The 60,948-nt window shown below is 41.9% G+C and overlaps 1 protein-coding gene across 4 annotated transcripts; it reads left to right on the forward strand.

The window, feature by feature from the left end:
• Positions 1-15,481: 15,481 nt before the first annotated feature.
• On the forward strand, positions 15,482-57,542 carry ZC3H12C (zinc finger CCCH-type containing 12C). Of its 4 annotated transcripts, none has more exons than XM_033146262.1 (6): positions 15,482-15,599; positions 42,271-43,034; positions 52,055-52,194; positions 53,416-53,650; positions 55,020-55,126; positions 55,766-57,542. In XM_033146262.1, the coding sequence occupies exons 2-6, from the start codon at positions 42,343-42,345 to the stop codon at positions 57,157-57,159; spliced, it is 2,568 nt and encodes an 855-aa protein (XP_033002153.1). In that variant the 5' UTR covers positions 15,482-15,599; positions 42,271-42,342; the 3' UTR covers positions 57,160-57,542. The 4 variants fall into 4 exon arrangements, with proteins under 4 accessions (XP_033002153.1, XP_033002154.1, XP_033002152.1 ...); XM_033146261.1 differs by lacking the exon at positions 15,482-15,599 and adding an exon at positions 20,833-21,101; XM_033146260.1 differs by lacking the exon at positions 15,482-15,599 and adding an exon at positions 36,206-36,728.
• The last annotated feature ends 3,406 nt before the right edge of the window (positions 57,543-60,948 follow it).

A 60,948-nucleotide genomic window follows, 5' to 3' on the forward strand; every position in this document is an offset into this window, starting at 1 on the left:
AGAAGCATCCCATAATAAACACCCCCTCACCTCCCTAGTCCTCAGCCATACAGTTAGATTAAAGGTAAAGGGACCCCTGACCACTAGGTCCAGTCGTGTCTGACTCTGGGGTTGCGGCGCTCATCTCGCGTTAATGGCCGAGGGAGCCAGCGTACAGCTTGCGGGTCATGTGGCCAGCATGACTAAGCTGCTTCTGGTGAACCAGAGCAGCGCACGGAAACACCGTTTACCTTCCCGCTGGATCGGTACCTATTTATCTACTTGCACTTTGACGTGCTTTCAAACTGCTAGGTTGGCAGGAGCAGGGACCGAGCAACAGGAGCTCACCCTGTCACGGGGATTCGAACCGCCAACCTTCTGATCGGCAAGCCCTAGGCTCTGTGGTTTAACCCACAGCACCACCCGCGTCCCACAGTTAGATTACAAGTTACTTAATAATTATTAGGCTCTTAGTTTTGTTTTGTTACTTGGAGTCATCGGAAGGAGTCTGGGTGGAGTTTCGTTTCTCCATTGCAGTGGAAATACAGAAGGAGACCAACAACCTGTTCTCATGATGTCTTTGAATGGGCAATAATTGGTCTGCCCCGTGATTGTCATTAGTATATTTAATAGAAGGCCACCCAACTGTTAATAAAATCTATTTGCTTTGAGCAACTTGGATGTCTTAAAAAAAAAAAAAAACATTTCCCTCGTTGACATGTTCCTCCATTTTTGAAGGAAGCAGTCTAATAAGTAACCAATCGCAATTTGCGGGTGGTTCAAAAACCAGCACTAACTGCAGCATACTTGGTGTGACCGAGTGCTGGAGCCAATTCTGTGTCCCTGTCAGTATGTCAATACAGTCCCAGCCTTGGCCCAACTGCATCCAGTTAAGACCCCCTAGTCCCCACACAGAGCTACAATTCTCAGAGCAGTTTAACAGTCAATCCCTCTTCCCATGAGGGGACAATAGGAGTCTCCTTACAACTTGCTTTGTGGGAAGCAACAAATGCCTGGCAATGAAAATCTGAGAGCAGCTTTCTCAGCATACTCTCCAACATTTCTCCGATAAAAATAGGGATGTCCTATTCAATAATTAATTTAATAATAATACAATTATTATCAACATCATCATCATTATTTATAACCCACCCATCTGATTGGGTTGCCCCCCAGCCACTCTGGGCAGCTTCTAACCTATATAAAAAGATAACAAAACATTAAACATTAAAAAGCTCCCCTGTACTGTGGTTGCCCTCATATGTCTTCTAAAGGTTGTATAGTTACTTATGTCTTTTGCTGGAGGGTCACATAACTCCATACCCTCCAGCATTTCTCTGATGGAAATACGGACATCTTAAGGAAAAGTGGGATATCTCGGTATCGAATCAGAAACCAGGGTGGCTACTGTAAATCCAGGACTGTCCCTGGAAAATAGGCACCCTTGGGGTGGGGGGTCTGCTTTTTGTTCTAAGAAATGTATTGGACTATAACTAGAAGTAAATACATACTCAGCTTGATGGTCATGATAAAAATTCAGTCAAGGCATCTGCTATGGTGTTACTAGGCAATGGAGAGCCAGTGTGGTATAGTGGTTAAGAGCGGTAGACTCGTAATCTGGGGAACTGGGTTCGCGTCTCCGCTCCTCCACATGCAGATGCTGGGTGACCTTGGGCTAGTCACACTTCTTTGAAGTCTCTCAGCCCCACTCACCCCACAGAGTGTTTGTTGTGGCGGAGGAAGGGAAAGGAGAATGTTAGCTGCTTTGAGACTCCTTCGGGTAGTGATAAAGCGGGATATCAAATCCAAACTCTTCTAGGCAGGGAGTTCTGAGGTCCCTGCACCGCCACAATAACAGACTGATTTCTCACAAGAGGGGGACAAGGAAGAGGAGGAGGAGGAGTTGGAGTTTGGATTTGATATCCCGCTTTATCACTACCCGAAGGAGTCTCAAAGCGGCTAACATTCTCCTTTCCCTTCCTCCCCCACAACAAACACTCTGTGAGGTGAGTGGGGCTGAGAGATTTCAAAGAAGTGTGACTAGCCTAAGGTCACCCAGCAGCTGCACGTGGAGGAGTGGGGAAGCGAACCCGGTTCACCAGATTACAAGTCTACCACTCTTAACCACTACACCACACTGGTATTACGAGGCACCTCTAATTGTGCCAGTTCTGCAGATCAAAGGATTGAGTTGGCATGGGGTAAGGTGATCCTGAAAGTAAACTGGCACCAAGCTGTTAAGGGCTTTATACTGTATACTAACAGTAACACCTTGAACTTGACCTGGTAGCAAAAAGACAACCAGTGGGGGCCTCTAAGCAGAGGTCTTATATGCAGAGATATGCAGACATTGGGGTTTCAGGGTGGGATACAGGTATCTATTCTGCGGCTCCTGCTTACAACAAATCAATTAGAGCACAATCTCTGCTATTAAAACATGATGTGAGCAGTTTTGTGCAGAGAAATAATCCCATAAAGAAAATTAATTTCAATAGTGTTATTTAAGACTGCAATCTTATACATTCTTTTCTGGAAGCAAGCCCTGTTGAATATATTGGGACCTACTTCAGAGTAAACATGCACAATCCCCAGCTTGGATAGTCCTAAAGATGCTACAGAACCAATACTGTTTTAACATTTCTATTGTTAGTAGTTATCAGAAATACTCATGACTACCCACTAGAGGACACCATCCCATAAGCTTAGAGAAGCAAAAACAAGGGAAATGGCAACTCGTGTTGCATTTACTCCTCCTCCTCCTCCTTTAAAACCCTACAAGTTTGCTTTTGAAAATGGGCAGAGTCCAGGCAAATGAAGCTCTTGGGAACGGAATTGATTCCAACAGGAGAGATTTTGAGCAGATGCTATATTCTCCTGCTGAGATCAAGAGTACTTAACAACCATTTCATCTGATCTTGCTTATGCCTTAATTTGTTATCCATTGGGATTTAGCAAGACAAAATCAAAGTTTGAAGTAGAAATACTTAATAGTGACTTTAAAGTACTCGCTAAGATGTATAAAATGCTGTTGGAATGGAACTTGAAAGATGAAGAAGTAAAGTCGGTGATGATTCATTGGGCAAAAGACATTGGACATAACATTATGCTAGAAGACTGGGAAAAACTGTGGAGGGAAGCAATGAAGTTTACAGCATGCACATCAATAAAAGAGAATATGTTAAAAATGATGTATAGATGGCATATTACCCCAGTTAAACTAGCAAAGATGTATAAGACAGATAATAAGTGTTGGAAATGTAAAGAAAATTCTGGTACCTTTTATCATGTTTGGTGGGAATGTAAAAAGGTGAGAATGTATTGGGATAAGATATATCTTGAATTAAGAAAAATGTTGAAATATAGTTTTGTTAAGAAGCCTGAAGCATTTTTACTAGGTATGGTAGGTACAGACATTGAAAAGAAGGACATTAGACTTTTCCAATACGCTGTGGCTGCAGCTAGAATTCTTCTAGCACAAAAATGGAAACAAGATGAATTACCGACGGTAGAAGAATGGACAGTGAAATTGACTGAATATGCAGAAATGGACAAATTGACAGGAAGAATCCGGGAGCAGTGGGACCAGAAGTTCATCAAAGACTGGTTAAAGTTTACGAACTATTTAAAAGACAATTTACAATTGAATACGTTAATAGGACTTCAAGAAGCTTTGTAGCTAACTTGTAGAGTTATCATTGTAAGTAGGATAGTAGTAAGAAAAAAAATTGTTTGATAGTTGTAAGCAATGGTTGATTTAAGAAGTATAATGTTAAGTTATAAATTAGAAAGCCATGTGAAGGGGTTGAGGGAAGTCATGGCTTGTTAGCCAAGGATGTATGTAAGAAAGTTTTTGTTTGAATGTAGTATTAATTGTAGTTTAATGTAAAAATAATAAAAAATTATATTTTTTAAAAAATAATAATTTGTTATCCGTTGAGCAAAAGTGAGAAGGCTCCCTCCATTTTCAAAAATTCTTCTTTCTTTAGTAGGGTCTGTTTTCAATTTTATCATAGAAGCAGCAATCCAGCCCAGGGGTGTCCAACTTCCAAGAGACTGTGATCTACTACCACTATAAATAAAGTGGCATTGACCATAGTTGTTGAGCTTTTGGGGGCAGGGAGGCTTCACCGAAGTTGTTGAGCTATTTTTAGGGGGAGAGACCAGAGTTGTTGAGCTTTTCTATTTTTATTTTAAAAATGGGGGGGGGTGTCGATCAATGGAGATCACGCGATCGACCAGGGTTGATCGTGATCGACCGGTTTGACAGACCTTATCTAGCCCATTCTGTGTTAATTGAATGAAATTGTGTTAGCTTGGTCTCAATGCAGCTGACAAGTCCCTGAAGTGGGGCTGCCACAAGTCCCATTCACCCTTTTAAGCCAAACCCGTGATATATTATTTATTTATTGAAATATTTAAGCTTTTATAAAAATCCAGCAAGGCAGTATGCAGCATACGAATTGCAATAAGATAAATAAAAACAGCAATAAAACATTGGGGGGATCAATAAGTAATGATTGTTAAAAGGGGGAAAAAACACTACATATTGCAAACGCTTGTGTTTTTCGGAGACTTCTCGAAGAAGGCAGGAATTTTATTTTACCTTGTCTCGATCTTCAAACACTTTGACTCTGCATTTGGCATCCATATTGCAGAAATCAAACAGGTACAGCTGTGATGATTAATTGAAACAACGGGACTGGTGGCATGTGCTGAGTGTACTAACATTTTGTTTGTGTGGTGGCCACTTCATGTCCCACTCCAAATATCCCAGAATGGGGCAATGTGCAATGTCCAGTGCATGCTGGGAAAATTAAATGGCAGCAACCAAGAGGCAACTGTTGAAATCTGCTCCCTTGTGAGTGTCACAGATGAGAGTGACACCTCAAAGAGTGGTGCAACTATAGGTATGTAGCTGAATCCATCCAGCCAGTATGGTGTAGTGGTTAAGAGCGGTAGACTCGTAATCTGGGGAACCGGGTTCGTGTCTCCGCTCCTCCACATGCAGCTGCTGGGTGACCTTGGGCTAGTCACACTTCTTTGAAATCTCTCAGCCCCACTCACCTCACTGAGTTTTTGTTGTGGGGGAGGAAGGGAAAGGAGAATGTTAGCCGCTTTGAGACTCCTTCGGGTAGTGATAAAGCGGGATATCAAATCCAAACTCTTCTTCTTCTTCTTCTTCTTCTTCTTCTTCTTCTTCTTCTTCTTCTTCTTCTTCTGTTTGAAAATCCTTTCTGTTGAAAACAAAAAGCTCTCTCTAGAGAATCTGACTTCTTCTCAGTATATTCATGTGATTATTTAACCAGCTTGATGACAGCCTGTTTTTAAGTTAATGCTTAATGTTCAGAGCCCACTCAGAGGAACTTGGAATCAATTCATGAACTTCTCCAAGTGTCTTTCTAATGAGAACATTTTATTTATGCTCTCAAATTAATGTGGTTACTCATCATTTCAGGCTCTGCTAGGATTTTACTAAGATGTCATATTGGTAAAGGTAAAAGGCAAAGGACCCCTGGACAGTTAAGTCCAGTCAAAGACGACTATGGGGTGTGGCACTCATCTTGCTTCAAGCTGAGGGAGCTGGCATTTGTCCACAGACAGCTTTCTGGGTCATGTGGCCAGCATGACAAAACCACTTCTGGAGCAATGGAACACCTTGACAGAAGCCAGAGCGCATGGAAACGCCATTTACCTTCCCGCCACAGCGGTGCCTATTTTTCTCCTTGCACTGGTGTTAGGTTGGCAGAAGCTGGGGCAGAGCAATGGGAGCTCACCCCGTCGTGGGGATTCAAACTGCTAACCCTCTGATCAGCAAGCTGAAGGGGGAGCAGGTGGCGCTGCCATACTGATATAACCCATCTCTGCATGCCAGGCTGCTGGGGAAATCCACTAAGCAGGCAAAGCCTAGAAGCCTACAGATCTGCAAAGCAAAGTTACCCCTTCCTTGTTATTGTTTCATGAACGACAACCCTTTGCAACGCCACTGGCTGATATGCTCTTGTAATGCACCTGCCTGTTTTCCCAGCATAGCAATGACATTGTTTGCTGAATGACTTGTTTGCTGAAAGCGAGAGAAAAAGAAAATAATGCTTTTAATGTTGTCAATTCAAACACGAGAAGCCTGTGCAGGCAAGCAGCAGAATCAAATTGGAAAGCTTCGTCTGAATATTATTTTAAAAGTGAGGGTGGGTGTTAAGAGCATAGGAAGGGGTCTGCTAGATCAGACCAATAGCCCATCTAGTCCAGCAGCCTGTTTTCACAGTGGCCACCCAGAAGCCTATGAGAAACTTTGAAGCAGGACCTGAGAACAAGAGCACTCTCCTCTTCTGTGGTTTCCAGCAACTGGTATTCAGAAACATTGCTGCTTCCAACTGTGGAGGCCTAGGCATACCGTATTTTTCGCTCCATAGGACGCACCGGACCATAGGGCGCACCTCATTTTTAGAGGAGGAAACAAGAAAAAAAAATATTTTTCTGGTTTTCCTCCTCTAAAAGCCCTGTGGTTTTTTGTGGGGTTTTTTTTCTTTCTTTTGAGGATCAGCTAAAAGTTTTGCAGCTGTTTTTGCAAAGGGAAAAGCCCTGGCTTTTTTGAGGATCAGCTAAAGGTTTTGCAGGTGTTTTTGCAAAGGCAAAAAGGCCTTTTTTTAGGATCAGCTAAAGGTTTTGCAGCTTTTTTTGCAAAGGGGGAAAAGCAAAGCTCCTTTTGCAAAGGGGGAAAAGCGAAGAGGAAAAGCCCAATTTTTATGGGGTTTAACTCACATTTCTGAAAAATCTTAAGGAAAGGGAGCCTTTTCTACATTTTCCAGACAGATAATCTAATCAGCCAGTCACATGTCCTGGGGAAACAAACAACCTCCCTCTGCAGCACATTCAACAAAGGAGGGCGGGGCTGAAAGGGAGCTGGGACTCTGCATTTGGCCCCTGCTTTTGGCCCCTGGGCAATTCAGCTCCAGGGACCACCATTCACTCCATAAGACGCACAGGTATTTCCCCTTACTTTTTAGGAGGAAAAAAGTGCGTCTTATGGAGCGAAAAATACGGGTAGTCATCATGGCTGGTAGTCACTGATAGCCTTATCTTCCAATAATCCAATCTTGTTTTAAGTCATACAAGCTGGTGGCCATCACTGCCTCTTGTGGGAGTGAGTTCCACAGTTCCACCATGTGCTGTGTGAAGAAGTACTTTCTTTATCTGTCCTGAATCTTTCAACATACATGAATGCTAGTGTCATGAGAGAGGGAGAAAAAGCATTTCTCGGCCTAATTTCTCCATGCCAGGCATAATTTTATGCACTTCTATCATGTCACCTCTCGCTCACCTTTTCCCTAAACTAGAAAGTCTCAAACACTGCGACCTTTCTTTTGGGTTGCATGCCTGAATGCTCCCAACCACCAACCCCCCCCAAAAAAAATCCTCTGCACACAGCAAATAAGCACATCAAGGAGAAAAGCATTCTGAATCCTTCTCCTTAACATGCTAATTTTCTAGGTGCAGGGTTGTCTTTCTAAGGGGAGAGAAGATAAATTTAGCAAACAGATTTAGAAGAATACGCATCTTTTACTGGTAAAAAGAATTTGAACAAAAATGCAGCCAAGTTCCAGAAGCCAAATAGGAATGTTAAAAACTCCTTTTAAAATAGGAAAACAAGGTAGTTTTCTACTCGTAACGAAGACTCTGGGATGCATGTCTAAGAAAGCAACAGTTTTTTTGGGGGGGTGGAGCGTGTGGCAGAAAAATACCGGTACAATGCATTGCCTTTGGCTTTCAAAACTAAGACTCCAGGATCTTAAAGCCAACCATCTATTGAAATGACAAGCCCCAAAATAATTGTGCATGGGGCTTAAAAGCTCCCACAAAAGCAAGCAGAAAATTGATGACAATTACTTGTGAATGGCAGGTACACTCTCCCACTCAGTGTGGGGGCAGAAGATGGGGAAATTTAGCTCATCATTCCCCTTTGTTTCATGGATCTTGTTCATCAGATCTCTTCTATGAACTCATGAACGATAGGGGCTTTTAACTGAACAAGTGAAAGAAGTTATGACTACTATATAGTTATGCCTATTCTGCCCCCCCTCACAATGGTATAAGTTGTTGTTTTTTTTCCCTGAATGAACGTCCTGGCACTTGACAATTCTTCCATTGGAAAATATGGACATCTCATGAAATTCATTAACAGAGGCAGCGTTTATGTCTTGTGTGTGTCTGTGTGATGAGTGACAAACCACAAACATATGATGCAAGGAGGCTCTCTTAAAGAGGAGTGGAGCTACTTGAGGGAAAGGAGGTGATGTTGGCTCTGAACAACTAGTCCTCCTCCAGCATTTCACCTCACCAGGTGTTCCAGCAAATAAATATTTCATTATTTGAAAATCAATGAAGTTCTATAGATCCACCAAGAAAAGAGAGGAAAGAGGTGGTCTTGGCTCTGGGCCATATGTACTTTTGAGCCTCGGAAATACATGGACTTTCTCAGAAATACACTAGAGTGAGTGTGGAAAAGAGAGTAGCAGAAAGTGACAATTGATCCACTCATCAAAAACCATCAAAACGAATCATCTGCGACCCCAACAGAGCAGTTTGGATCCCAATTTCCCCCAGCTTTTGGGATTATCCCCCGTATCAGATAAACCTTAGTTTACAGAGGGAAAGCAGCATCAAGATTGGTGTCATCTGAGAGCTAACATCATGTGGACTACACAAATTAAATGGAAACACAAATCGTAGCAAACACATAGTAAACTCTGGCTTGGACAAACCTTAGGTTGCCTTCCTTTCAGCCTAATGTGCTTCCCGGGGAGGCTGTAAGCATAAAAGGATATAAAGATCAATTGGTATCTGTTCTTTATATAGTTCAGATTATGTCTGAAAGAAATCAAAGTTGTAGAACATGGTTTTTAAAGGGTTGCTATCCCCTGCAGATGTTACAATCTCCTCTGACATGATTATTCACTGATAACAATGTTTCTTCCCAGAAGTAATGACATTGATTAGATCTGAGTGTCTATGAGGCTTTCTTTTGGTGATTTTCCCCTCCTGCTGATTTCCCCTTTTTAAACTCAGGCAGGGCGATTAAACCTGACTCATCTATAAAACACAGGCACAAAAGCATAGGGCTCACACGCTTGCCTTGCTTGAATAGAACGCTAACTATTTTACCACATTTATAGATTACCAAGTAGAACAGCTACCTTAAAAAAAAAGAACTGGATCAAGCTGTTTTTTAAAACAAATAATCAGTTTTATGCAATCTTTCCATGTACTCTTTTAAAAAAATGCTATTAGGACACTTATTTTGAAAAGGGTTCTATTTTACAGGTTTTTATCAAGCCATTTTTTCACCGAGATCCAAAAGAACTGAAGCAGGAACAGAGTATACTTGTGCTCACATTTTTTCATTCCCAATATTGAGTTATTGACTGAGTTTAATTATATGCCGCCTATCCACCCAAACCATTTACAACCAAGATCCACTGGTTGGAATAGCATTGGAATAGGGGGGGAGAGAGAGAGAGGGGGGGGGGGTAAGTTTGCAAAACATAAAACGAATAAACTCAAACAGGACAAAGGTCAACAAATCAGCAAACAGAGAATAAAATTGGTGTTGCAAAAGGAATCATAGAATTGTAGAGTTGGAAGGGTCCCTGAGGATCATCTAGCCCAACCCCCTGCGATTCAGGAATAATCTAGACATAAACAGGAAAAAGAAAATGAACAAAATTCCAATTATTAATGCAAGTATTATTTCACTCCAAGGAGCATCCACATCACAAGGTTTCACGGTGTCTTGGAGATGCACCATTGACATGGGACTCCATCACAGCTCTTTAAAAAGGGGGGAGAGAGAGGAAATGGAAATGGAAACAGTATTGGTAGCGGCACTTATGAGTAGAGAGGCAGAGGTGCTAAACACTTGCTCTTCCCATCCATCTTGTGCCACTCCCCAAACCTTTCCGCTTTCTAAATGCATGCATGAGTGTGCTGCAGCTAGAGGTTGTGGGGAAAGTGTTACTGTTTAAAACAAAGGTTCCAGTTTGAAATATTTCTAATCATGTTTTGCAATATGATTGCAACAGAAACTCTTTAGAAAAAGAAAAACGGGGCAGGCCTCTGGTCCTGCATAGAAGAGGAAACAATTGCACCCAGGAACCAAATTATTCATGGCTTATGGAGCCTTCCAGGAGCTCATGAGGGGGAAGTGTTAGAATTATTAATGTACAGAATACGTAAACAGGGATGAGAGATATTCTGCTCACGGGAAGGCTGCTGTTGTGGAAAATGAATATACTCTGTGTCAGGGTCAAGCACAGCATATAATATCCTTTCCAAATAGCCAGCTGACTGGACACTCTTACATAACTGTCATTATACAACTTTACATTTGATGCACAACTGCAACAAATCAACTAAAGTTCAGCACTTTCAAATCCCTTTGATTTCAGCTGGAGCATATAGAATCATAGAACTGTAGCGTTGGAAGAGACCCTAAGGATCATCTAGTCCAACTCCCTCAATGCAGGAATCTCGACTAGATCATACATGACAGATGACAAACCAAGCGCTGCTTTAAAATCTCCCAGGAAGGAGAGTCCACAACCTCCCAAGGGAGTCCATTCCACCGTTTGAACAGCTCTTACTGTCAGAAAGTTCTTCCTGATGTTTAGTAGGAATCTCCTTTCTTGTAACTTGAAACCATTGGTTTGAGTCCTACCTTCCAGAGCAGGAGAAAACGAGCTTGCTCTCTCTTCCATGTGACAGTCCTTGAGATAGTTGAAGATGGCTATCATATCTCCTCAAAGTCTCCTGATGAGAATCCCTTCAATTCCTTCATCTACATCATTTATAAATATGTTGAACAACAACCAGCCCAGGATAGACCCCTGTGCCACCCCCCACTTGTCACTTTTTTCCAGGAGGACAAGCAACCATTAGGGAGCACTTTGTGTTTGTTCAGTCAGCCAGCTACAAATCCACCTAACCATTACCTTATCCAGCCCACATTTTACCAGCTTCTCTGCAAGAATATCATGGGGGCCTTTGTGAAATCAAGATACACCACATCCATAGCATTCCCCTGATCCACCAAGCTTGTAACTCTAAAAGAAAGAGAGAGAGAGAGAGAGAGAAGAGAGAGAGAGAGAGAGAGAGAGAGAGAGAAAGAAGAAAGAAAGAAAGAAAGAAAGAAAGAAAGAAAGAAAGAAAGAAAGAAAGAAAGAAAGAAAGAAAGAAAGAAAGGAGATTTGTCTTGCATGACTTGTTTTTGAGAAACCCATTCTGGGTCCTAGTAATCACAGCTTCCTTTTCTAAGTGCTCACAGACTGACTGCTTAATTATCTGTTCTAGGACCTTTCTTGGTGTCAATGTCAAGCTCACCAGTCGGTAGTTACCTGGTTCTTCTTAGGCCTGCCATGAAATGGATAGTAGCTGAAAGTGTTTAAATTTGGTTGGATTGCATCTATACTATGGGACCCTGAACTTCATGGAGGTACAATGTGATAATAAAACAATGACACTCTCTATTCATAGCCACACTAATTCAGTGACACTAAAGCAAATGCAGTCATGCATCCCAAGAATATACATTAGTGCAGATGTCACCAACAAATCTGTGCTGGAAGAGAGTGTTGTACAACATGGGACTGGTGACACTAAAAGCCAGACTTCTCATTGAGGCCATTTGGCACTATGTAACATGGGTGACAACTAAGAGTGATCCTCCATATTATCACATGAGATGGTTGGACAGTGTTCTCAAAGTGACTAGCATGAGTTTGGCTAAACTGCGGGAGGCAGTGAAAGATAGGCGTGCCTGGCTGTGACGGATCATGCCTGAGCCTGGGTATGGTCAGTGGCCCAGAGCGTAAAGAGTTAACACCCACTCTAGATGACTGGCAGCTCAATCACAGAGGCGGGGCTTTTCGACCTTTAAAAGGGGAAGAATGGCAGTTGGGCGGTGGGTGTTGGTTGTTGTGGGTCAGGGATTGAGGGTGAGCGGGTTGGAGGTTAGGCTTAGGCTAGGGAAGGAAAGACTTTTATCCTGTTTAATGTTGTAACCAAGCTTACGTACCTGAACATCCATGTTATTTAAGTTACCTCAATAAACTTATTTTGTGTTTCAACGTTCGTGGACTCTGGCAGTGCGTCAGTGCCTCAAAAGGTGTGGCTGAGGGGAAAAGCACAAAAGGTTTCCTGTGGAAAGGGGGAACGGGTGGCTTATTTTCCTGGCATACAGAGGGCTGGGCAGTGAAGCCAAAGGTGCCACGCAGTTGCCAGAAGGAAAGGCAAGCTGCAGTAGTTTGGGAACCCAGGGCGGGAGGTCCCAAGGTGGCAAGAGTTATTTTTCGAACGTGGAGCACTGAGGTACCCCGAGGACATCTCTCATAATATCACTTTAGGATTCATTTTAGTCGTCGGTGAAACCTAGGGAGAGACACGGTCTGGGGAAACGTTATACAGTGTGAGGGCTCCTTGGAGTGTAACGAAGGGTCCCTCACACTGGCGTGCTCTGGTCCATGGGGTCACGAAGAGTCAGACACGACTGAACAACAAAGAGTACAGAGGCTATTAAGTGTATTTCATAGTCCTCAAAATACAGCTCTGTGCAAGTATTCGTGTAAGAGATTGCCACTGGAAATGGTATAGAATGTTTTGCAACACACTCAAATCACTGTCACCTTTCATCCATGACAACCAAAACCAGAGAAACAAATACTTTCATTATTTTAAGACCTATTTCCCATTCCTGGCATGAGTTTAAGCGCTCTAATTTGTGCTTTTCTAATGCTGTCAGCAGATGTTTGCTTTTTTTTTTTAACAAAGAACATTTTATTATTTGATGCTGGTTTCATTGATGCACAAGGGACAGTAATTGTAGGGTGTTTTGATAGATGAGCTATCTACCTTGACAAGGAATACAGAAATGCAGCAGCAGCCTGCTTTAATATTATAGTATAATTATTCCCACATTCTGAAAATAACCCAGAGTGAGAACAAGAGGTTGTCTCAAGTGGCAAAATGTCCCAGACAAGCCCTGGTGAGCAGAGTCTTCAGTTAACTATAACCACCAAGTCTTCAATTAATACAGCTTCCCATGTCATCGAAATGGGGAAAGTATGGTTAACGGCCTCTGAACAAGCCAAGATATTATGCCATGGTTTGAGTTGAGCTAGTATCATGGCTTGTTCCAAAGCTGCTGACCACAGTTTCCCAGTTCAGACAAAATGAGAAACTATAGTTAATGAAGTACTTCCTGGTTTGTTGCTTACACTGTAAATGAAAGATTTCCTTGTTTATTTGCTGGCTCAAGCAAAGAGAAAAACAAGGTGGCTGCACACAAAGCCAAAAAGATTGCTCCTATCTCAACATTTCAAACTGAAGCTGCATACCCACTATACATTTAAAGCACATTTCCCCTCTCAAAGAATTTTGTGCAAGGTAACTCATTAAGAGTTGCCAGGAATTGTAACTCTGGGATGGGTAAACTACAATGACCCGACTTTAAAGAGTGTTTGAAAGGTATGGTGTGTACGTCTGATTGTCTGTATGTGGCTGTTGCACTTGACACCTCTGAAATTGCATTCTTTGGGTACATATGGTGGTTGGCAAAATATCAAGCATACAACAATAATTCAAATATATGTCTTTAATCATTTGTGTGTCTTTTATGTTGTTGTTGCTTATTCTTCTTTCAGGGAGATATCCAAATTCATGTGAGCAGACTTCTACTTGTACAACAGGACTTCCCCTTCTTCCCGTTGCAGTCTCCAAATCTGCTCCAGAAGATTCCCCAACCCTCAGGAAAATATTCTGGGAGGTGTGCAGGCATGGTGTAGCCAGGATTTATTTTAGGGGGGCAGGTTTTATGTTGGGGGGGCGCATAACCAAGTTATCTGTGATGCAATTGGTCAGGTAAGTATTTTTATTTATTTACTTGATTGGGGGTGGCAGCTGCAAAGAGAATTCTGTTCCATTCACACCTGGATGCCACTGAATTCAAGCCAGTTTTGAAACTGTTCCTGTAGACTCCCTTTTTTTAAAGTGTTGAGAACCACCTTGAATATTATATACAGGAGGCGACCATTTTGCTCACGTCTAATTGATGCGCGACTGCCAACATGTGGGTCCTTTGGGATCCGAAAGAGGGCAGAACGGGGGCGAACGCACGCAAGAGCCAGGAATGGAAGCCCCACACAAAATGGTTGCCACCTGTACACTAATAATAATAAAGTAACCCGCCCATCCTACTTTTTCCTCCATAATTCAGTGACTCCAAACATAAATGTGGTAGCTGTGTGAACCAGCTGAATGACTTAGATGAATACACCCATCCAAATCTTATTCTAGTTTTCAATTGATGTTAAGCATTTTGATAATTTAAAGTGTACTGATGGGCATAAACAGTCCCATAAATGAGATATTAACACTTTGAATGTTAACTTTGGCAGCTGGCCTAATGTTGTTGCTGAACCATCCTGAGATCTATGGATGAAGGGTGGCCTACAAATTTAATAAATAAGTAATTTCTGCAATGAAAACCCACCAGAGCTCAAGGCTGGGCTGGCCCAAGACATTTCGGCATCTGAGGTGGACCGCAAAATGGTGACCCCTTGTCTGCCAGAGAAAAAGGGGTGAGGGAAGATCGGGGGCAGGGGAGGAGGCGGTAAAGAAAAATCAACATTGGGACCTGCTGCTCTGGGGGATCCTGCCGGCTGATCACTTTGCCTTATGGGTGGGCTGGGCTTGACCTGGCTCAACGCTACTTGGACGACATGCCCTCTGATCTAGAGCTGTGCTCTTCTTACTTCCAGCTTTGAGGGACTGGTTTCATAGATTGTAGAATTGGAAGATACCCCCCCGAGAGTCATCCAGCCCTAGGGAAAGAAGAGGATTTGTTAATGCGGAAAGAAAAGCAGTTTCTTTTCTCTTGCAATTTCACATGCTCCATAGGTGAGCACCGATGCTGAAAACAAATGATGGGCTTTAGCTCTAACAAGCCACTACAGACACGTCTTAGGGTGCCAGTCTCCCCTCACCCACCCTACGCCACTGCCAGGCAGGCACCCTGCTACGTTGTCACTTTGTCAACATTTGTGTTCGGATGCAATTCTTACCAACCTCCCTCCAGCAGGAGGAGGTTTAGCACTGAGCTGAGTGAGCAGCTTTTGAACACTGCCTTCCCTTGGCAAAGAGGAAGCCTCCTTGTATTAAACGGCGGCATGAGAGGAAGCAAAGAAGCCAGCATGATGCCTCGCAGGGAAGAAAAAGAGAGGCTTGTCCCAGAGCTCTGGGCGCTACAGGAGAGAGCGTTTAAAAAGGTCCCCCGAATCTGCTGCTGACAGGAGCCAGTTTGGGTTCCCACGTTCAGTAAGGAATCTCTTTAGGCTTTTTTCGGACAAGAGCAGGATGAGGAATTATTGGGATGGGGGCAGGTGCTCCGTCTGCAAGCCCCACCTCTTTATTCTCCCAAATTTTAACCAAAGCATGACCCTCCCATAGCTTAAAAAAGCATCCTCACAAAAGGTTCCCCGTCTGTAATTCGAGCACTGGCAGAAAGGATCGAAGGGCTGGACAACTCCCATGAGAATCCAAGGGAAGAGGATGATGGAGGCAGAGACCCATAGGTAAGGGGTTCTGTTTGGAGGTGGGGGTGTACAGCAAGGTAGGAGAGAGGGGAGCAGAATTGCTGGGGCTGGATAAGTTTGGGGCGAGGGGTGGGTGGGTGAGGTGATTTAGAAGCCTGCTTATGGGATGGGTCCGCGATGTGGGGGGTGGGACTGTGTCTGTGCTTTGAGAGATCAGTGGGGAGATTTAAGTTTTTCTGGCAGGGTGGTGGTGGCCCAGGCTGGGGCATACAGAAAATGTGGGAGAAGTCGGTTCCTGGACGTGGACGGAGATCACGGGGGGAGGGAGGTTCGGCAGAGGGAAATCTAAAAGCTTCCAGGGATCCAGTTCGTGAGAATGCAAAGGAATCTTCTGGCACGTGGCGGGTTATAGGGTAAAAGCAACATTTGGGATCCTGAAGGCGGGCGGCAGAGCGGGGCAAGGGGCAAGTCATGAGCTGGGTGGCAGGGGGTGTGTGGCCGTTGGAGGGCAACCAACATTGGGTAAATGAGTTGAGCTATTGCTGCAGGGACAGGCAGGGCGAGTGGGCTTTCAAACCATGCTGTTAGCATAATAAAATACTAAAAAATATATTATCTCCGCCAGTAATTTCAAAGTGCAGTCTCAGAGGGTAGTAATGCTGGGTTGATTCATTCACAAAGGCGTGATGTTCTTGGTATGTCACTGGAGTCTGTATGTGTGGCAGGCATGTGCCAGAGCTCAGCCCCCTGACCTTGGAGCATGTGCAGAGAGTGCCTCAATCACACCAACGCTCGGGTCACCACCACAAATGTGTGTGCCCCCCCCCACGTCTGGGACCGCGACACGTGGCTTACTTTTCGTGTGAACTGGAGTGGACATGGGTGTGGGGGCAGTTTACATGCGCAGCGCCCCACTGAAAGCCCCCATGGCGAGAGCAAGAAAGAAGGGAGGCGGACGCGGGGGGGGGCCTTCCTCCCCCCTGGTTTATTATAGCTGTCCCCTTCCTAGCAGGTGGCTCCGCTGGGAGGTGTCTGGCCGAGGAAGGCCGCCGCCGCCGCCGCTCCTGTGGGGAGAACGAGGCCCTGGCGACGGGGGCGGCGTCAGGAGCCGAGGAGGCTGCGGGCTTCCCCTTCCCCGGGTGACCCTGTCCGGGTGGCGAGTGAAAGCCGAGGCCCGAGCCGACCGCCGGGAGGCTCTTCCCGTTGCAACTGGGTAGGCGGGAGGCGGTCCTGCGGAGGCCCAGCCAGGAGAGCGCCGGTGGTTTTGCAAGGCCAAGGCGGACGCCGGCGAGTCCTCGGGGTCGCGTAGGGGAGCTTTCCCCGGACCCCCGGCCGCGAAAAGGTCGTGGCGCGGACAGAGGCCGGGCTGCAGCCCCTCCGGGGGGGCGGGGAGGAAGAGGAAGGGGGAAAGGGCCGCTTCGCCTTGAATTTGAGGAAGGTGAGAGACCGCTTCCCGAGCCTCTTATATATAGCTCAGGACTGGACAATGGAGCCTTCCCTCTTTTTCTCCGCCACCCGCTAACCGGCATTTCCCACCCCTTCAGCTGCAACGCTTTTTGCCCATACCCCCCCGGAAAGTTTTAAGGGTTTTTTCCTCTCTCCTAGGATTTTCCCAGGCCCCCTCCTCCCAGTAGTGCTATTTCGCTTCAAAGTGAATTTATCTGCTGCCCCCCCGTCCCGCTTCTTAAGTCCTTTGATTCCTTTATTTGAGGACTTGCTCTCCTCTCCACCAAGGAGCTGTATGTTTTATAGTATAAGCCTAAACAGTGTTGGGATAGGAGTATATCACAATGAAGTTGTTATTGTTATCATCATCAACAACATCATTTACTTTATTATTATTACCATAATTTGTTTGTTTGTTTGGTTGGTTGTTTGTTTTCTTCTTAGTGAGTCTGGTTATAGGATGGTACTGGTGGGCAGAAATCCTGAATATTCACATACTTGGGAGTAAACCCTATTGAATTCAGTGAGCAGGCATTATTAGATTGGGCTTTTAGGGGCACACAGTGATCCTGCAAAGTAGGTCACACTCAACTTTTTTCCTCTTGGATACCTTGGGTATATTTTCCTACTGATAATCAGTGAGGTGCAGGTGACAGTAGTTGGTTTGGGGAATCTGTTTTTAAAACCTCACTCAGCCCTGAAACTCAATGTGGGATTTTGCAGCCAATCTCATTCTGAATTACTTCATAGGTTTGTTGTGAGGATAATAGAAGTGAGGGAACAGATAAATCAACCTGAGCTGCTTGGAGGAAGGGTAGGATAAAAAGCTAGTGTTTCCATTGATATTGTGATAAAACAGTATTTGTAAATGTGCATGCAGTGCTCTCCACTGGTTTGGTGCACATGTGTTGATATTGTGCCAGAATGCAAATTGTGAATCAGACCAGAGAGAGTGTAACTTGTTCGAAGCCACCCAGCAAACTCATAACTGAAGTCTTGAGTTTCCTTAGCCAGTGCGACATTCTGCCCGCAACCGTATTTTCTCTGTGGCTGTGTGAAAATCAGTGGATGCTCCACCTGACACAGTATCTAGATGACAGAAATATTGAATAAATAGATTATATTTTAACATACCATTCTCTTTCAAGCACTAAAACAGAATGATTAGTGTTTCTTCATACACAGAACACACAGGTTATCAATGCAGTCCATAATAGTTACTCAGAAGTTAACGCCATTGACTTCAGTGGGACTTACTCTCAGATAGGTTTGTGTATAGAACCACAGTCTTAATTGGTATTTAGTTTTGAGAGAGAGAGTTGGAATGTGGCAAATATGATTTTAACTCAATGGCTAGCTGTGCTACACATTGATATTAACATACATGACTAAGTTCGTTCCATTAATTTCAGTAGGTCTACTCTGAATAACTGAAATTAATGGAATAAAGGGACGCGGATGGCGCTGTGGGTTAATCCACAGAGCCTAGGTTTGCTGATCAGAAGGCTGGCAGTTCGAATCCCTGTGACGGGGTGAGCTCCCATTGCTCGGTCCCAGCTCCTGCCCACCTAGCAGTTCGAAAGCCCGTCAAAGTGCAAGTAGATAAATAGGTAACACTCCGGCGGGAAGGTAAATGGTGTTTCCGTGTGCTGCTCTGGTTCAACAGAAGCAGCTTTGTCATGCTGGCCACATGACCTGGAAGCTATACGCCAGCTCCCTCGGCCAATAAAGCAAGATGAGTGCCGCAGCCCCAGAGTCGGACACGACTGGACCTAATGGTCAGGGGTCCCTTTACCTTTACCTTTACTCTGAATAAAAAGTAGTTTAATACCACCCAATATTTTAAACAAGTGTTATTTTGAGGCTAATGTATATACTGTGACTATTTTAGGAGTAAAAATCAATAGTAAAAATGTGTATCCATATGATTAATAGCACTATTAAACATCTTATTTATGCAGTTTTTGAGAGTTGCTTGCTGTTTTGAATGATAATTGGAAGTCTCATCTTGTGAAATTATATACAGGACTCACAAATATTTGAGATGTCATTTGCTGATACTTTTTGTATGGATGAAAGTTCAATATAATGAATTTCAATAAGTTGGTGAGAACTGCATCTGCAATTATTGTAAAGATTTCATTATTTGAGCTGAAAGGTTTTCTCACAAATATTTTTTTAAACTATAGTGCCTCTAGTCATTTGTCTTTAAAAAGGTATGTTCCTTAGGTATAAAAAATGACAACTGTGATGAATCCCCAAAGTTCATGTTCTGCTGTTGTTTAATTGCCAATAATTATTCAATTTTGGATAGTTTCCTTATTTGTCTTTTATGACTTTCTTCTGTGCAGGAAAAACTCTTCAGATAGCTTCATTTGGAGCTCAAGGGACAGAATTTTATTTCTCCCAGGTCTATAAAGTACCATATATATCTAAGAGAACTTTAAAAAATATATATTTTTATTAAAGATTTTCTTGATTTACAAAGGTAATGCAATGTGACACCAAACCCTACACTTATTAAGTAAGACAGAAACATCGTCACCCTACCCCACCCATCTAAGAGAACTTTTAAAAAATCAGCCCAAGGTCACTGTGGTTTTGTTTGTTTGACCACAATTTGCATTGGGTCTTGGGATCTTGCAAGTAGTTTCATAATTATATTAGCTATTAATTTTAGTTTTACAGATCTTGATACCTCATGTGGAAACCAGCAACAAGACATCCAGATTTATTGTATATTCCTACCAGAATCAAACTGCTTTAAACAGACAGTGAAGTAGTTGGGTGATTCATTGCAATCATGAGCAGATGGCAGAAATCTAAACAGGAGATCGATCTGGGTTTTTTGTGCTATCTGAGCATACTTGTCCACAAGTAGAAATGCATTACCTACTTAATTAGCCTGTGGCACATGTATTTTTCCTCCTTTTCAGGATTGACTGCCCAGCTGTTGCATGTTTAGGTAGAGGCAAATGCTTTTAGAAAGTGTAAGGCTGAGCTAGATGAGCTTATTCTTTCACATACTTTATGAAATAATCTCTGTTTCCACTGATTCAACATCAGAGCTGGTTTCATGGATGAAAGTCAGTGTGACAAATGGTGGTTTTCTAAGGCCGGTCAGTTTTTCTGCAGCAAATACAACTACCCAAATACAATACAATCACTATCTCTCTTCATATTTACTGCCCTACCCCAAATCTACTTATATGGCCAACTATATCCCAGTCTCAAATCTTCCATTCTTGGGCAAGGTGATTGAGCAGGTGATTGCTGAACAACTCCAGGCACACCTGGAGGATGCGGACCATTTGGATCCTTTCCAGTCGGTATTCAGGCCTCATCATGGGACTGAAGCTGCCTTGATCGCACTGGTCGATGATCTCCGGCAGGCTAGGGACAAAGGTGAAAGCTGTTTCCTAGTTCTGCAGGATCTCTCAGTAACCTTTGAAACCATTGACCATGACATCCTTCTGTATCGGGGAGCTGGGGCCAGTGTTGTTCCGCTCCTTCCTCCTGGGCCGTGTCCAGAAAGTGGTGTTGGGGGATGAGTGTTCAGACTTGCGGGGTGCCTCAGGGTTCTGTCCTCTCCCCCATGCCTTTTAACATCTATATGAAGCCGCTGGGAGAGATCATTGGGATTTGAACCACTGACCTTCTGATTGGCAAGCCCTAGGCTCTGTGGTTAACACAGCGCCACCCCCATCCCACTGTCCAGGATACTTGTTTTCTATTTTAAACTTTTTATTCAAGGCAAAAAACCATTGTGGAAGTTAAATGGATTCATACTTAGTGTCATCAAGGTTATTTTTATTTGCGGTAGAATTTCAATTTCCTCCCCTGCAAAACTGAAGACTAAACCAAGGTATTTTGCATAAGCTTCAGCGAAAGCATATCAACTATCTTATTTCCTCGTGGTTTATTCTTTTACAGGAATATTCATATGCACAACCAAGCTGTGTTTTCCATATGGTAATTAGTAGCCCACATTTTCTCACAAGACGATTCTTGCAAGTTCAATTGGATGGAACTCCAGAGAACAAGGTGCTAGCATCCAGTATGATGGTCCGCTTGCCCTGAAATCCATTCAGCTTGGTAAGAACATCTGAGATGTGGCAGGAAGGGACCCATGCTGGTATTGAAAAGTACTGTACGTGCAAAATTTATATGTCAATATAGCTGTGCTGGTGATGGGAAAAACCCAGTATCTTTGCGGTTTATACAGTGGTGATCTAAGTGGTTCAAGCCCTGAGTTGGCAAGTATTTACAGCAGTGGGCCTGTCGTTTACCAAGATGCTTAAAAAATGCAATTAGTTGTTCTGACTGTATTTTCTGATTCATTTTAGCAGTCCCTAATGTCAGTTGAATAGCTAGTCAAATTTCCTCCTTGAAATATGTCCAGAAGCCAGCTAGCAGCTAGTACAACAGAAAGTACATTAACATCACAATCTTAGGCATGTCTACTTGTTATGTTTTACCTGAAATCATTGAATCAGATAACTTAGGGCAGTCTGCTATCTTGGGTGTTAACACCTTAATGGAGAACATTTCCCATCATGTTGTCACTATCCTAAGTCCCGTACAGTGGTACCTGTAGGTACGGACGGGATCCGTTCCGGAGCCCCGTTCGTATCCTGAGAAGTCCGCAACACGCAGTGCCACTTCTGCGCACGCGCGGGTCACAATTCGGCGCGCATGAGCGTGACGTCACTGTGCACATCTGTGCATGCGCGACCCACCAAACCCGGAAGTACTCCGTTCTGTTACTTCCGGGTTCGGCGTTTTCATATTCCATGTCGTTCGCAACCCGCAGCGAATGCAACACGAGGTACGACTGTATATAGAATAATAGAATTGCAGAGTTGGAAGGAACCATGAGGGTCATCTAGTCCAACCCCCTGCAGTGCGGGAACCCTGCCCACAGCCATCCCTGGGTTGGCTCAAACCACCAACCTTCTGGTTAACAGCCAGACACACTGACCCATTGCGCCACAGGAGGGCTTCCTCTCCTCGACAACTTTCCTTGAAGGCCCTAGTGAGTTTTTCCTTAATTTGGAAAATTATTTGGAAAATAAAATATTATTTTTTTTAAATTTTATCTTTATTGAAATTCTGAATTAAAACATACAAAACCATCAAACAAACAAAAAACCAAAAACCAATCAAAACATATCAAAACATATCAAAACATAACATATCAGAACAAATCAAACAAACATACAAAACTTAACATTTATCAGTACTTCAACTAATTTATCGCTTTTATCACATATTTGTTTCTCTTAACCTATTCTATATATCTCAAAAAAAATCATTCAACATATATCAAATACTCCACACCAACCCCATTTCTTAATTAAGAACCCCATTTCACATTATAAAATGTTTCCATGGAAGTTCCCCAGTCCTTTGCAAAAACAGTCATGGCACCATACATATTGTTTGACTACTCGGCTGGTGAGGATTTGTGTGTTTTCCAGGCAACCAGTCAAGGAGAAAATTGCATGGCAGGCATAAAGCTCTTTCAGTGCAATGCAATGCATCTTTCACCAGAAGGAAGGCCTATTGAGTTCAGTTAGCTTACTTCCAAGTAAACAAATATAGGATTGTAGCATTTTATGCTTCTGGGCATATTTGAAGCTGCTCCTTTTGTTTCTGCTGATGATAATGCTTATACCCATTGTATCAGGCATGGGGAACCTGCCCATGGACCAAATTAGCCATGACAGGGGTCGTATTTGGCCTGCAAAGTTATCGTAATTATGTTAGGTGTGGGGCAGGTAAAGCCTCAGCTGCAAAGCAACCATTGAGAGCCTAAAACTGTGCTCCTGGTTGTTCCTCTAAGTTTGATGCCAAGTGCAAGCTTGGGAAATCTCAGGTGGAGCAAACACTGCTGCAAAGGAAGTGCTTCACCTGACAGGCATTGTAGTATCAGGTAACTGCCAGATGGACTGCCCCACATCCTGTCAGCATGGCCTGAGGCAGCTGGACACATGAGGATCCAGCCTGCCAAACAGATTCAGTTAAGCCCCCCTGAGTTATATCATAGGACAACCTTGCAAAATAAACACACAAAATTACTAGCCTGCCTGCTGTCTGTACTTGTTTTAAAAACAAAGCAGGAAAGCAGAATACCACCTTGCAGAGAGCCAAATCTTTGCAGAAGTCAGTTAAGACAAGCGTTTATGGAGACAAGGAACATTTGTTATTTCAGACGCTTGCAAACACAGGGAGCCCCATAGAAAACATTACACATGCTCTACTCGCAGGTGCATTCTGCCAAAACACGATTTACATAGGGGTATGCAATCCACAAGGCATGATACAAAAGAAAGAAGATGGTCATATACAGCTACTCACTCACTAAATGACCACTGACACAAACCATAGGTAAAACCAACTATGTTCCCCATGTAAACCAGGGGTTGAAACCAAAGTTTGAATTGGGTTTGCAATAACCCCCCCTTTTTTTGTGTAAATGGTGAATTTCATCTCTGTGGTTTTTTTTAAAGACACAATATTGGGAAAGGGGTGGAAGGGGAAATTACTATCGAGACGGCAGGAGGGAGTGTGTGCACAAGGCAGGTCCTCAATTTGCAGAACCATGCCTTGACATAAACCAGTTTTAGATTAGCTGTGAACCTGAATAAAACCTAAAACAGACTGTTACTTGATAACAGGAAGCATTGGCTTGAATCCAGTGCCACACTACATAATCATCCCATCAGTGCAAGGAGTTCCACTTGTGCAATGGGGCTTTCCCCCTTCTCTCCCTGGGTGCACCATGCATCCTGCCCAAACCTGTTCTGGAGGGCTTGGGGGAAACCCCAGAACAGATTTAGGGGAAATGGATATCCTGAGCACTATATTAGATACAAGCCATTATTAAACATTAGAGAGGGTGGCACAGCCCACTACAGACTGACTTCATGTTTGATATTGATGCTGAGCTCTAACTTAGGATACTAAAAGAGAGGGTTATTTAGTGAAGTGTATTGCAATGAGGTGGCAGTGTTATTACCTTAGCTTTCAGAAATATGACAGAAAAGGAATGCAATAGTTAGAAGTTTTAGATCAGAATTGAAAGAACTACCTGCAATACTCATACAATATATTATTGCATATTGTTGTTGTTCAGTCGTGTCCAACTCTTCGTGACCCCATGGACCAGAGCACGCCAGGCACGCCTATCTTTCACTGCCTCCCGCAGTTTGGCCAAACTCAATGCTAGTCACTTCGAGAACACTGCAGTGTCCAACCATCTCATCCTCTGTCGTCCCCTTCTCCTTTTGTCCTCCATCTTTCCCAACATCAGGGTCTTTTCTAGAGAGTCTTCTCTTCTCAAGAGGTGGCCAAAGTACTGGAGCCTCAACTTCAGGATCTGTCCTTCCAGTGAGCACTCAGGGATGATTTCTTTAAGGATGGATAAGTTTGATCTTTTTGCAGTCCATGCGACTCTCAAGAGTTTCCTCCAGCACCAGAATTCAAATGCATCAATTCTACAGTGATGAGTCTTCTTTATGGTCCAGCTCTCACTTCCATACATTACTACTGGGGAAACCATAGCTTTAACTATACGGACCTTTGTCGGCAAGGTGATGTCTCTGCTTTTTAAGATGCTGTCTAGGTTTGTCATTGCTTTCCTCCCAAGAAGCAGGTGTCTTTTAATTTCGTGACTGCTGTCACCAACTGCAGTGATCATGGAGCCCAAGAAAGTAAAATCTCTCACTGCCTCCATTTCTTCCTTTTCTGTTTGCCAGGTGATGGGACCAGTGGCCATGATCTTAGTTTTTTTGATGTTGAGCTTCAGACCATATTTATTATTGCATATACCATTAGCTAAAGCTCATATACAGTTATATTTCGTTTGCCTGTTAAAAAAAGAGAGCCCATCGGCTTCTGGTGATAAGTACTCTTAAAATCTTGATAAGATCTACACGCCTTGCTGTTCATTTAGCACTTACAGTGTTTATCTCACTGCAGCTGAAGAGCACTCAGAAATGTGTAGGTTTCTCCCATGGGTATAGAAAAATGGGTACTTAAAAAAAAACACCACTGAACTCCCCCTTCTTTTGTAAGAAACAGCTTTTATTAACACTGGCCCACCAACCATCTGTTGATAGTCGGGATTGGTAGTGTAAAGAAACGCTTGAATGTCATCTCTCTGCAATGCAAGATGTTGTAAAAATTAATATATATTGATGTTAATTGAATTGCCATTTCTAGTTTCGAGGGAATGGTTTCCAAATGCATTTATCATTGTCAGGAAGCTGGCAAGTGTGAACTTTTTAAGAAAAACAGTTGAGTCGAGAACAGAAAAGAGGAATAGAAGGTGTACATAAATGCAAATATCTAATAAATATCTAATAAATATTCTGAATGTGATTTTGCATGCTCAGTTTTCTACAGAGAAAAATTATGATGTGCTGACAGTAAACAGATTATTCAACAAGACAAGAAAGATTCGATGTAATCTTAAATATGTTGGGTAAATTGATCTTCAAATCAGTTTTGGTTGAGAGAAATTTTGGACTTTTAGAAGCAGCATAAATGCAGTGCTAAAGCAGCAAAATCAGTGATCTAGGTCTTCAGGCAAAATTTGAATTAGATAAAAATCTGATTTCCTACATTAATTGGGAATATTTTAGCATGTTTGACCATATTTAATAACTAGAACAAAAAAGCTTATTAATTTTATGTGCTGTATAAGTTTCTGAAATATCTTCTCATAGCTAAAACAGTGAAACTGAAATATATTCTGTATCCAATCAGTTCAGTTAGGAGTGCAGTCATAACCTCCCTAAGTTAATGACTGAAGGGGTTATGAAGGTGTGTTGGTGATTTATTGCTGTCGTTGAGACAAGTGTTGCTCATTGGGGTTGTGGTGCCAGTGGCCTTGGATACACTGGGTTCAAACCTCTGTAGACTCCGCAGCTACACCAAGCTGGATCTGGTATAGTGAAAATGACAAGAGAAATTGCTTCTCCAAACTCCACTTAGGATTGCTCCGAAAGTGAACCTTGTATGGTTCGAGTGTTGTATTCATACTTGTACATGGAAATTACCGGTACTCATTTTGGAATACTTGTATTTTTTTTAAAAAAAATAGCATCTCAATAGCATACACTACATTATTTAGATTTTAACAGCACAATCCAATGCATGTTAATTCACAAGCCAGTCCCATTGAGCTCAATGTTTTTGTTTTGTTGCCTACAGTCATAAATATATGATTTTGCATTCCTATTCATAAGAGAGGAAGAGAAAAGGACAGCTGGGAGTGAGGGGAGAGAAGCCCTGACAGAAGTTGTGAGGTTTGAACACAAGTTGGCAGGGCAATGTCTGTGCATGTTTAAGTGGCGTACAAGAAATACTTTGTTGAAGGGCTCTCACCCTAATTAATATACACTCTTCATATTCTATTTTGTGATGGAAAATAGCAGGATAAAGTTTGGGAATCTGAATAAATCAGCAGATTTTGCAGATGATCTATTATTTTCTTTAATAGAAACTGATCATTATGCATATAACAAAGAGGCTTTTTGTATAATCTCCCATTTATAGTCATTTGAAGTATTAGAATGGCAGGGGGCATATGTATAATTCAGAAAAATGTGCGTCTCCCCCACCACTTTAAGTCTGGGTTTGGTGAAGGTATTTCTAGACATCAGAAAGCTTAAATCTGAATCTATTTCAAAGGATATTTTCTACTCAAAAGTAAAAGTACATGTTGATTATAAAGGGTCACCGAATATATTTTTCACATTTGTTTGCTGAGGAGGGCTTACTTGGAGGAATGCCTTGACAGTTGTCTGGCAGTTTTGCCCTGATCTGAAGGACTGACTTCTTATCTCATTGGAACTCTGAGACAACTCTTGGTTGAGAAATGGTCACTGCTACATTTATAGAATATTACAAGCAAAGTGTAAACAGATCAAGACATTGGCAGGATTTTGTAAAAAAAACCTGCAGTTTCAAAATGTATATAACATATATATGAGAATGGATGATTAAAAGAAGAAGTTAGGCAACTTGCAGTATGCAGGATAGGTCAAAAACAAATGTAAGGAAATGCAGAAAGAGGGGAAGGGAGTCGAAATTGAAAATGTTAAAATTATGGTTAAATAATTGTTGTAACGTATATAAATTAAAATTATAAATAAAAAGAAAAAAGAAACAATATATACCATCACCACTGTATGTTCAGAACAGGTCCAGCACAGCAGACGGTGTGTTGAACTTTGGTTTGCTAGACCTTCCTTCAAAACTCAGCTCTTGGTGTGGGCTTGAACACTTACAAATATTATTGTAACATTATTACAAAATGTTATTGTTTCCCATGTTGAAATCTCTGTTTCCTGAAGGAGCATCTATACTGCTGGATATTGTGACCCTTAAAATTATTAGTTTGAGCTAAATACAACTTCTACAACCTCAGATCATAACCTGACACCTTAGGCATGCATTGGAGAATAATACTGGCATAGAAACCAAGAGAGGCATTCAAAGTAAGATAAGGCTAAGGCTGCAAACTTATGTGCCCACTTTTAAGTATTTTGAAGTAAACAAGGCTAGGATTGGGGGATGTAAACGTCCAGAACTTTCAATGAATGAAGTTTGGCACAGACAGCTCTGCAGCTACTATCAGGCCCTGCCAGTAGCAAGCATTAGAGTCTGAAACGGAGAGTTCTGAGAACTGAACAGGGGTGCAACAGAATCAGCTTTTGGATCCTCTCAAGCCTGGTGCTGGTGCAGCTAATCCCACGCTCCATTGCAACCAGTGGCAAGAGGACAATAACAGGGCTGGGATATGGTGGAGAATCTGCCGCTTTGCACTAGCCAAAACCCACTTCAAAGTGCAGTGTTAACTGTTAATAAAACATTAAAAAGATTTTTTTAAAAAAACTTGATTAAAATAAAATAAAATCCAGTTAATCCTCCCTCTGGCAAGGGGAGCAGGAGATGAGAAGCTGGCTCCTGGTTCCAAGAGGCCACAGTTCTCTTAGGCAGCTTCTACCCCATGGGGATAAATGCTGTAGATTCTTGGTCTTCCCACATTCTACCAAGCAGAGCACCGAGTTCAGTGGTCTCACGTGCCATGTTTAAGAGTATGTTGGCCATACTTAGCTTGCCACTTTTTTGTGACAGGCTCTGCTTCTAGGGTAGTAGAGAAGGTGGCATAGCTTTTATTAACTTTTATTAATCAATCTTGTTTGAGGCATAGCTTGCCAATGTCATTGTTTATTATTACGGCAAACAGTCTACCTTGCAATTCTGGACCATTTCCTGTGCCATGGCTCCACTAGAGCAAGGGGCTTCCATGTGCCCCACAGAATTTCCTCTTCCTCTCCTGTCCCTTCCAGCCCACTGTGTGTGGGGCATTAAGTATATGAACCCCTATGGACCCACGTGTGTGGGTGAACAACAGAAGAATCAGCTGGATGCCTGGATCCAAAATGCAGGGCAAGCACACAGAGAGCCCCAGTAGCAGGGTATTAACCACATAAAAATAAGCAGCACAGGACAGCGTTAGGAATATAGGTTGTTGAGCCTTTTTATCCTGTTCAGCTATACACAACAGCTGATCTCTTTCTATCTTTTGCAACGAGCAAACCACACACAAGTAAGTTTAAAATTCTTTACTTACAGATTCAACATCTGTATCATACATTCCATGCAACAGCAAGGATAATACAGGCAAAATAGCATTGGGTAGAAGAGTCACTTCAAACATGCGGTCTGTGCTTGGGAATAAGCACATGTTCTTCTCATGGCTTACATGATGCAGAGAGAGAGGAAGAAGAAATAAGCTTCACCTTCACTCCAGAGGAGAGGGGGCATGATCTAACTGCGTCTATCTAGCAATTACAGCTATGTGGTTCTTAGCCCCTTCATGCACTGACTAGCAATTATGCGTAGTTATGTTTTCAGTCTCCTACCCTGTTCACCTCATGTTTGCCTTCGGGGAGATACAGGACCTTCTGGAGCAAATGGGGCAGGAGGACACTAGGGCAAGGGAGAATGGGAGTCGTGGAAGCAGAATCCCGTTGGTGTGGCATTGGATACAGCCAACTGTTCTTTCTGCAACCAAAAGCAACTTAAGAGTTTTAAAGTATTTTTCCACTAGTGATTTTGTTACATAGGTAAAACTCTCAGCCTTAATTACTGTTCAGCTCTTTGGGTTTTGCAAGCTTCCGTTAGATGGGCTTGAATAAGAAGTGTGCTTTTCACTTCCTCCAACTAGAGGATGGTCTCAGAGGTGAACAGTAGTTTTGCCTCGGGGCCTGTTGATAAAAGCTGAGGTCATAGAAAATCTAGCTCCCTGCACAATACTAAAAAGGCAGTGGGGCCAGGGAGGGGAGGGGAGGGGAGGGTATTAAGGTTTCTCCTAAGGCAATCTGCTCTGGCTATTGTGAGAAGCATAATATTGGATTAGATGTGAATGTTGCTTGTGCTGGGTTTTCAGTGCCACTTACTGAAATAATTGAAATCTACCAAGTGACACTTGCTGCTTTGCTTCTAGAGATCAGGGTTGTGTCTTTCTCTGTGGTTTTTAAATTATATATTGATTTGGCATGTTCCTCTTGTGTTAACTTTAAAATTCAGTTTTTGTCGAAACAAAAACATGCGTGCCTAATAATTTAATCTAGGCCCAAACTTGCTTGTTTAAATACCTGGCGAGGCTTTTGACTGTTTTGTATGGAAATTTGAATTTGCTGGAAGTCCAGTTGGTGACTGGCTGCCCAATGTTCTCAACAAAGAATATGATTTGAATTCCTGACGCTGTAAATTAAAAGCACGCTGTTAAACATAAGGGTATTATCTAGAAACCATTTAACGCTGCCATATTTGTGTATAAATCAGATTAGCCCTGCTGAACTGGGTGAGACTTACTGATCCAATCCTAAAATTGTTGCAGCAATAAAGAATCACTTAAACTAGGGTGCATCAGCTGCTGCACCAGCAGTGTCACAAGCCAACGTCGACGCTGCCAATCAACTGGTGCAGCCTATAAGTAGGACCCCAATTTGTTTAGTTTCTCTTCATAACCAGCCATTATTTTTTGCGTCCACTGACCCCTCCCCTTGCAGTAATAAGAAAAAGAACTGTGCCCTCCTGTGTTCTCTGCACTTCAGGAGATGGAAGGGATGTTTTCTCTGCCTTTATGCTAGGCTGTTGCAGGAGTGAGGCAGCAAAGCACCACTTGTACCTTCTGCAAAAGCTCAGCCTACAGACAGAGAAACCACTCCTTTCCTTTCCGTGTTCCAAGTGACCACCTCTTACCCAAGTTCTCTGCAGTAAATAGAGAATGTGGGAGTTGAGATATTTGCGCTTAAGTGTGCAGGGAAGGGGCACTGGCCCAGGGTGCATGTGTGAGTGGCGGTCACTGGCAAACGACTTGTGGGTGCACATCCTTTTAGCAGTCTTCTAACTATTCTGTGATTTGGGAGTGGGGATATCAAGGGGCAGATAGCTTTGCAGAATGTGGGTCATGTGCGACTAAAGTTTCCACCTGGATTGTAAGCTATTTTCTATACCTACAAAACAGTTTGCTGCCTATAACTGCATCATCAGTGTCAGGCATTTAGATGTTTTACTGTGTGTGTGCCTATGTGAAAAAATAGTTCCTGATATCTCTTTGGTGGAAATGCATTTCTCAGATACGCCTGAGAAGTGCCATTATTTATACATGTTGGATCCCCCAACACACACACAATCTGTATCATGATTAGAGAATGAAATAGCTAGTAACTATGATAGCTAAAAATGGAGGCCCACAATCATAGGCATGGAATCTCTTAACAGTACATGCTAGGGACAAGAAAACAGCCAGTGGTGATCAGAGATGAGTGCTAGATTGAGTGGACCTTAGACTGAGTTATCAAATTCTTAGGTGGTGTATTAAAATCTTTATTATTCTTATATATACACCCCAATGTAATTCAGGGCAGAAGATGCAAGCTGATATATATATATTTTTCCAGTTTCTTTGTTTTGTTTGATTGTCCCAGCAAAACAAACAGAGGAGAATCTCTGGTCCTTTAAAGGCAGTAGAGTACAGAAGTTTGCATATCAACTCTGCAGGCCACTTTTCCCGATGACCTGGAGTAACCTCTTGCATTTCAGCATTGTGTTTTAAATATAGCAGTGGGATAATGGCTAGACTGCTCAGTTTGCTGGATCGGAAGGCTTTGGTGCAGAACTGGAGCTTTCTTTGTTCCATCTGCTCTGTGTACTTTCTGGTAATGCCATTATACCCTGTCACCAATGTGACAAGAGACCCACATTGTTTCCTGCTTAGGTTTCTTTGTTGTTCTTGATGTTTCCAGTAGGAAATCTAGTATACTAGTTGAAACTCTTAACATGAACGCTTTTACAGCATGATTGAATAAAATTGCACTAACGTGTGTGTGTGTGTGTGTGTGTGTGTGTGTGTGTTGGCCAATGTCCAGGATTTCTCTAGGAAGAATTTAGAAATGACTCAGAGAAAGCTATCAAGAAACATCTAAATAATATAGTAGCAGTATGGTTTGTTAACTTTATCATATGCGCAAGTGTGCTGATTGTAAATCACCCACCCACATACTGCTCAGTTAAGATGTTACAGAACCCAATTGGAGAACCATGGTGTGGAGATCATGAACATGTGCTTTCTCTCCTTCCTCCCCTTTCAGTGTGTAAGTTCATTGTTGTTTCCCTGGCTTGTGATAATCTTCGTTTCCTGCAACACCTGACTCAAAAGGAAACAGCGGTATGTGTTAGCTTAAGAATTTCCTCCAAATTCATGGTTTGAAGTGGGCTTGAAACCATACTTTTGATGCAGCCTCATTTAGCCCTTCAATGTAGTTTGCACAGTTTAGATGTCACAGCAAAGTATAGTTATCGCGAACCATGGAGGAAGGGGAAAGGCAGGATGAATGAGCTTGCATGGATATCTGTAACCTCCAGCCTATAGTTGCAAGATTTGATATTGTTATGCCCAAAGTGAGCCGCTGGCCGAAACGTTCCAAATTTGATCCAGCATGGTATTACATACCCAAAGGCAATAAAAATTTTGAACTATGAACTGCTTCCTTCCTTCTGATTTCCTCAATTTGCAATTCCTTTGCCCTTTAAGAGCTGGGACTGAAATCCCGTTTGGAAGTTTGGGCTCATCTTGTAATGGGCTTATACCATCCAACCATTTAGTTAATTGACAAAGGGAGTGGAACAAGCAATTGGAGGCATGACCTGAGCGATCTTATAAGCCTCATCATCAAGGCCAGCAGTCTCCAGATCAGGATCAAGCATGTCCATTGCTGAATGGGAAATATAGTTTCCATTGCCGCCTTGTGTTCAGTGAATTGGAGAGGGACCATAGCTTAGTGATGGGGTGCATACTTCGCAGGCATATGTTCCCAGGTTCAGTCCCCACCATCTTTAGTTAAAAAGGTAATTGATTAGCCTGTGGCACAAAAGACACTAATGAGAGCCACTGTATGGCAACAGTGGGTTAGGTCACTGGTCTTCAGCCTTGATCCAATGTGGGTTTCCAAATTCATGTTTGGGTTAAGAATGGGTCCTGGGTCTGAAAAGTTTGAAGTCTACTGTTCTAGGCAGACAAGTGGTCTGCAAAGCTGCTGTTACTAGCTAGTCATTTCTGCCTCTCATAAGGTAAATTTGATTGGGGTAGGATTGGCAGGAAGGCAGAGGGTGAAATCTCCTGGGGCTTTGTCTCTCTGGGCTTTTAAAGAGCTCTTAAAAAGACCCTGAGTTGCTTTTTGTTTGTTTGGGAAGTAATGCTAATTATAAGGTAAATCAAGGGGAGCTCATCACTAGAAAAATCTTGTGAACTATGGATATTCAGGGATAGATTGTTTTAGAATGGAATCCTGTAACTGAAGTGCTTTAAGAACCACCACCACTCCAGTAGTTATTAGAGTTGCATGACAAACATTTCCAGTAACTTAAATCAAGCATAAATAAATAAAGCTATATTTTATTTTATTTATTTTATTTTATTTTATTTTATTTTATTTTATTTTATTTTATTTTATTTTATTTTATTTTATTTTTGTAAAAGGTACATAATCTCTGCAAAATTCTGTTTACAAGAGTCCTGTGGCATCTTAAAGATGCATATATTTATTGTCACATTAAGATGCAGTGTCTAGAGCCCAATCTGTAAGATGCAATGAAGCAGATATGCACACGTGTGGAATAATAATAAAAGGAATGATTTCTGTACATGATTAACTTTGTATTCAATGTATACAATACTGTTAGGCTAGCCTCCGGAACAAGGATGAATGTGTGTACATATATTTCATGGAGTCTTTAAGTATACTCCCAGAGGTTGTGTGTGTGTGTGTGTGTGTGTGTGTGTGTGTATAATGCAATCTAATTTTATTTTATTTTATAAGTATGCTCCCAGAGGTCTTTGCAATTGACAAGATTTATTCATTATATTTAAGTTAAGCCTTTCCTTCAAGGAGCTCAAGGTGGTTCTCCCCCCTCCCCATTTTATCTTCACAACAACCCTGTGAGGTAGGTTAGACTGGGAGATGGTGACGGACCCAAGGTCACCAGTGTGATTCAGGGCTGAGCAAGGCTTTGAACCCACTCCCGCAGGTCCTAGTTTGACATTCTAACCACTATGCTTGTCTGTCAGCCTTTTCTTCACTCCAAAATAAGCAGTTCATCAATTTTATGTTATTTTAAATACTTCTTCCCTCCCTCCCCTTGAATATAATTCTCAGTGTTGTTTTCAAGAATTTAAACACCACAAAATATATGCACAAGAATAACAATTGCCCAGATTCAACTGACCCAGTGCACTAGCAGAAGGCAGTGTAAGAGCTCCTGCTAGCACAGTAGGGCTTCGCCCCCCCCCCCCCCGCCAAGCACCCACAGCTCCCTCAAATTCATAGAATTGGAAGGGACCCCGGGAGTCATCTAGTCCAACCCACTGCAATACAGGGATCTCAACTAGATCATGCACGACAGATGGCCATCCAACCTCTGCTTAAAAACTTCCAAGAAAGGATAGTCTACGGCCTCCCGAAGGCAGGGGCATCGCTAGGGAGGGGCGGTGGGGACGCTACGCCCGGGTGACAGGGGAGGGTGGGGGTGACAAGCGGCGGCCCCTCCCGCCACTCCCCACGCACCGCCGGTCACCCCAGTTTTCCAATCTCTTAAGGTTATGTTGAATCCTGATTCTGTCTTCTGTAGCATTGGCTACCCCTCCCTGTTTGGTGCCATCAGCAAATTCGATGAGCATCCCCTCAATTCCTCCATCGAAGTCTTTTGTAAAGATGTTGAACAACAATGATCCCAGAAAAGGACCCTGTGATACCCCTAAGAAGCAGAAATGCTTGCAGTAATGGAACCAGCAAAAGACCGTGACATCGAATTCCTCCCAATTACTGGATATGCTGCATTTTCTCAGGTGCGAAACACATTTCCTTTAGTTTCTAAGAGCACTGTTTAACTGTTCAGTTGTTCACTCACTGCACACATGGAGAGGTGAGCAGGCCCATGAAAAGCAACTAGAAAGAACTATACCAGAACAGTGATTCTGCTAGGACTAAAAAGTTTTTTCAGCTAGGTAAAACAGACTGGGATCCCTCATTTCACCTACAGATGTTTTTAATACGCTTAACATTATCCAATACCAGTAACTGAGGTAGTCTAAATACCACAGCAGGGACTGATTAGCTTTTTCAGATCACTGCCTTTATTTGCTGTTTGCAAAGAAGCTTAATCCAGTGCTGGCGACCAGGCTTCCTGCTGTGGTTTGAGGTAGTATTCTCTTATTCTTTGTATCCATAGTGGCAGAAATTAGAGGGGGGGGGGACTCATGTTCCTGATTGAAAGCCTCAAAATACTCAGTGACAGTCTCAGGATCTGGGTGATTTTCTTTTCCTGGATCATTTAAAATATGTTGGTTAGTTGGTTAGTTGTGAATTTGTTCACTGCCACCACTACTACCAGAGAGAGTACATACAGCAGTGCCTATAGAAATGGATTCTGAAGTTTAAGATCTATAACTGTGACGAAATGGAAGAATTGCATTTATTACATTGCATTGTGTATGCAATAATTCATATTTTTATTTTGAATTTTTTATGATTCAACATTTAGCTGATTTTAATGAACCAGACCTCACAGTAAAAAATAAATAAATCATTTTATCTCTTTCAATTAAGCACCAATCATTATTTTTCTGTTGATCTCCTGTGCCTGCAGGAATAAGCAAAAGGTTATTTACAATTTTCAGAATTTATCTCTCTGTAGCATAGTGTGTTCTTAAATCCCATGCAGGAGGGTAAACTACAAGGTCCTTTTGAACGAAACTCCCCTTGAAGGAGTTGCTGTACTTGCTACTGCCCTTGCCATTGCACACGTTCTGAATGTCAAAATGCAAGTAGACGTTCACATCAAAACAGCATGTTGAATTTTGACTGTTATTTCTCTTACAGCCATAGAGGATTTTAACCAATGGTGCCCTTCGACTTACAGAAAGTACTTCTGTCATCAAAGGCGTGGGTAATTTTTGCCAATTCCCACTTCTCCTCACAGCCCCCTGTGCAACCTCTCTCATCTTCTCCAGGTGGTTTGGGGACCCACAGGAGGTGGTGTGAGGGGAAGGGGGAATAAGCAAAAAATTGCCTCTCTCCTCCATCCACTGTCTGAAGCCTCCACTGGATCAAATTGGAGGGGACGCTGTTGGATAAAACCCATTAAACGTTACGAAGCCCACCAAGCAAACTCACTGTAGTATTATCTCCCCCTCCTCGAACGTTTCTTGCTTTATTTCCACATGCTGTTAGAAATCCCCCAACAAAGAGACTGCAAGAAGTGGCGCTTGGTTGTCACTTTTGTTAGCTCCTGGTTCCATTGCTACTCAGATGCACCTAGTCTCATGCGTGTTGAAGTTATGTAGGCTTTTCAAGAAAGCACGCAAACACTAATGCTTCAGGAAATCGAACACTTCGGCGAGTAATTCCGTACATAAATACTCAGAGTGCTTTTCCCACTGCCCCAGTCTGATTTTACTTTTACTTTTCTTTAGATATTTTTAAAGCCGGAGAAGAATGCAGGTATAATTGTGCCGCTGTTCTGGGTACTGTTGCACCTCCCCCCCCCCCCCCCGGGCAATAGAAGCGAAATGTCCTTTATGATCGGCGTGGGCTGTCCTTTTTGTTTTGAGCTCTTCTAGTTGAACCTTGCAACTTTTACTATATAAAAAATAATTCCCTTTCTTTGTTTCGCGAATTAGAAACAATGAGGAAAAGCTGAAGTCTGCCCAGGCCAGGTGTTTCTTGTTGGCAGCCTGCTCCCTAATGACTCTGGTTCTCATACAGCAGCTGCCTGCTAGTCTCTTTTGTATGGCCTATTGTTGCTGCACACCCCTCGTTAATACACATGCTGCCCGGGGCAGACCCTGAGAATGACATCAACTTGCTTCTCTTAGAAAACCTACAAACCTGATGCAGGGCGGGGAGGCTTTTCCTTGCATCTGCCTGGCCAACTAATTGTCAGCCTTTCCTGGCCTCCGATTGGTTGCTGTCCTGCTCGGTAATAGGTTAAGCAAAGACATTGCTATTCCATCTGGTCAACCATTCATTGTTCTGCTTGCCTGCCTGGAAGTTTGCAGCTGAAATCGTGTTAAAGAGTTGCTTCTGGACCTGCTGCAAAAAAAAATTGCCCGTCTCAATATCTCTGTACTTTCCAGTTAACGTAAGTATTTGGTCTTGCCTTTGCCAGGGATTAAACGCTTTTACTCCTTTTGAGCCATCAGCATGTTCCTAAATAAAAGAAGCACAATATGTGTAAGAGATTTTTTTTTGGGGGGGGGAGCTGTAAAAGCTGCAATCCCCCCTCAAAAAATGGCATTTAAAAATGTGTTGTTTTAAATCTCATTCATTCAAGTGAAGAAATGTAAGAGAAATAGGAGTGACACATTACCAGAAGCTTGTACATAGCTAATGGACAATAAAACAAAAATTCCTTAGAAGTGAATTTGATTTGATTTGATTTTTTTTTTTTGGTAGCATTTGGCTGACTTGATAAACGTTATCCTTGGTAAAAATGAGCAGCTGGAAAAACACGAGTTACCTGTGTTTAAAGGATGGTTTTGTGATAAATTAAATTAACCTTCATGTGACAACATAAATTATTTTATGGTCAAATAATTTAGTCCAGCTTCATGAAGGTGCAGGGAGGATGTAGAGTATGTGTGAGTGTCATTTTAGAGAGGGAGAGAGAGAGAGTTGATTTTTTTCTGGTGGTTTTGATTTGCTGTTCCCCCTGTTTTATATTTTGGGCTCAGATACTAGGCTGAAGAACACTTTTAACACTTTAATCTTTGAGCCAATGCCAGAGTTCCTCTAAAGGGGGGGGGTATCTTCCTGGGAGGGGACACCTGAAAGGGTTAAAAAGAGGTTTGCATTTCTACCAAATGCCCTATTGTGTGAACATATGCATAAGTCTATTGAAAGTTTTCAGAAGATGGGCAGGCCACCAGTTGCTGGTCTCCTGCAGTTCCAGTAGACATCTGTTGCCCCAGAGCATTAACCAATCTGTTCAACGGGACATCCTTCCTTTGTTAGAGCGAGGCTGTTGTCTGCATCACTCTCTGAAATACAATGGTAATTAAATACATAAAGTCCTGCAGCAGATATTTATTACATATTTATTATTTTGATTTGCATTTTTACAATGTCTTGGCTATTTTAATAATGCATAACCTGAGTGATCCTTCCTTTCCCCAGCAAAACATATCATTTAAAGTATACTAATATTCTTAGCGTTGTTGATTAGTGGGAACATTTGCTACTGAAAAACAATAGACAGGCCAGGTAGTTATGACACATATTTCCAGGAACTTACTTGATGTTTTTACTTTCCAGCATACTGATTAGCACTTGCCTTTCTTGACTCGAGGCAAAAATTTAAATAAAACCTGGTAACTGGGCTTAAATTTTAAGTAATCATTTTAGTGCACATCCCTGTGAGTTCAAGTCAGGATTTCAGTTTATCCCAATAAGGCCACTTTCAAGATGTGACTGGACAAGTGCTCCCCCGCTTTTCAGTATATGGGCAGTTGACCCCACTGCGTTCATTTGTGTCTTAAGGTTTCATTGGAGGTAATGTACACATATATCATATAATTCATCAGAAGTTGTTTCCAAAGACTAACATCTTATGGAGATGCAGCTGCAAATTTCTTGTGTAAAGTTACAGCTGCAGATTTCTTGAAAGAGATAAAATACAGAGCTGTGGAATAGAGATGTACCAGTGGGAGTGTTATTTGGGAAATACTGTAGAAGTCATGGCATCATTAAGTTTTATTTGCAGTGGACTCTCAATAGATAACTACCTTAAGGCTGTAATACTTAGCACTTCCTAGTAAATCCCGTTGAAATCAGTGGAGCATACTTCTGAGTAAACATGTGCAGGCTTCTGCTGCACAAAAAGGGATTGTTCTTAATGTCAGAATAAAATGCTATGCTTTTCTATTTGTGTTGGTTTGTTAGCTGTTAATCAGTACATATCCCCTCAAAAAAATGTTGAGAAGGATCTGAGTACAAGCATGTTGTGCATTACATTTCCTTAGTTCTGTTGTCAAATGTGTTACTAGTATGACTTTGAGGTACGTATATTAAACATACACTTGCACATGCATTGTAAAAAGCCCTCTTTGTAGTGCCTGGATGGAGGTATATGACTTGTATGCAATGGCTGATTTTGTAAATGCCATGCACTTTCTCTCATTTAGTAGCCATTTCACATTCTCCGAGAAGGTTTCCAAATGCTGAAAACTCCAGCGAAAGTTTATTTCTAAAATAGGCTTCCTTTTCTGGTCCACATCTCTTAACTAACTTTACCCTGGATCGGATGAAAAATGCTTACACCTTAAATGGGTTACAATGGAAACCAATGGGAGTTGCTTCCAGGTGATGTTATTTTTTCAGTGCACAGGAAGCATTTCGCAGCGCATGGGTTTGGCGAGTGAGCCATTATCTCAGTGTATTACTATTGCGATACATGAGCCAACCTAAACTTTTTTCAGCCAATCTTAAAAGTGTTGCCCATTAAATATACTTCCTCCAGTCAGAGCAGATTGCAGGGTTTATGGAACAATGATGTCGGAGCTTCCAGATTGGTTTGGCAGCTGCATTGTTCTCCGAGGGTATACCAGACGCACTTAAGTCCCCGTCTTTTTTTTTGTAGGCTTTGTTCATACCAAATTATTCTTGCACTCTGCTAGCATTCATGATGGCTTGTTAAAGGAGTGCATCCTAGCAACGAAAGGCTGGTTGCTAGGCAACATAGCTTTCCATAGGTTTTTCTTGTTTAAGATACTTTTTGGTGGTAGTTTTATGAAGGCCGCCAAAGTGTGGGTTTTGAACTGTATTCTTTCATTAGGATACTGTTGTGATTTGTTAGTGGCAATGGGGCTACGAGTGAATTGCAGCAGTTAGTAAATCACAACGTTGTTCAGCTCTGCTTCCTGAATTCACCATGTATTTGTACTGCAGCACTGTCTGAATGAACCTGGAGATCGTTATTTTTATAAAGTCAAGCCTGTTAGGGCTTATTAACATTGATATCCTCTTAACAGGTATTAATGCAGTTGTGCATCCATTAAACAAAATTAAGAATTCCAAGAAAATGAAGAAAACAGTTATTTTTGTAAGACTAAAACAGATTGGACAGTAAATATGCTTTTTGTCTTTTTAAACAAGAAACTATGTATTTAGGGTGGAAAACATTGCTTTATTAACCACCATGATGCAACTTTTAGAACTAATTTTTAAAAGCTGGTGAGAAGCACCTATGAAGGACTTTGAGAGGAGAGGGGACAAAGAAATATTGGGAGTAAAAATGAATTTGAAATGAGAACAAATTGTGTATCTTGTTTGAAATGAGAACAAATTGTGTATCTTGTTAATTTTTACCAAATCAATATTTTCATTGTTTGGATTTCGGCCCCACGCCCCATAAAAAAAATCCTCTAAATTACATGGATTGTGAGTCCTTGGGGGACAGAAATGTATGGTGGTTTAAAAATTACTGCTACCCATCCTGAGTTTTCAGAAGATGGGCTATACTTTAAAAATGTCATCCTTTGGAACTCATGTTTAGACAGCAATTTCCTAACTTCGTGTTATGATAATAAAAATATATTTCTTCTCTATTACTGGCCTCAATCCACAGGCTGTTGTATGTGAAGATTTCCTGTGCCAAACAGATGGTAGGTACTATCAAGCATGGAAGTGTTAGTCACCTGTTGAGGAGAGAGGGAGTTCCTGGAATAAGTGCTGTTGCCCTTGCTCTCTCTCTCACTCACACTAATACACACACACACACACACACACAGGTGAAACTCGAAAAAATTTGAAATTTGAATATCATGGAAAGGTTCATTTCTTTCAGTAATTCAACTTAAAAGGTGAAACTAATATATGAGATAGGCTCGTGACATGCAAAGCAAGATATGTCAAGCCTTTATTTGTTATAATTGTGATATTATGGCGTACAGCTGATGAGAACCCCAAATTAACAATTTCAACTTGGGTTTTCATCAGCTGTACACCATAATCATCACAATTATAACAAACAAAGGCTTGACATATCTCGCTTTGCATGTCATGAGTCTATCTCATATAGCGAATGAAACAATTGCTTACATAAATGGACTTTTCCACAATACTCTAATTTTTCGAGTTTCATGTGTGTGTGTGTGTGTGTGTGTGTGTGTGTATCAATCACATACCCAGTACCTCTGGTTACAAGGATTTTCTCCACACAGCACATAGGACTTCATTTGGAAGAGTAGTCACCAAACCCAAACTTCCTTTGCACTTATTGCCATTTCTGCATTGGGACAGATGTCTTTAAAGCATTTTTTCTTTTATCTAAATGTTCAGCCACATAAATGGCATTATACTTTTAGACAGGGTCCATTTTAAAGCAATCAGTGTCCATAGATGCTTGTATATTCAAACACCCCACCTGTTGTATCAGGTGGAATGGGCACACGGTATCTTGATGTGTGCAGTCCAGTTCCATCTTGTGTACAGAGTTGAAGCCTTTTGTTGACCACTTGCTAAAATAAATGAAGATTTCACAGCAGCTCTTGGAATTGCAGCCTTCTTAACCACTGGTTTAGCTCCCCCCCCAAAAAAAAAATATTCCCTGCCTGAAGTGCTGTAGGTTTAGACTTCCTGGTGTGGGAGTCAAATGTTGACTTACCACGGAAGGCAGTATTTTTCTGACAGTGGTAATTGTTCTGCTTTTATATCAGAATTCTTACTTAAAAACTAAACAAAGTTAAAAAAAAAAATACAGGTAAAATGTCTTGTTTCCTTGCTTTGTGGCTTGAGACATCTGGAATTTTGTGAACACCAGGCATCCTTGATATTCCACCCGTAGTTTTTGCCTGCTCTACTCTTGTGCCTCTTGTTTTCTCCTGCACCATAGTCTAGATCTTGTCAGTTAATACAGCATGAATGCTCGAAATAACTTCAACACTCCATAAAAACTAAGGGCAAATAATTGATGAACATCCTAGGTTTTGCTGGACACTGGAAATTGGTTTAATTCACATTCATATCAGAAGTGTTATAGAAAATGCTAAATAGAAAAAATGGGTAAGGCGGACTCCCAGCTTATTTATATGAGAGTGATATAGTATGTCAGAGTTCCTAACCTGAATGGTGGTAAACATTTGATGTCACACATTTGCAGTCCTGTAATGGCAATTAAAACTGTGTGGCAGGAATTGATATGACTTGATAATGATTCAGACAAGCACTGAAAATTCATATTTGCAGTTAAATATGTATTTGGACATTTCTGGTGCACTATAATAATCTAAATGTTTAGTAAATTCAATTCTGTCTCACTGGTAATATGTTGTAAGGATTTTGAGTCCTCTTGATTTAAAGTACATTATGATTGAGCTGTCTCATTGTTGAAACAAAAGAGCTTTATTGACTTGGGGCCTTGACATCTGCTTGAAAAGCTTTACAGGGGTCAAAGGCCAGCACTAGTTTGGCCCAACTCATTTTGGAACCTTGACAATTTAATATTTGCCTGTAATACAAGTACGTATTGGACGTTTCACAGAGCTGAGTTCCAAATAGATCTCACCGGGAGGTGATTAAAAGAGAGTGATTTGAATCTCCCTTTAGGAAGGCAAAAATCTAAATCTTAAGACAAGTTCCAAATGGAAAGAAAATCCCTAGTTCTAACGTTATTATTTCTTCTTTAGGAATACAGGATACTTTATATCCCGGAATACAGGAAAACCAACAAAGTGGAGTCAAGTACATGCAGCAGCTTCATGGGCTTGAAGGATCACTTGAGGCATGACCTAGGCCACCTCTATGAGGACAGCACTGAGACTCACATAAGTGCCATTGCACCTTGGTCAATGGTAGAGAAACCAACCATGGATAAAGTTAACTCCAGGAAGGAGGATGCTAACAAGGAGACTTCTGAAGAAACTGGAAGCTCCAGTTGTGATTCTGAGGAGAGCACAAATTCCGATAATGAATTGGAACGACCAGCTATAATTGGACCAGAATTATGCTTCTTACCTAAGACTCACAGACCACTGTGCAGGTCTCCTTGCTTAGAACCGCATATATTAAAGCGCAATGAAATCTTGCAAGACCTTAAGCTGGAGGAAGCTCAGATAGTGTCTAAAGAACTTAAGAAACCTCCTGACGTGGTGAAAGAGTATCAAACCAAACTGGAGTTTGCACTTAAGTTAGGTTATTCTGAGGAACAGGTTCAACTTGTCCTGAATAAGCTTGGTACTGATGCTTTAATCAATGATATATTGGGAGAACTTGTCAAACTTGGAAATAAAACTGAGACGGATCAGAGTGTAAGTAACATTAACGCTAGCATAATGCGAGAAGCATCTTCTGTTGAGTCTCAGAGATCTGACTCCCCTCTTCCGGAAGATGTGCCAGTGGATGGTGATAACCTCAGACCTATAGTTATTGATGGCAGCAATGTGGCAATGAGGTATGTTACAGTGGAATGATATGTTATAGTAGAATGATAGCCGTTGTGTTTTGGGGTTTGAGTTGTAACAGGTGAGCATATTACTACCCTTCTGTTACTTGTGACGTTACATGATCAGGGATAACCAATGTGGTGCTTTCCAAATGGTGTTGGATTACAGTTCCCCTCATCCCAGACGATCAGCCATGCTAACCGGGGTTGATAGGAGTTGGTGCTCTGACAAACGCAGGTCCCTTCTTCCAGCTCTGATTCTAACATCTGCACTGCTTTGGCTACCCCATAGTCGCCTTTGATTGAACTTATACGTCCAGGGGTCCTTGACCTTTTTTTTACTTTGACCAATAGGTAGAGTATAATCCACTCAAAATAGTTCCCCCATCAAATAAGAAGCAAACAGAATAGTAAGCAAACATTTACATTGCTACTTCATGAACTTGAGCTACAACTTGTTAAAAAGAGTTTAAAATTCCAACGATAAAACTTACTGAAAAATATGAGAGGTTATTGAGTCCATCAACTTCAGTGTCATGGTAGCAAACGAAAGCTTGGTGCAAAGCATACTATTAGCAGTGCACAGGAGACATCCTCAGACATTCAGACTATACACACATTCTGTAGAAGGGGAAAATAAAAATTTCATTACTGTTATCATACAAGATTAGTCACAGATTTCCAAAAACACAACAGTAGTAATAAAACTCAATCCTACTGGTATACACATTTAGGAGAAAAAAAAACCTACCTCCTGAACTAAGAAGGGCTTCTAAAACATTCCCAAGACTTAGACTACAATCATTTTCTCACTGACCTGGGAGCAGGCCCCATTTAATTCAGTGCAACTTACTTCTGAGTGGACATGTATAGAGTTCCACTGTGAAAAATGCCTAAATGGTTAATGGCTGGAGATATATATCGCTTGAATCACTATAGAGAGTAGGCATTCTCTCTGAGATGGTTATTTTGAATCCCCCATGTGTTGGAAAGATGTACATGTTTAACCAGAGAGCTTGCTTTCCCTTTCCATGGGAAAGTGCATTCAGAACTGAGGAAGAGATTCCCTTGGTTTCAACACTAGAACTCTTGGGCGTTCAATGAAGCTGACTGTTGGACAACTCAAGACAGATAAAATTATGTACTTCTTTACACAGTGCACATTAAGCTATGAACTTGCTCTCAACTAGAATGCTTTAAAAGAGGAGTAGGCAAATTCAAAGAGGACAGTGCCATCAGCTGTCAACATTTACTAGCCACGATGGCTATGTTCTGCCTCCACCGTCAGAGGCAATATGCCTCTTAATACAGTGGTACCCCGCAAGACGAATGCCTCGCACAACGAAAAACTCGCAAAACGAAAGGGTTTTGCAATTTTTTAGTTGACTCGCGAGACGAATTCGTCTATGGCCAGGCTTCGCAAGACGAATTCGTCTTGCGCAGTACCACTGTAAGCCGGCTGGAGCCGCACCGCGTTTTAAACCTGTTCGCCCGTTGCAGCCTTAAAACGCGGCGTGGTCCGGTGCCGGTCGGAAGGGGCACTGGCCGATCACGCCCGCCATCTTGGGTGGACATGCGCAGTCGACCCAAGATGGCGGACGCGATCGGCCGGCACCCCTTCCGAGCGGAGCCACGCCGTGTTTTAAAGCTGCAGCGGGCGAACAGTCTGGTGCCGGTCAGAAGGGGCATGTACAGACATGCGCAGTCCACCCAAGATGGCGGGCGCGATCGGCCGGCGCCCCTTCCGACCGCGCCCCCGGACTTTTCCCCCCATAGGAACGCATTAATTAAATTTTAATGCGTTCCTATGGGAAACCGTGCCTCGCAAGACGAAATCGCGCCCTCCATCTTGGGTGGACATGCACATGTACAGCAGATTTGTCTCGCGTTCCATGTGGGGTTTTCTGTATTTTAACCGTGAGAGCAGAAATTTAATAGAATGAAAACTGAACTTTGCATGCACAAGATTATCCAAAGTAAAGGCAGATATTCAGTAATGCTAACAGTACTGCAAGGGCGAATACAGAAGGGAAATTGTATGTGCACACGTATAAAGAGCTAACCATGTTGGCTCAACACAGCTCCTTATACCACTATTGGGATGTGCAAAACAGAATGTGAAATGTCAGGAAATATGATAGATGATAGATGAATATAGCAGATCCAATTTATACATCACAAAAATGTCCCAGTCTGTTTTCATGACATGATGTATTCAAAGTATTATATTAGACTGTACTGAACTAATCGCTTGTGACTGTTTCCATATTCTTCTTGGATGTTATTTGGCATTTAAAAGCTCAGTAGATGTGAGCTTGGTGCAGAGTTCCTGCAGCAAGAGCATGCTTGACAATCAAACAGATTCTAAGTTGGTAAAATGGTAAAGCTACGTTTATTACCGGCAAATATGTGGTTGATAGGAAACATCCCCAGTTCCTTCTAACTAAGGTGGAGATGGCTTGAGCCATGCTTGCTCTTGTAGCTCAAATGAAGAGAGATTTGAGGCTGTCTTCTGTCGCGAGGGAGGCATGAAGGAAAAGAGGCAGTGAGGTCAGGTCAGCAGCTGCAAGTCTTAATGCTGAAGGAACATCAAGAGGTTAGCACAAGGAGGACAGCTTAGGAAACTTGGATATTTCTCTCCATCTACCCTTCCCAAGCAGGTATATTGGCCTACAGCACTTCTCATAGTCATTTTGTCCCATAATACGCTGGTAGGTTTAGACATTATGCCAAAGCGTATCATGGTTTGGAATCCAAGTGTTCAGACACCAACTCCTGGTTTCATATATGTCGTTCCCCCCAGCCCCTGTGGTGCTTAATTCAGGTTTCCTCACCCTGTAGCATGGCAGCCTTGACTATGCACAGTTCCCTAAGGAATTCCAGGATCTGGTAGATGAAGCAGAATGTTAATTGACACTCTTTCTGAAAAGCTACGTATAACTAGAAAACTTCACTCCCACCACCAAATTGATCTAGCCCGCCTCTTATTTTATTGGAACGACTCAAAAAACCACTAATGAAATATTGGATGGCATCCACTGGTGGATTTGCCCAGATGGAAAGTTTTTTGGCAAGTTGGGGCACCCAGTTTTCACCGCTCCCCCCTACCTTCTGTAACTCTCCACTGTGACCCTCCCATTATGTTCTGGAGTATTCTTCTCCAACTTGGCCCTTTTCAGATGCCTGGATTACAGTCTCCCTTATCTGATGAGCAGCCATACTGGAACCAAGACTGATGGAAGTTGTAAGCTAAAACATCTGAGGGCAGCATGTTGGGAAAAGCTGTTTGGCATCCCCCCACCCCCAGAACAGCTTTGGGAGGGGGGCTTAACTAGTTGAGGAGAATTGGCAAAAATTGGGTACTCCAACATGCAGAACCACTACCGAATATAACCCAATATCTTTTATCTGCTAAAAGGACAATTTTATGTGAATTGAATGTAATTATATAGTTGACATTTAGCCGGAATGCTGAAGCTGATACAACCAAATTATTTTTTTTAGTAAGCCCTATAGTAAGGATAAAAAACTGATCTTAAAATCCTAGTGAAGGTAATTGCAGACTCCCCACTGTCTTTAATGGAATCAGGCTTTCGTTGAGCTGACCTTATAGCTGCCTTCGGAGTACTGAACCATGCTAAGCTTGTTTTTAAAAGTACATCCAATTATGTCAAGTGACATGTTCCCATTTCCAAGAAGCTGCTGGTGGCTAAAGTAATCGACTTTTACATCCCCATGACATTTGCTTTCCTAGCTCAGGGTGCAGAGAAGTGCCTTTTGTTCCCATTGTTGTCAAAAGAATACATCCTTTCCCCCTACCCCAGCCCAAATAATCGTGACTTTGCCATAATATCTCATAGCTACAAGTCATGGGGGGAAACACAGTTATAAAATCAGTGGCAATATATTTCAGAGCTAAGCTGCCTCGCGCTTCAGGTATACTTTCTCTTTACAGCAGCAGATGACTGACACTTAATTGCATGAATTCAAATTAATTGTGCATTTTGCTGGATACAAAGAACGAGGGTGATTCATCACTGATGTGATTTTCGCAAGAGCCTTGACTTCAGTTCCAGCTCTAAGCCAGCAAGGCTTTACAGCAGTGGTTCTCAAACTTTTCCCTCTGAACCACGCTTTCAGAATAACAATTTGCTGGCCCCACACCAAATTTCTTATTGATAAGAAATACATTGGGGGCGGGGAACAACTCCTTGCAGTGCTTGATTGGTAACATAGAACACAACTGCTTTATAATGCGATTGTGGGGCATCCAGAAAGTATAAAACAATGCAACTACAATATTCATTCCAAAAATAAAATTATAAACAAGCCTCTTACATGTGTCACTTAAGTATGCATACAAACTCAAATGAGAGGCGTGAGCTTGCTTTTGCCGGGTAATCGCATTTATATTAGGTCTAATTTGAGACAAGCAAATTCACCTCATCAACACAAAGGAGCCTTTCTCTTTTCCGATCTTTCGTATTTGTCAGAGTTGAAAATCCTTGTTCACAACAATATGGTGTGGAGAACTGTAGAAGAATAGTCAAGATACTCTCCAGCACTCTGTTTCAAAGACGATTCTGGATCACAGCTAGGATTGTCCTCAATATCACTTGATCCTTTGGCTCTCATTTTGAAAAGTCTGCAAAGAAAAAACCATGTTGGTACTATACTATACTACACTGAAATGTTCAAATGTTTCTTTGATTGTCCTTGATTCTTCCTGCCACACCAGTGTGGCTCCCCATGTCCTGAGAGCCAGTGTGGTGTAGTGGTTAAGAGCAGTAGACTCGTAATCTGGTGAACCGGGTTCGCGTCTCCGCTCCTCCACATGCAGCTGCTGGGTGACCTTAGGCTAGTCAAACTTCTCTGAAGTCTCTCAGCCCCGCTCATCTCACAGAGTGTTTGTTGTAGGGGAGGAAGGGAAAGGAGAATGTTAGCCGCTTTGAGATTCCTTCGGGTAGTGATAAAGCGGGATATCAAATCCAAACTCTTTTCTTCTTCTTCTTCTTCTTCTTCAACCACTGTTTTACAGTCATCATAATGTATCCATCAGATTAGTTTATATGCTTTATGAAAGCTAGAACTAAGTAGCAGGTTTTAAAAAGGAAACGTAGGACCAAAACTCACTATGCAGCCTTTATAGGAGTAGTGCATTCCTTTCAAAGTGTGTGGGTTTGTTTTGGGTTAGGCCCCATGTTTTCTGGAGGAATGGTTTTGGTTCCATAGGCGTTACTGACAATGAAGCATTTTTAAGAAGAGTTTAGAATTAATTTGGGTGGTAGTCAACTAAGTTTTACTCAGAGTAAACCCATTGAAATTAATGAACGTGACTAAGTTAGGTCCATTAATTTCAGTGGGTGTACCCTGAGTAAAGTGGAATAACACCCTTTATAATTAGCATATACTGTAAATAAAATCAGCACCTTAAAACCTGAAGCAACTATAAAACCCAAGAGAAAATGCTCAGCAAAGTGAAAATCCAAAAAATAGTGGCTCTGAATAAAGTTTATGTATAAAAAGTGTTTGCCAATGGGAATGGAGTAATTAGTAGGCTTCTCTGGTGTGCAAATGATATACGGTAGTTGCTTCAGGTATTCCAGCATAGAACTTTCTGATGATTCCTTGAAAATAAAACTTCTGCTTCAAATGATAAAAAAGCCAGCTTGGTCCCTTATTCTTTGGAGTTTGTTGAAGTCTTGCATAACTGATCTTGATTGCTTGAACTCCTCCCAAATGAGAACTTTATGGTCAATATAAAGTAGAAATATATTGGCACATATTGGGATGATCATAGACTACATTTCAGAACAGATCTTTTAGGATTTTAAGCTGTACCTTTCTAACTACTTTGGACGGGTACTTTAAAGTTAACACACATCCCAGCTTTTTTCTGGTCTCATAATTTTAATGGGGAGTTTCCTTTTGAAGAGCCAGGGTAGCATGAAGAACATTTGAGATATCCTGCTAGCAGTTATTAGTGATTGGCTTGCTGAGTTTTCTTTTCTGATACGTTGGTTGAAATGAATAAACTTACAAAGGGAGTAAAACAACATCCCTGTTCTGTATACACTAAAGATGTTTCCAAACTTAAAGCATGGTTGCTTTTGGGAATGTATTGTTGGTGTTGTCTTGATAAATAACTTTTTATATACTTCTGACTTTTTCTAATGATGTGCGGCTCTACATCAAGGAACTCAGTCCCGCTGCTGTTACCGACTTCAGAATTTGTATGCGAGGACTGGAAAGTGACTTCAGCAGTTGTGCATCAAGAAGAAAGTGCTACTCAGAAAATACCAATATGAAATTCAACAGGGTGTTCCTGGATTAAGAAGCACTAAGATTTGACGATATGAAAGAGAGATCATTTAAACTGATGTGTCATTAAACTAGAAAGAAGAAATTAACTGAAGCCTGAGTAAATACTTTGTAAGGGAACAGAGCTCTTATGCCTCCTCCTCCTCCTTCTTTTCCTTCTCCAGCAATCACTTGTAGCTGAGTAAGATTGTCTTCCATATACCGACTGAATGTTGTCTTAACAAGGAATTCTGTGTATTATGTCCTGCTGTTTTTCCAAAACGCTTAAATCCATAAGAACCACTGTTTGCAAGGTTGCTCCTTACATTCACTTTCCAAGGATAGAAGTGTGCTTCTGGTAAGCATGGTTGTTTCTGAAGAAGTATATGAAATATTGAAGTTGTGAAGTGCAAACCTGCTTCAAAGAGGAGCTGTTCTGAGGTATGCGAGTCTTCTCTCAGAAACATGCACAGGTAGTATATATCCCATTATTTGCTATTTGAGCTGTCCAAGACAAAAGTGCATATAAGCAACTCTTGAAAATGCCACCTCTACCATTTTTATGGTAACCCAGGGACTATTTCTGCATCTAGCTCAATATTAGTTGGCATTGGTTCTGCAGGCTTTCAGACCAGAACCTCCAAGCCCTGTCTGGAGCCATTGAACTTGGGATGTTCCGCATTCAGTGTGTGCGCTGTAGCAGTGAGCTGCAGCCCTTTCTCTTAACTTGTTAAGGCCTGCTCCTTGACTTCTGGTGCTGAGGGGGAAGCCACACTCTTCCTTGAGGGAGGTGAAGGGTGGCAGCCGGGTTACGGAAAGACTCTTGTTAATATTTCATCCCTGGAAATGAAGAAGAAGAAGAGTTTGGATTTGATATCCCGCTTTTCACTACCCGAAGGAGTCTCAAAGCGGCTAACATTCTCCTTTCCCTTCCTCTTCCACAACAAACACTCTGTGAGGTGAGTGGGGCTGAGAGACTTCAGAGAAGTGTGACTAGCCCAGGGTCACCCAGCAGCTGCATGTGGAGGAGTGGAGATGCGAACCCGGTTCCCCAGATAACGAGTCTACCGCTCTTAACCACTACACTACACTGGCTCTCCTAGGGATTTATCCTATTGGGATATGAAACTGCAAGTGAGCTGATTCTGGAAAAGAGGCCACCAAGATGTTAGTATTCATTTACTTACTATTAGTCACATTTCTGCCCCATCTTTCCTCCAAGGAGCTCAAGGTGACATTGTTCTCCTCCCTGTTTTTATCCTCGCATCAGCCCTATGAGGTAGGTTAGGCTGAGAGGCAGCGACTGGGCCAAGGTTACCCTGTGAGCTTGATGAGCAAGTGAGGATTCGAACCCTGGTTTCGCGGGTCCTAGTCCAACACTCTAACCACTACACTGCACTGGCTCTCTTTCATACTAGCAAGACATTTTTTCCCAAGGGAACAATATTCTTCCAAGTTTTCCAAATTGGGCAACCCATAGCCCACATAAACAGCTCTAATACAGCTGTACCCCAGGTTTTATTAGAACAAACTTGCATAGTCGCTTGGAAGTATCCAAACCAGATTTTAGCCATATTGAAATATGTGATCATAGAGGAATATCCTGATAAAACCTTGGCGGGGGATTGCAGCTACACAGCACTTCTGCCCTTTTTGTGAGAGTTGCCACCGACCACGTCGCCTTGGTAGTTGCAGGTCTTGGCTGCAGTTCACAAAAGCTCTGGATTTACCGTGAGGTAGATGTAACTTTGTGCAACACTCAGATGTAATCTTTTCAGATTTGAATATTGAGGACGTAAGATCAAAATAAATTTTATTGGATTCTAATATATATAGTTTGTTCTGCAAGCATATGTTTGTTCCTGGCCACTGCCAGACTCCCTGCTTTCTATTTTAATTCCAAGTGTGTGAGAGGAACTCCCAAACTCATGTGCACTGTCGTGCATGTGTGGCTTGGTTTGCTCTCTTTTTGAGTTGTTACCAGCTGGTGTGAAATAGGCTTCGTGTTTCTGGTTTAACATGAGAGGTAAATGTGTCCCATTTTCAGATATTTGTGGCTAGTCGAGGTGACTTGGGCTCTGCATATGCTGACATTCAGAGCTTTAGCATCTGTTGTGTAAGTAGCACAGTCTTTATTAGATAATTGAGCTGCTTTGGGGGTACTTTTCAGGTACTTGGAAATGAAAATGCCAGTTTTTAATGGGTTAATATTATTGGCTGTGCAGTATGTACACTACTTATTGTTCACATTGGTTTGACAAGAGCCATTCAGCTGTCTTGTGCAAGTTCGAAACAGCTTGTGGTCGGGTTACTTGAGAGACCCATCTTATCCTTTAAGTATCCAGGTCACTGCTTTCGGCAGGAGAGTCCTCCACGGCATCTTGGAGCAGGACCTGCATTGTGGCTGCCCCTGCTTTCTTCTAACAGATACAAAATGCAGCCACTGTTTATAGTTTCCAGAAGCAACTGGATACATTTTTGTTTCATCAGGCTCTTCCATCTGGACGTTCTATGCCTTGGGTGGTTATTTATACAGTTCTTAAAACTTATTTTTAGCTGGTGTTATTGTATGATTCCAAATCGCCTTGGGCCTTAGCAAAAGGCGATTCGTAAATTAATAAAAACAAACGTAATAATCCAGTGTATTTGGTATATTCCATTCATATTCATATGGGAAAAGTGAAGGTTGTTATACAGGAGGACGATGATTTTTGGGGTGTTTATTTCAGCCATGGAAACAAAGAAGTATTCTCTTGTCGGGGGATCAAACTGGCGGTGGACTGGTTTTTGGAAAGAGGCCACAAAGATGTCACGGTGTTTGTGCCAGCATGGAGGAAAGAACAGTCCCGACCGGATGCTCTCATCACAGGTATACTTTGCTCTGCCTTCAACAGCTTGATTTGAAAAGGGTTGCTAGTCAACCAACTTTTACTCAGAGTAGACTATCCATTAATTTCAGTGAGTCTACTCTGAGTAAAAGTTGAGTACAACGCTATGGGACTCCAGAGTGCGCAATGTTTTGCATGGAATACACATTTTGCCATAGAGCAGTGAGTTATAATCCAGACACCATATGAAATAATATCACTATATTGCTTCTGATCCTGCGATTTGCCTCCCCGCTAAAGTACTGCGAGACTAATAAATAAACATGTAAAGTGGCCAATAATTCATTCTCCTTATGGTTGTAACATATTGCTTGCACAGAGAAAAATACATATGAATGAGTCTGTGCAGGGTTGTAGAACCTCTCAAAAGCTGCTTGTTAATTATGTAAGGTCCTTGCATTGAAACTTTGTCCAAGTCCTTTTGAACATTTTTCAGAGTTAAGACATCTTATTTTCAGTTTGCTTCCAAAGTTTTAATGAAAAGCCTCATATTCTAGTAGTAGGATTCTATTCTGTTTCTTGTATTTGAGTTTCATTAAATCATGATTATGAATCATAAATCCTTGGAAAAGGGTATGCACATAATGCCAGTAAATTTTAGACTCTTCCCTTTAAAGCTATACATGAGGTGACCAAAAAATTGTTCTTTAGCTTGCATTTTTCTGGGAAGATTGTATCATTGGGAGAGGGAAGATGCTGAAATCCTGATTTTGATAGACATTTGGTTTAAAAACATAGCTTGTGCTTAATTATATATTTTAAAAACATAACTTGTGCTTAATTATATTTTAAATTGAAAACTTTTTTCTATTCTTCTGTTAAGTATCTTTGAAATCAAGAACCCCTGTTTAATATAAAATAAAATAAAATAAATCCTTCCAGTAGCACCTTAGAGACCAAATAAGTTTCGTGTGCATGCACACTTCTTCAGAAACCTGTTTAATATGTGCTACTAGAATTAACTACAGTATTCCTTGCTCGTAAGTGTAAGCATGACCGTAGATCCTGGCAAATGTAATTTATGTTTATATATTTTTAATGTGTTGTTGAATATTAGTCATCTTCTTCCAGCAGAATCAGAAGTGCTTTTGTTAAGTCAAGTCATTCTTCTCTGAACATCTGCTCTCTTGTAACAGAGTTCAGTTGCAGGCCAAATAAAGTACTGACCTCAGTGCTCTGCTTCCCCCCTTTACTATCTGTAGACCAAGAAATCCTGCGTAAATTAGAGAAAGAGAAAATTTTGGTGTTCACCCCGTCCCGCCGTGTTCAGGGGAGAAGGGTGGTGTGCTATGACGACAGGTTCATAGTGAAGTTGGCCTTTGAGTCAGATGGCATAATTGTGTCAAACGATAACTACAGGGATCTTGCAAATGAAAAGCCAGAATGGAAGAAGTTCATTGATGAACGGCTGCTGATGTATTCATTTGTCAATGACAAGTAAGTTGTAGTTTTTTTTATTTAAAAAAAAATCTTGCTGGAAAATAATTGGCTGCAGGACTTGGAGCATATACTGGATTTTATAGGCACACATACACACCTGGTAACATTTCTGCACATGCAGTAAGCTACATGGATTTTGTGCTTTGGTGGTGGTCAGCTTTTTGCAATAATAAAAGTGCAGCCTGCTCTCCTTTCATGCAGAGCATTTATGAGACCCCTGGCGCATTGAAAATTCTTGTAGCCACATGTAGAGTTGCAGCTCTAGTGTAACCTTTCTTCACCTATTCCAAGACAAATCACTTCGTTACTGTGGTATGAGCAAGTGGTCTTTCGGTACATGAACCAAGGCAGCCTCCCCCCCCCCCCGGCAAATAGTTGCATGCGTGTATTCAACAATTACCTGCTCAGAACAGACCCATTGGAATTAATGAACGTAACTACGCTAGGTCCATTAATTTCAGTGGGTCTGCAGTGTAAAGGTTAGTTGTATGACTCCATGTTCATAGCTGCTTCTAAAAACAAAGATAGGGTCAATGTCTTAGAACACCCTTTGCCAGCCTCGCCCTCCAGACCAAAAAATGTGGACTGCACCAAGTTAGCAAAGGCTGTCTTGGAAAACAATTTCTCGAACTGATGAAACCTTTTATACTTCTGAGGCTTCGTGAATGTAGATTGCTATGACATTCGACTCAAGTACTGCTTCCTCTGTTTTAAAGATTTCCAAATAGTGCTGACTGGTTAGGTTTTAAGTAAACAGCCAACCTTGACATTTGGTTTGAAAAGTCTTCTGTGTAGAGATCCACAAGCTGGAACTGAGTTTAAGGGGGAAATGTGTAATGCTATGACACTAGCGGCTAGAGTAGCCTGGCTTTGTGAATTAATTGAGTGAGGCTAGAGTTTCAGTCTTAAAACATAGTCTTAATCATGTCTACCCAGAAATAATAATAATAATATTTATTATTTGTACCCCACCCATCTGGCTGGATTTCTCCAGCCACTCTGGGCGGCTTCCAACAAAAATCAGATACAAAAATCACACATTAAAAACTTCCCTAAAAAGGGCTGCCTTCAGGTATTTTCTGAATGTCAGGTAGTTGTTTATCTCCTTGACCTGTGATGGGAGGGCGTTCCATTTGAGTCCTATTGAGTTCAGTGTGGCTTACTCCTGTGTAAATTGAGTTAGGATTGCAGCTTTAGTTTACAAGGCTGTTTTGTTTTCCAGAATATATGGAACGCATCTGAAATAATCTGGGAATACTTAATATCCTATTTAGAAAGTGGTATTTTTTTCAGATGTTAAGACCGAGAATGAGGGTTACTGAATGCCTTGTTCATTTAATTATTATATATGTATATATCTTGATAGATTTATGCCTCCTGATGACCCCCTTGGCCGCCATGGCCCAAGCCTGGATAATTTTCTGAGGAAGAAACCTATTGTACCGGAACATAAGAAGCAACCATGTCCATATGGTAACCTTTTTTCCCCTTACTAAACACTAATTACCGGTATATTTGAAGAAACAAGGCCCGATTGCTTGTTTGGGTCTGTGTAAAACGTGTATTTGTAAAACGTTGCTGCAGAATTTTGTTACAACTTCCTTTCAATAATAGGTTCTTGTCCTATTGGCTTTGCTGAAAGACATTCCCAGAGTTGGAATGCATATTTCTGGAACTGTGGTTCACAAAACCATTGTGATCATGAGCGTATAATGTTCCCCAGACCTAAATTTAAATCCCTGCCTGATCAAGACAGTATGAGTTCCTCATTTTGAAAATGGGAATAATCGTAGCCTGCAATATAGTGGCTACATAGTTAGAAATCAGAATAATAAACAGCATATGCTTTATTGTGCTGCTGCGAAATTGTGTACATGTGCGTATAAACACACACTCTGTTCTGTGTTCAGCTGGTATTACTGATGCCACGTCTTATCTAACTGCAGAACGTTTAACTATCCTGAAAGCATCCTTGACTTGTGATTCAGTGCTACACAATACTTACCATTTTATTTGTAGCCCATTTTGTCTTAATGCCAGTGTAGAATCACATTATCTCTTTCTCTCCCCCCCCCCTTCGCTTGCTTAAATCTCCAAACGACAAATTTGCAGGGAAGAAATGCACTTATGGACACAAATGCAAATACTACCACCCGGAAAGAGGAAATCAGCCTCAGAGGTCAGTAGCAGACGAGCTTCGCGCCATGTCCAGGAGCACAGCTGCCAAAGCTGCTAGCGAAGGAGGTCTGGTGAAGAGCAACAGTGTCCCTTGCAGCACTAAGATAGATAGCACTTCGGATCTCAAGCGAGCTGCTCCAAAGAGGCAATCGGATCCTAGCATAAGGACTCAGGTCTACCAAGACTTGGAGGAAAAGCTTCCCACCAAAAACAAGTTGGAAACCAGGTCTGTACCTTCCCTAGTTAGTATACCGAACTCTGCTGCTGCAAAACCCCAAAGTACTGCACCTTTGAGCAATGGCCTTCCCTCCGGAGTTCATTTCTCACCTCAGGATCAAAGAGTGCAGGGGCCGTATCCTCCAGTGATGATGGCAACCAAAAACCATGGAACGCCAATGCCTTACGAGCAGTATCCCAAATGTGACTCTCCTGTGGACGGCTACTACTCTATGCTGAACGCATACTCGAACCTAAGCATCTCTGGCCCACGAAGTCCCGAAAGGCGTTTCTCTTTGGACACCGATTACAGGATTAGCTCCGTAGCTTCCGACTGCAGCAGCGAAGGGAGCACGAGCTGCGGCAGTAGCGATTCCTACATGGGCTACAGCGACCGGTCCTACGTGAGCTCTCCCGACCCCCAGCTTGAAGAGAACTTGAAGTGCCAGCATATGCACCCCCACGGCCACCTGAACTCGCAGCCCTTCCTGCAGGGCTACCACGAGACGCTGACCAGGGTGCAGAGCTACAGTCACGAAGAACCAAAGCACCACCACAAATCTCTGCTTCCCTACATGGCGGTCCACCTCCAGCATCCCGCCATTGGCGCTCGGTCCAGTTGCCCCGGGGACTACCCGGCTCCCCAGAGCTCGCCCCGCTCTAAGGGCATGCATCTGGGGAGAGCCCTCGTGTCCACCCGAGTAGACAGCATATCGGACTCGCGTTTGTACGACAATTCCCCGCTAAGGCAACGGAAGACGTACTCCGGCCAAGACGGACTTGGCAGCTGGGACAGGCAAGGCTACGGGGTTGATCCGTACAGCTACCGCCAAACTTACTCCTTGCCCAGCAACCCCAGCCAGCCGTGTTACGAGCAGTTTGCCTTCCAAAGCTTGCCTGAGCAGCAGGACCAGCCTTGGCGGATCCCTTACTGCGGGATCCCTCAGGACCCGCCACGGTACCAGGATAACCGAGAGAAGGTCTACATCAACCTGTGCAACATTTTCCCTCCCGATCTTGTGAGAATTGTCATGAAAAGGAACCCTCACATGACGGACGCTCAGCAACTCGCTGCAGCCATTTTGGTGGAAAAATCTCAGCTCGGTTATTGAGGACTCTGACGATGATGCATCTTTGCGGTGTCTTAATAGTTCCGTTTCAGCTGTAACGCTGAGGGAGGTTTGCTACAATAGCATGTGTGATCTCCTTCTCAGCAAGGAGGTTATCTAGTAATCCATTTATGTGAAATAACTGTGCCATGGAATCTGTATGTGAAACCCCATGCATTGGAAATGACAGGTTTTAATTTAAATTCTCACTTGGATTTTATTTTATTTTTAAAGAATATTCCATGACTGGATAAGAATCTTTCCAGTTTAATATATTATTATATCTGTGGTCTCTTAATATGTTTCTTTGGTGCATCGGGGGTTTTTATATGCAGCACTTTTTCTAACGTCGTTACATGTTTATTAAATTAATGGGTGCTTTTTAAAGGTTTCTTTTAAAAAAAAGCTGCAGAAAACTAAAGAGGATTTTATGCACCCAGCAAATGGTTTTTTCCCCAAGCCAAGCTTATTATGAACTTTTTAAAAATTGCAATTAAGTTATTTTATTGTGTGATATTTTTGCTATAATCATTTTATTTATAGAAAACAAAGGTCTTTTACAGCACTGACTATTTTTTTAAACAATGTTTTGAGTTACCAGTTTTAATGTTGAAATGGGTAACAGTGTATTATTAGTACTTTATAGTATGGCACTTTTTGTTGGTTTTTGGTTTTAAGTGACATTATTTGTTTATCGCTGTTAATTTTTGGTGCACGCAAAAGCAATCACTGATGGAGAAATCTGCCATGATTAATTTATTATGTAGAAGGCAAAAGCCTTAGATGCAGATTTTGAAGATGTTGCGCTCATCCAACTCACACAGTCTAGAATTAGGCCACCACTATATCAGTTTAGGCAACTACCTTATCCACACTTTCATGAGTCAGAAACTGAGATTTCGTTTTTGTTGTGTCTCTTCCTCCTCTAATTAATGCGCAGGTATACTGGACAAAATGTGTTTTTTTCCCATACCTGTTTTTAAATGAAACTAAATGTTCTCAATGCAATTTTTTTTTTTTTTTTGTATATAAGATACTGTGTATTTTTCATGCTATTTATCAAGGCTGGCCTGAGAAGGTTTTATGTTGTGTTGACGATATGCAACATTTTTTTTTTATAAACTGCACTATAGTATATAGCATTGTAACTGAGAACGGTCCATCCTTTTTGTAAAATACTGTAGATGTTCTCAAAGTTAGTTTGTCTGGCCTGCTGTATTGTGCAGGCATGGCTCTTTCTGCAAACAACATAGATTTAGAAGCAGACAGAACCGTCTCTTCTAGTATTAGTAAGGGAGATTTCTGGTTTTTAAGTCGTGGGTTCTGCCAGCTCTTCTAAAATGTAATCTTGCATAGATAGAATAGTACTAGATCTTGCAAGCAGTAACTTATACATAGTGAGCGTAATCTTACACACTAGGATTCCCTGCAGAATGACTTAATGTGATGTTTCCCTAGTTTAGCCTTCAGCAACCTGGCTCCTTCCAGATGTTTTGTACTTCCAGCCCCAGCCAGCATGTCCAAAACATCTGCAAGGCACCATATTTGCAAAGGCTGCTCTAGTTTATCATCTTATTGCTGATAAACCAGGTACACAGCTGCAACTTGAAGACCCTGTAGAACCAGAAAGTTACCTTTTACTGTTGATACAAATTGTATCTTTAACTATGATAATTATTTTGATTTATAGATCTAACTTTAAAAAAAAGGAAAAGGAGAAACCACGCACAAATGTGTAAAGATAATTTTAGACTTTGGGCAACATTTTATTCCTTATTTAAATGAGAAAAAAACCCTGTAGATTTCAAATCCTAAACAGTCATGTAGGCAATTAGTTGGGTTCTTATTGTAAACAATATTCTCTCTCCCCCACCCACCTATTTAAATATACCTCCTCTTCTTCTTCTTCTTCTTCTTCTTCTTCTTCTTCTTCTTCTTCTTCTTCCTCTTAAACCACGTTGAATGAGATCATACATAAAAAAATAATGATAAAATGCTGCCTGAAAAGAATGTCCAAGCACCTTTTGAATAGAAAAACATTTTTCACTACTCGTGCAACACTGTGTGTTGCGAGAAGTAGGATTTTGGTATACAGTAAATGCTCCTGCAAAGCATTGTGCTTATAGATGTATCCAATAATCTGAACCATGTTCAGCTACTTTAATTCAGGAACTGTTCTTCTACACAGCTTTCACTGTTGACTAGTGAGACAGGATCTCGGTTCTGTCAATTCAGCTGCCCTCCTCTGGGTACTGTCTTAACACTCCCTCCATCTCCCCTTAGGGAGAACTTCTTGACCTGTCTGTTTTCTTTCTTCACGGCTTCACTGTTTCTTGTCTATACGGAATGTGTTTTAAATGGAGAGGGTTGTACATTGTATACTTCTTCCTGCATAAGCCCTCCATTAAATGAATGTGGTTTGCATCGAAGCAGGTCTCGTTCATCACGGTGGGCTTCCAGTGGACAGTTTCCACATGCAATTTGTGTGTTGTTTATAGCTTATACTGTAACCTTGAACTTGTATTGACTTTCTATATTCCTTCTGAAGTATCGGTGGATTCCTGACCCAGTGTCTGCAGAATGCAGAACTCCTGTCTTCTGGAATGGCACCATTTCGTATTTGTTGTTGGCTGGCTTACCGTATTTTACATGTTTACGTCTGACTGTGGCGTGGAGCCTGATCCTGCACTGTATACTACAATGTGAAGTGAGCTGCTTCCGTGAATGTGTGATGCAGCTTGTGACTTTTGCTGGGCTAAAGATCCCAGAACTCCTGGAAGCTCTGCTTCAGCATCTTCCTTCAGTGTTGATATCCGGTCTTTTGTTATTATGGCCTTCCTTGGGCTCCATTAAAAAGCTGACGTAAAAAAAAAGAAAGAAAGAAAACTCGCACTGTTTTCTGCTGCAAGAACTTTGCATGTGTGCTTTTTTACCTTACAAGGAGCCTCCAGGCTTTGAAGGACTCGAAGCTCCTGTCCTCCGTATTTCCTTTCCCTGAGAGCAAATGGTTGGCCAGGTGTATCCACATCTGTGCCCTCTCCGAAGCAGATACTTAACTGTCTCCGTCGATTTGACTATGACCGGTGGGAAGCCTTTCTGCGATTCAGAAACTGCTTAACTGCTTCTCCAGGGAGCAGCATATTGTTTTGCGCACACCAAAAGACATGGAGTCATTGGGCAGCTCTTACCACCAGACAGCAGCACGGCTGCTTCACATTTTAAACCACATTGCTTTATGCATGCCCCTCCTATGGACCTTGGCTCTTTTAAGTCGCTCTCTTTCTCCTTTGACGTTCCAAAACTCAGGACCTGCTGCTGCTGCCACCCTCCTCCTCCTGTAGAATATACCGGTATATGGCAATAGTTTGCAGCAATTGTAGGACAACATGGAAAAGGGAAATGCTAGGAAAATGTCGGATCTGTTTTATGCTGATTTATTAGTGCAACTTTCGGGTTGGATCCAAATTTGCACACCAAGTGTAAGTGAAAAAGCATGTCTACTCATATATGGGGGAAGGGACAAAATTGGCAGAGGATTTTGTTCTTTGGGGAAGGCCTCTTCAGGGGATGATGATGGAACTGGAAAGCAAGCAGAACACCCATGGGTAGAGGGTGTTATAACTGTGAAGTTAAAATATGTGATATATGATCTTAGGAGGTCAAATACCTGCTTTGTTTTAATTTATTGCAACATACAGACATTGGTGCGCTCAGTTATGAGAGTTTAACTCTGCTTGGTTTTGCGTGTGTGTGTTTAGCAAATTCTGACACTATTAATAGGTCCATGGGCTT

Source organism: Lacerta agilis, chromosome 4 (assembly GCF_009819535.1).
Source record: "Lacerta agilis isolate rLacAgi1 chromosome 4, rLacAgi1.pri, whole genome shotgun sequence".
NCBI lineage: Eukaryota > Metazoa > Chordata > Lepidosauria > Squamata > Lacertidae > Lacerta > Lacerta agilis.

Excerpts from the sequence above, each read along its gene's own strand:
- ZC3H12C (XM_033146262.1), top strand. The coding sequence starts at position 42,343 with ATGGGCTTGAAGGATCACTTGAGGCATGACCTAGGCCACCTCTATGAG. Across the intron at positions 52,195-53,415 it reads ACCGGATGCTCTCATCACAG|ACCAAGAAATCCTGCGTAAA; the intron begins GTATACTTTGCT and ends TACTATCTGTAG. Across the intron at positions 55,127-55,765 it reads GAAGCAACCATGTCCATATG|GGAAGAAATGCACTTATGGA; the intron begins GTAACCTTTTTT and ends ACAAATTTGCAG.